At 42.0% G+C, this 72,089-nt stretch overlaps 1 protein-coding gene across 1 annotated transcript; it reads right to left on the bottom strand.

Annotated features, from left to right (window-relative positions):
• Window positions 1–12,394: 12,394 nt before the first annotated feature.
• Window positions 12,395–65,662, bottom strand: CLEC19A (C-type lectin domain containing 19A). Its single transcript, XM_040356900.1, has 5 exons — window positions 65,382–65,662; window positions 54,896–55,061; window positions 49,075–49,168; window positions 47,255–47,387; window positions 12,395–14,314 (listed from the first exon to the last, which is right to left on the bottom strand). The coding sequence occupies exons 1-5, from the start codon at window positions 65,473–65,475 to the stop codon at window positions 14,235–14,237; spliced, it is 567 nt and encodes a 188-aa protein (XP_040212834.1). The 5' UTR covers window positions 65,476–65,662; the 3' UTR covers window positions 12,395–14,234.
• Between the last annotated feature and the right edge of the window lie 6,427 nt (window positions 65,663–72,089).

The following is a 72,089-nucleotide window of genomic DNA, read 5'->3' as shown; positions in this document are numbered from 1 at the left end:
AGAGCGCACGCATCGCCGGCCGCCTGTCTCCACCGGAGACAGCCCGGTGAATGACAGCTCTTATATAGTTGAGGCGGGGCCACCCCTCACTAGACCCGTCCCCCTCTGACTACGTCACTGGGGAAGCCCAGGCTTTCCCTTGCGTCAGAGGGGGCGGGGTCATGTGACAGTTGGCCTCACCTATATAAGAGCTATCACTGGCTCAAGCCACATAATTTGCCAGGCTGTCTCCGGTGGAGACAGGCGGCCGACGATGCGTGCGCTCTGGATCCCAGACCTGGATGGATCTTCTCATCGCTGGACACCGGCGGAGGTCTATGCCTTATGCCAGGCCTGGTTGTTTTGATCTGGGACTGGGAGTGTCAGGCCGCGTACACACGATCAGTCCATCTGATGAGAATGGTCCGACGGACCGTTTTCATCGGTTCACTGCTGAAGCAGACTGATGGTCTGATGTGCCTACACACCAACATTTCCAAAACCGATCGGGTCAGAACGCGGTGACGTAAAACACACGACGTGCTGAAAAAAATTAAGTTCAATGCTTCCAAGCATGCGTCAAATTGATTCTGAGCATGCGCGGGTTCGGAACCGATGCTTTTGCGTACTAACCATCGGTTTTGACCTATCGGTCAGGCGTCCATCGGTTCGATTTTAAAGCAAGTTCTCTGTTTTGGGACCGAAGGACAACAGACCGATGGGGCGTACACACGGTCGGTTTGGACCGATGAAACTGAACTTCAGTCCATTTTCATCGGTTTGGACCGACCGTGTGTACGCGGCCTCAGAGTAGAAATAGGTGTGGCCACCTGTGCTCAGGCTCTGGAACTCCTCCCCTGCCTTCAGCAGAATCTTCTTGAAGGGGCGGAGCTGGAGGCTCTGAGCGACAGGCAGCTTGTGTGGCAGCTCTGCCAATCCCCAACTAGGGTTAGCAGGGGGCGGGCCTGCTATATAAGCTGAGGTAACATGCCACTGGGGGGAGTCGTGAGAGAGAAGAAGATGGGGCAGTAGTCTCTGTGTGAGGGGCCCCAGGCCTGCTGGGCCTACCAGGTGCTGAGGAGAAAGTCCTGATGGACACCACAAAGGAGGAATTCAATACTAAGAAAAATTAACCTGGAACTGTCACTGCTGGGCTGTGCTCTTGAACCATGTCTATTCCATGGACCGGGAACCACGAAACAGGTCAGTGGGTACATGACAGCAAGTGATGGGACCAGAGGAGTCTATTGAGGAGGCTTGGGAATATCTGCTGTTGCCCCTAGTAACTGAAAGCCATCAGAGGGGTGTTTTAGACGGGATGTTGCACGGTCAGTCCTACCTACACAGCAGGATATTACAAGGAGGGACTCTAACCTTATGTCATCTCAATATGGAAGGCTGTGGTCGGGGAAACTCAACCTTTCAATCACTGGACTATTTGGGCCTAGTAGAGTGACTTATACTAAACAGGGCAGCATGCAGGGAGCAATAGTCTGCAGTGACGCTGTTCACTAAAAATAAAATCTTTGCTGTGCCTTATGATCAGAATCTAATCTACTAAGTGCTAATCTCTATGGGCATCCCATGTCATCACACCCTTACCCAACTCTACCCAAGAAATCCCTTTTTTATAATAAAAATACCACACGTTAAAGCAAGTGACTCTTCATTGTGTCTAAAGAAATGGAAGTGTGACAGATGGATGAATGGAGGGTCAGACAACAAGGTGATGTGTGGATCATTTGAACTTGTGCCCAGAGTGCACCGCTACAATAGGATTTCAGTTACTGGCCAAAACACCAGGTGAAAACAAAAGGAAAGAAAGCCTAAAAGAGAAAACAAATGCAGCCACCTCATCTAATAATTAAGCTGCAATATATTACGTTTTTGTCTTGGGTTTATTACTGCTTTAAAAGAGTTTTTCACTTTCGGGATTAAACTTGTTGGGTTCCATTGCCTATTATTATGGCCATTAGAACCTGCTGGAAGCCATGAAGCTGGCCTGCAGCAATCTCTTTGACCTTGGATACTTTTGACCTTTTTTGATATTCCTCAATATAATATTTTTTTCTTTGCACAATTAAAGCTTCTCTATGGTATTTTAGTATTGTATAGCTTCCAATTTCTTTGACAGTTGTAGTTTTCAAGATGATCACATTAGACATGCTATATACAATTACTCAGTTGAAAACAGAAATTAGGAGCAGTGCTACAGTGGAGACATTTCCCAGGGTGCATAGTTCATATATCTGTATATATTTCCAGAGGCATTAATGCTCTATTCACTGAATCATAGCTCTCTAGAGAAGCTTGCTTTCCAGGAATTGTGCGGTGTACTCTTCTATATAAAGGAAAAAGAACACGCTGACTGGTAGAAATCAGCGGTATATCCTCATATTTATAGTTCAAGGAAAAGCTTATTGTGAGGAAGCCATCATCACAACACACTGTGACCATGCAAACCAAGTTCTATAAATTCATCAAGATTATTCACAAATATTGCCATGAATTATGTTTTAATCTTACAGTCCAAATTTTTTAAAATTTTTATATATTAAACCAACTAAAACAATTTGCAGTGCTCCTCTTTGTGTGCTGAAGACTATTAGGTAGATTCAGTAAGGCCTCATACACACGACCGAAACATGTGCGCTGAAACTGGTCCGCGGACCAGTTTCAGCGGACATGTTCGGTCGTGTGTATGGGCGAGCGGACCGGACTCCCGTCCGAGCGGACAGGTTTCAAGCGGACAAATGTTTCTTAGCATGCTAAGAAACATGTCCGCTGGAAAGCTGTCCGGCGGACATGTCCGCAGGTTAGTACACCTAACCAGCGGACAGGTATCTCCCGCATGCGTCAAATGGATTCGACGCATGCGTGGAAGTATTTTACTTCCTGGTTTGGTGACGTGGTGGCGTCAACGTCACCGCCACGTCACCGTGCTGTCTGTCCGCTGGGATTTCGGTTTGATGGTGTGTACAAGCCATCAGACCGAAATCTCCGAGCGGACATGTCCGATGAAAACGGTCCGGCGGACCGTTTTGATCGGACTGTCCGCTCGTCTGTACGGGGCCTAAGAGTTAGGCTGACTTATCAGTAGATATTATCAGCCGACTTATCAGTAGACCACCTCCCGTCACGGTGGTCAGTAAAATCAGACAAGCAGGAAGTGAACAGAACAGAGAAGAAATAGAGCAACTTCTGAGCAAAAACGAACAACGAGGAAGTGAAAAGAGGAATATCTGCAGGTAAAGGATGCTTATTATGGAAAAAAAATGTTTCCTTTACAACCCCTTTAAATCCCTTTTTGATCTATGCCATGTGGAGGCTTTTTTCTTCTCTTTTCTTCTTTTGATTCAACTCACAACACCCCTGACGTTGTTTATGTGAGGGGTTACCCACCCTGTCATCCTGTGCACCTCAGAGTTTTCTTTGACATCAATCATTGGCTGGAATTCGCAACCTCCCGTTTGGAGACACCTCTCATCTGTGGTTTGGAGGATCGCATGAGACAGTGTGAACCACCTCTAGGCTGTTTTGACTCACCACGGCTGTGGGAAAGTCCACGTCTTATGGTAAGAGTACCCATCTTCTTCCTTTCGGTGGTGGTCTCACAAGTTTGCAGTGGTGCCAGTATCTGCACAACGTCAGATGTACTACTAGTCACAGTTTATGTTGAAAAGAGTCTGTTGAAAAAGACTACTTCTTGCACATCGTGTCACATACATGAACTTTTTTTGATGCAGTTGTTGCACTCTTTTCGTTTGTTTTGCACATTTGGGACTTACTCATTTATTCATATCACATTTATGAATTTGATGTTTATTTTTAATTCTATGTATTGGTTCTCACTTATATGAAGATATGTATCAGTGCTTCCTAGCCTAGTTGCACGTAACTTTTGACGTTTACCTTATGAGCTGTACATACCTAGTCAGACACTGATGCCGCGTACACACGATCATTTTTCGGCATGAAAAAAACGTTGTTTTTAAAAAATGCCATTTAAAATGATCGTGTGTGGGCTTCACATAATCTTTCGGTTCTGAAAAACGACAAAAAAAATTCGAACATGCTGCATTTTTAACGACGTTTTAAACGATGTTGTTTTTCGGGTTGTCATGGTTCCCATCAGCCTTTTGTCAATGTGTGGAGACTAATGCCGTGTACAGACGATCGGACATTCCGACAACAAAACCGTGGATTTTTTTCCAACGGATGTTGGCTCAAACTTGTCTTGCATACACACGGTCGCACAAATGTTGTCGGAAATTCCGATCACCAAGAAGGCGGTCACATACAACACGTCCCACGACACTATTAAGGGTAAGTTCAATACCAGTCGTGTTAGTAGAAGTTTGATGAGAGACTTTTCAGCCTCGTGCTTTTCAGTCCGTTACAGCGTGACGAATGTGCTATCTCCATTACGAACGCTAGTTTTACCAGACCGAACGCTTCCGTCTTGTACTTGATTCAGAGGGGAGGCACGGGAGGAGCAAACAGGCGTCGGCTTGTGTTTACTATTGTAGGCGCGGTGCTGCCAGCGGCTGCCTGACGTGGGGGGCACAGGGAGGAGGAAACAGGCGGCAGCTTGTGTTTACTATTGCGGGCGCCGCACGGCCGGTTCAATCCATATAGCTGATGTATAGGGTGATGCTGCACTCGCTCTTCTTCCTCCACTGCTGAGGCGGAGCCTGCTGATGCTGCTGCTAGGTTACTAGTATGGTGAGTGATTGGGTGGGGCGGGACTCTGGGAGAGGGTGTGGTAACTCTTGTCAGTGGTGGGAATGGACCCAGCCCTCTTAGGTGCATGTATTGCAGATGGGAGACAGAGCAGCATGGAGGGTAAGTCACCCGTGTTTTGCTGTGCTGTAGATTGAAGTGGACATGTGGAAATGGATGAGGATTATTTTGGGTGGGGATAAGAGTTACATTGTGGAGAGCCTCTTCACAATGCAACTCTCATCCCCACCCAAAATCATCCTCATCCATTTCTCACAATGTAACTCTCTGTGGCGGCCCATCCATTATGGGCACCGCCCCCCCTATCCAATGCATCCGGCCCCAAATCGACATGCAGGGTGCCATACGCATGGATTACAATGGGGATTTTGAAGCACGTGATTGCCAGAGGCCCTAATTGGCTTCAAAATAGAGTGGGTTCAGGGCGCAGAGAACTGCGCTCGAAGCCCACCCAGTTGTGTGAGAATAGCAAATGATTATTCGCTATTGTAACACTGATTCTCCTCCCGGCCAATCAGGAAGTGGGTCGCTAAACCAAAATTTGCTGATTGGCTGAAAGGATAAGCGATCCCATTGGCTGAGGAGGAGGAGACGCATGGCCGAGGACCAAGAGACTGCTCCCAAGCCACCAAGTCCGATCCTCTGGCCCTTCCATGCAGTGTGCTGTCAGCTCCTCCTGTGGGTGCAGAAGAGAGTAGCACATGCTGATCGCCCCTGTGACACCTCGGACACCTCTTTGATCCATACCGACATCAATCCCCACCTGCCACCGACCTCATCTGGCATCCCTGGGCACAAAGCTTGCACAGAGCCCCTATTATCTCCAACACAGGGTAAGAGAGCCAGTGACCAGGTTGGGGGTGGTGACTGGCGGGTGGTGGCGTGCTGGAGCCACGGGGGGGGGGGCAGGTCTGTCTCCCACCACCACCCCTACCGATAGAGCACCACCTGCCACTGAACTCAATCATCCATCCCTCTCCTGAAGAGGGATGCAGATAATTCAGGGTGGGTATGGGGATACATTGGTAAAAGGGTATTCAAATAAAAGTGGGTGCACCGAAGGTCACGTTAGGATGGGCAGTGGGCAGATTCGGTGGGGACAGCCAGTGGACGGGCCCTGGAGAATGGTGGCTGTCAAGCCCCAGGGGGCCCAGGCCTAAAGCTGTGGAAGGGGCCCCAAATTTTCCGATGGCTGCCCTGGATCTGTGATTGGCTACAGCTAATCACATAGTACAGGTAGCCAGGTACCATGTGATTGCTGTGGGCCAATTACAGATCACAACTGTAACAAAGCTGTTCATGAATGAAATACTATTCATGGACGGCTTGTTTCATTGGTATCATGTGATAGCTATGACAAATCATAGCGTCCACATCATACCCGGTACCCGGTTACCTGTCTGTTGTCTCCTGGATTGGGCACCTCAAACGTGATCTAGCCTGCCCATACTGCCTGTCTACAATAAATGTACTGCAGGTGGTTGGCAAGTGGGTAAAAATATCCTCTCTCCACTGTATGCTATTTTTAAAAAAATGATTTGTTAAAGTCCCCATGACAGTGTCAATGACAGTGTCCATCTTGAAAATGGCCAGAATTTAGTATCAACATTTGCTCTCAATAGTCTTCAGTGGGATTTGCTCTTAACCGGATCATATTTGCTCATCCCTAGTAGAATCCAATAGACTACTGTGTATAATGTTACATTTGGGCTTATGATTTGAGAAGTTTGTCTAAAGCTACTGTATGTTACCGTACTTTTCTGTTACAAAGAATGCAGTTTTATTATATGAAGCATATATTTCCTTTGTCTCGATTCTCGATGTGAAGCACAAAAAATATACCACATGGTGCCAAAAACAGACTTTTGAAGCAAACTTCAGATGCAATTAACTAAAAATGAATGGCCCATTAGAATATGCAATAACAAAACCAGCTTTTGCTGCAATATTCCGCTTTAGTTCAGAGACTTCCCATGCATATTTTTTTTTTGCCACTAGGTGACCTCAGTTTGATTATCAGTATCATTTAACCCAGCTCTTTTAAGACCAACTCATCCCTCAACCCTCCTCAGCCTGTTACTGGACAGTGAAAAGAAAAGCAGCACAGTGAAGCCATAGTAAAGGGTTGTCATAATTCACATGTAATTAGATTAGCATTAGCTTTAAATATGAATAACCAACTATTTCCACCCAATATTATCGTTTTTCCAACTAAGCCCAGAAGACTGGATCACATACTAAAATGTCAGTACCTCTATTATTAATTGTGGGCTGGTGTCTTTGGGGACATCATTGCATTCAGGAACATTACGTTTATTGTTCTTACTTTTCAATCTTTCTTAAGTACACCCTGGACATACAGAAATTCATAAGGAGGATGCAGAAAGAGTATTGCAGTGCCTAAGATCGGTTATACGACAGCTGGTTGCTAAAGAACTTCCAGATGCTGACATTACTGATACAACAGTGGTGCTACCCGGCCCATGTGGCCATATTTAGGCAATGACATCACTTGGAAGACCTCTCCCCTTTGTTTACTTTTAGCAGGAGGACCCCGGAAGATGTCATTCAGCGTGAGTCAGTTGCAGATTGGACATATTGGTCTGTCAGACTTTTTTTTACCTTCCGCACAGTTCATCATAATTGGTGGGGATCTGTATCTGGACGACGTGACTGAAGATGGATCATGGAACATTTTTTTAAGGACGTGTAAAAAACTGTGTGTCTTTATTTAGTTTACTTTTTTTGTGTAAATTCATTCACATAGGAGAGATGTGATATCCGGGTGCCTCAATATTGTTATAGAGGGCTTTTATATTCAGATAAGCTCACTGCTTTTTGGGAATAGGCCCTTGTATTCATCAACATGGGGAAAGGGTGCTTTGCCAGGGGTGTCTTCCCTGGCAAGCTCCTCACCCGATATTGAGAGCATGTGGCCTGGTATGGTTTAGGAGGGGAAACACCAAAGGTAAGAGTCTGGTATGTATTCCTAGTGGGAACCCCATGCTGCTCTTTTTGTGTGTGTGGGGGTCCCTAATCAAGATCTATCACAGATGCTTATCTCGAATAAGAATATAACATAGAGGAAGGGAATCCCCTAGGGGTGCAACGGATCAAAAAACTCACGGTTCAGATCGTTCCTCGGATCAGAGTCACGGATCGGATCATTTTTCGGATCAGCAAAAAAAAAAATTGCAGCCTCACTGTGTCCCCAATTGCCACCTCACTTTGCCCCCAATTGCCGCCTCACTTTGCCCCCAATTGCCGCCTCACTTTGCCCCAAATTGCCGCCTCACTTTGCCCCAAATTGCCGCCTCACTTTGCCCCAAATTGCAGCCTCGCCAGGTGAGAGGGCAGCCAGCAGGGCTGGATTTCCTTTCCCTGCCACCCCAAGGCCAGGTTCTGCAATGCACCCCCTCCCCACCAATCGAACCCCCCCCCCCCCAGAGAATAGCAATTGGATGGCAGGGTTAGTTCAAATATTATTTGTATCTTTTTTTTTTATTACATTATCACTTTTTTTTGTAGCTTGTCGTTTTTACTTTTTTTTTTTTTGTATAATTTTCATATTTTTAATATTTTTCTTCTTTACCTTTTAATTACTTATTTTATTAATTGAATTATTATTTCTTATTTTTTTTACATTTAACTTTATTGCTATCACACAAGAGAAAACAATTCCCTGTGTCATAGCAATTGGAGGCAACAGGTTCTCTTTGTTGACCCTGTCACCTCCAAAAACAGTCCTCACAGTTGAGATGGGAAGAGCACAGCCGGGAGAGGTATGCGGGGTGGGGGGGGGGGGCGGACGGCAGCACATTCTCTGCTAGAAACCAACTCACCGCCGTATGTTAAAACGTCTTCACGCTGCTCGCACACAGCCCCACCTCCTCCTAACCCCACGCTGTGATAGACGGAACACATCAGCACATTCTACACGCATTCTGTCTATCACAGCGTGGTTAGGAGCAGGCAGGGCTGTGTGCGAACAGAGCGGAGACAATTTTTCAATGTATTTTTTACCGCTTTGCTCTGCTCTGCAGTCCCGCGGCACGCCACGGATAATGTGTGTGCCGATCCGAAGTCATTGATCCGTGCGGATCACGGATCAATGACGATCTGTTGCACCACTAGAATCCCCAGCTAAACAGACTTTTTTTCTTTGTAAATGTCACTTTTTACTGTAGTAGGTTTGTATATGTCACACAATTCCACCAATTCACAGAGGGGTTAAGGAAACTCCAGAGGAATGTAATCTAAATGGATTTTGCATTTTTAATGTTGACCTTAAATCATTTGTTAATGGGCTGCTCCCTACCAAACTGTTTTTTTTTATTTGGTTAGGTACATCTCCCCTAGGGCAATGCCCAGCTCCTCATGACATTTGTTTGACAATCCATTGCCTATTAACCTATGAGATGTTCTTCAATATGGTAGGAATTTACAAAGTTTCAGCTCTTTGTCTATTTTCTGTGTGCAGAAACCTTATGTAAAGGAGGCGTTTCATTTTTTTTAAATGATTGTGCTAAAGTTAGGTTTATGCCTGTGAAACTCTCACTTGTGGTACTGTAATTAAAGTATGTTTTGTGGGTACCGAAGGAACATGTGTATCATGACATGCACCATATCATTGGTTTCTTTCCTCAGCGTGGCTTTACAATCCTAGAAATGCCTCTGCATTGAACTATGGTGCTTTCTGGTGTGTGGCAATGTTGCCTTCAGTGGTGCATAGCAAGTTTGCAAGTTATAAATAATTAAAATTCAACATGGAATTGTTAAATGTCTCTACAGATGACACTGCCTCTATAACCTTGGAGCATAAGCGGAACAGTACAATATCTTACTATCTTATGCGCATGCTCTAAATCAATTCGACGCATGCTCAGAATCATTGAACTTCATTTTTCTTAGCTCGTCGTAGTGTTGTACGTCACTGCGTTCTTGACGTTCGGAATTTCGGACAACAATTGTGTGACCGTGTGAATGCAAGACAAGTTTGAGCCAACATTGGAAATGTATCCACGGATTTGTTGTTGGAATGTCTGTACATGGCATAAGTGTTCTCTTATTGTCTACAATACCTTATTATTATGACTTGCCGAAAACTCACAGAAAATTTACTGGATGTGAAATTTAATGTGAAAATGAGTATATGATTTAAAATTTTGACCACAAATACACTTTATGTAAAATAACAACACAGTAAAGTGGACCTTCCCCCAAGACTATCACAAACAGTAAAGCCATCTTACAAAAGGGTGTAAAAAGACAAAACAAACAATACATACTATTTACTCTTCCTTGTAAGCTTTTCTTTTTGAAAATTTCCTTTTTCCTGGAGTTAAAATTCATCTGTCATTTGACAATAGACATCATCTTTGGAATGTCACAGGATTTCCCAGGAAGGCACTCTGGGTGAAATATCCATCTGTAAGGCCCTGGCTACATCACCAGTCTCTCTAGAGACCAGGAGGTGCAATGTAGTTAAATGTAAGTGGCCAACGCGGTGACTTATTAAGTTCAATGCTTCCGAGCATGCGTCGACTTGATTCTGAGCATGCGTGGATTTTTGACCGATGGATTTCCCCACAGACGACTGTTTTTTTTATTGTTTTTTTAACCATAAAAATTTTTTAAAACAGGTTCTATTTTTTTTTCACCGATGGGAAAACAAACCGATGGGGCCCACACACGATCGGTTCGTCCGATGAAAACGCTCCGCTTTCATCAGACGAACCGATCGTGTGTACAGGACATAAAGATAGATGAGACTGGGACCATCTTGGTACAATTGTTTAATAATGATGATGAAAAAACATCTAACAGTGCACTCCTGAGTTGCTTCCAGGGAATCTTTGTGTATTAAGGTCACCTCAGAGGACTGTTAGACATGTCTAGGGTATCAGAGATGTCCAAGGCCTCTCCATGTATAATTTTAATGGACAGCATTTTTGCTATTGAACTCCAAGGTACTGATAACCAGCTTATAGTCAAATATGTGCACACGGCAGACAAAACTTTGCAAGATATTAGGACAGAGAAATTACGAGGAAATAGCAGAAATCTTACCAGTAGCCCAGGAAACTAATAAAGTTGCTACTGAAAAGCAAAATGTGATAGCGCCAGAGTGCATAGGTATGAGTGAACAGATTGGGGCCACCAACCCAAAAATTGGTTCCTTTTTAAACTTAAAGCACCTGATGGCAGGGAGACATTTTAAAAGTTTAATGTGGATATTGACAAATAGCGCCAGAAAGGTTCTCATCATATAAAGGGATTGGCAGAAATATGTTTTCCAATAATAAATGACAGATGAGTCAGTGTTTTGTGAGACTGCCATGGGAAGATAACCACTCATCTGTAGGTGTTCCCTCTACAAACACTACTCTCTTCAAACAGTGGTCTTGAAACAATTTTCTGATCTATGATAGTCTGGTTACTGTGGTAAACAACAAAGGTCTTTATAGTCCTGAACTCTAGGCTGGGATGACGGAGGGGGCTGACAGTTGTTGAGAGCTAAACCATTTCTTATTATTAGAGGCTGAGATGAGGACTCTGAATGGTAAAGTATCATGTATAGTGGGGGTAGACCCTGCACTAGTACAAGATGTGAGTTTGGGGAAGGATGCCCCACAAGTAAGACTGAGGCCCCATACACACCATAGAATCTATCCGCAGATAAATCCCATCAAATGGGTTTCTGCGGATAGATTCTATGGTGTGTACACTCCGTCGGATATTTTTCCGCGGATAAATCTCCCTTGGGATGGATTTCCAGCAGATGGATATTTGCTGACATGCTCAACAAATCCATCTGCTGGAATCCATTCCAACGGATGGATCCGCTCGTCTGTACAGACTTACCGGATCCATCCGTCCAAAGGGATTCCCCGCACGCGTCGTAATGATTTGACGCATGCGTGGAATTCCTTATATGACAGCGTCGCGCCCGTCGCCGCGTCATAATAGCGGCGACGGCGCGACACGTCATCGGCAGAGGATTTCAGCGCGGATTTCAATGCGATGGTGTGTACACGCCATCGCATAGAAATCTTCTGAAATCCTCGAGAGATAAATCCTCTCGTGTGTATGGGGCCTCAGTCTTCTAGTTCAAAAGATTGATAAGGTTAGCCTAGAGCTCAGGAAGATTTGACGAATTTCATTTTTTTATTGAATTGTTTGTTTTCATATGTATTATTTGAGTTATATGTATAATGGTGCAATGGCATCTCTTAATCATGTAGTATCTGATAATATTAATTTTGAAAATGAACCCATTACACCTTATTACTTACTATTTGATACTCCCTCATCTCTTCATTTCTTTGAATGTATGCAAATGTGTGTGTATACGGGAGTATTTTTGGATGCACGTATGTGTACACATAAGTATGTTATACATGATATTTTATGTTTGTTAGGCTCGTGATTTTTTTCGAGTCACAATAATATTTGCATTATATTATGTTTTGTTGTAGCCCTGATGAAGAGGGGGTTCTTTGACGGACAAAACACATTGGTTTTCTTTTAACACAATAAGCTCTTCTGAGCAGGGCCCTCTTAATCCTCTTGTATTTTATTGTATTGTAACTGTATTGTCTCCCTTTTATATTGTAAAGCGCTGCGTAAACTGTTGGCGCCATATAAATCCTGTATAATAATAATCAATAAATTAAGTTGGATTCTTTAACATTTTGGTCTGATGCTCCTTCCATATATGCACATCTTTTTCTAGTAATCTTGCTTAATAGTCCTATTATAAATTCTTCTAAACATACTTTGATTTTAAGTAGATATGTTAAAAAAAATGTGGGCAATTCAAACTTTGCATATAATATTAAAAAAGTAGAACTTGTGTTTAGCAAAGACCATAAAAGATCTGTAAGTCCAGATATTTAGGCACTATATGCTATAAATATGAACTTATACTGTGTTTGGTTAACTTTAATGTAGATCTGAAACACTATATATATCATAAAAGCATTATATATTAATGCAATTTCAATTGTTGTTTTTAATCTTTTAAACCTGCAGCTTTCATTACCAAAATGGCTGTTAATCCTACCATGAAGGTCCATCCATAGGCAGGAACTTTTTGTTATGGATTGATAACTGTCTCCCAACTGTGTTCCCATGTGGTAATGTCACTGTGTTGCATGCGCCCCTGGTGTACACTACAAGTTGCTGTGCTGACACACATTGGACAAGCATGGCCCAATTTTCGCCTTTTCAGTAATTGCATCCAGAGAAAAGATGTATAAGGATTAAGAACAGGTATATAGAAAGCTGTTTAAAGAGGTTAGAGGAGATCAGCAACACTGAACTAACACAGTATTTAAAAAAAAAATGGTAATTGTTTATCATACAAATTGCTTAAAGTGAACCAGTGCCCAGATCCTGCACATTAAATTATTTATATAATATGAATAGTCAGTAAAAACACTTTAAAACATGCCCTCATTCACCTTAGCATCTATTAGCATTGTAAAGAAATACATTTTCAAAGTTCACAAAGCAAGCATTGAAATGTTAGTTTTTTTTCTATAAGAAAGTATGTTGGCAGCCTGCCAGTACTCTAATGTAAACAACTAAAATGTGTTTCTAAGCTGCAAGAATCTGACTGAGACCGAAGTTTAGAACCCTTGTTATGACCTTTAAGGCTCAATTCCTTCATATAAAAAGCACCTAAAGAGGTCATGCACGGCTTGTTAATACAGCTATTTTACTGTTTGTTAAAACTATGTGAAACATTCAGGCCTCATGCCCACTGCACATTTTTACAGCCAGTAAACTCCCCAGCATGTTATCCTAGGCTGGAACCCCCTCCTAAAACTAGTGAGTTTGAAGAGGAGCTTTTCCAGCTGTAAACACGCACTAACTCTCATAAAAGCTTAAAAATGCCGAATACTCAGCTATTCTGCATTTTTGAGCCATAAGCTTTTGTGGGAGTATGGTTTTGCAAAAAAAACACGAAAAAATGCGGAAAGCGATACAGCCACAATGCTGCAAAACTCATTCTACAGCTAACGCTACTGGCTTTTTAATAATGTCCAGTGTGCATGAGGCCTTAATGCCCATAGTATGGGGACAGCTGTACTTCAAGTGAAATCCAGTTAGGGCTTAGATCCACTATAAAGACTTGTAAATCTGGACAAATGGCACCAAACTTACTTCCCATCATTTTACACCAAGATACAGAAATCCATGTGAAGTGCTTAACCATACCCATTTACATTCTGTCTTTAAGAAATACTACATTTTCCTAATTAAAACATTAGAACTTTCAGTGGGAATGACTTAATCACTGTTACATTAACATCAATGTTGACTATGGGCTTAATTCTTCTCCTATACCCTGGAAATTGCTTTCGGGAAAGTCCTTCCATAAAGTGACCAAGACAATACTAGGTAGCAACTTTTTCTTCAGTCAGAAAGGGAAGGTTATATCATGTACGATTTTGTGGAGTAAACATTTGCACAAAATTCTAAGGTTGAGGGTAGCAGCAGCGTGGTCACATGTGTGCCATAGATGGAATCTTGCAGACAAAGGGAAACTCACGACTGCAGCTGTTGTCATTCCAAGACCTCAGAGCTAGTAATAGAAAACAGATAATAGTAAAGTTAAAAAAACATTTAATATTAATTAATACAGCTAAAGCCTTGCAGTGTGTTATCAAAAGAAACATCAAATCTACCTAGACAACAACAGATAATTTAGGTAATATCTATATTTAACACATTGAAAAAGTTGTTTCCTAATTTAAAAAAAACAATATATAATCCCGGTGGACAACAATAAATATTATTTTAATAATTCTCAATGCCTGTTAAAGATTATTTACAATGTAGTTAATGTAAAACATGTTTGGCAACATTTATGCATACAATTTAAATGTTCTAGGTATGTACTAACATCGATCTTGTCTAAAATACTGTATATGATTGTATAGATGCATATCTCATATCGCTGTTTACTTTCTCGCTAGTTGTGATGATAATGTGCATGTACATTTCTATCGTTTATATAGTGAATTAAACTTAAAAACGATATGATAGGAACCATTCTTTTCAAAATACAAGGGATTTGCCGTTTAATATTTTTAGCAGAATATTAAAGTGTAGCATGTTTCATGAACTTCAGTACAGCCAGTGAAGTACATTTTAGGGCTTCTGGTCCACTTTTATTTAAAAGTAAAGTTTAAAAAAAAAATATTTGCCAGGGTTTTCAGCGTCAAAACGACAAATTGAAATTTGCGGTCTGTCTCTGCATAGCCACCACAATATCTCATTCAGCCTTGTGACAAACAAACTGCCCGAGTTGGACAGACTGCACAGACTCCTGCCTATTTACTCACTTATTACCTCTCTCAGATGACAGCCTGGTCAAATCACCTGTTCTTGAAGCCTGGACAGACACTTTCCCAACTGCTTGTGCAGCAGCTCACTAGCTCGGCACTGCCATCATTCAGAGAATGCCTTGTAATGTTTTTTTTTTTCAATAAATACAAGGTGCTTTCTGATTAGATCTGGGTAGATCATGATGTTATCCTCCACTCCGCCTTGACCAAAAAAAGAACTTCCCTCTATTTATTGGCCTCTAACTCCCCATGTAAGTTCTCTAACTAAAGCCTGAAACAAGTAAAACGCAATGTAGCCACTCTGCCATAAGCAGAGGTGATGAGTTAAATGTAGTTCTGCCAAGTAGTAATCTACACAGGCTAATCTGTAGCATCTTACCTGGCTTTCCCTTAATCTCAGTGTTGCTGCTGTTCCTGGCTGTTGCCTGTAGGTGTCCTTGGCACCTTTGGCAATAGATAGAGTAGCTGCAGCAATGCTTGGTTATGAGTAGTCTGGTGAGCTCCTTTTCTCCCTGAGCTGTGGCCTTGTGAGGTATGTGTAGTAGTATGTGCTGGTTAGGACAGATGTCTGTTTGGGCCTAGCAAAACTATTCTGAAGTTGTCCTGCCCGGGAAGAAGAATACAAAACCCAAGGTGGACAGCTAGGGGAAGAAGTCATGGGTCTGACCCTCCGAAGATCCCAGTACTTCCTTGGAGAGGATGCATGGAAGCACCAACTGCTTGGCTTAGCTGTGAAGCTCTGAAGTGCTGCCAGTGTTTGCCTGATGGTCCTCATTTTTTGCAATACACTGTGGTCCATTGTTTTGTTTATGCACTTTGACAACAGAAGTGTGGATGAAGACTGGGAAAACATGTTGCTTGCATTATCTTAAGCCCTAACCCAAGATCCCTGTGAGCCTGGAGCAAATAAACAGCTGGAAAAGACAAAAAGTGACTGGTGTTCAACTTATTTCAATCTGCCACAAAAGCCATGGCTCCACCCTTGGGTAATGTCTGCCCATCCTGGTGCTGGGGGTTTTCTTTTCTGCCAGGGGTTGCTTCATTAAAATATCTACTGTAGATCCTAGCTTTGTTTTTGCTTATGGAGGCACTGGTGATTTCAGTTAGGGGTTGATTTACTAAAACTGGACAGTGGAAAATCTGGTGCAGCTCTGCATAGAAACCAATCAACTTCCAGTTTATTTTAAAGTTTAATTAAACAAGCTGCAGTTAGAAGCTGATTGGCTACTATGCACTGTTGCACCAGATTTTTTTATTCTGCTGTTTTAGTAAATCAACCCCTTAGTCTTCCCATGGGAGCCTAGAAAACCTAATAACCCTGAATCAGAAGTGCATTCTATCCTATTCTCACGTATTGTTCTCCTCACAAGGATTTTCAGAGCTGGCAATTTACTGAATAGGCAAACTGTGACTTGGTACACATATACACAACATATCCTGCTGATTCATGTCTATTCATACCACTGGAAAATCAGGTTATTTACAATACCCCAGTAAATTTAGACATCAAAAGAAATATGATTTTGTTATTTTAGTCCTGAAGATGTGTTTTTATGCAGCTGCATTTCAAATTATATGTTGCCTGAATAACAGCTTAACAGAAAAGGAGCTGTGCAGGTACGGTAAGTAAAATAGGATCAGAGGTGTCTTTCCCAGAGACTGTCACCTTGCCCTACCATAGACTAGGTGACATTGGAGACAATTCATAAAGGATGTTGCTTGCACCCAGTTTATGTGCCGATCAGAAACAGGTACAGTGGGGATCGAAAGTTTGGGCACCCCAGATAAAAATTTGTATTAATGTGCATAACAAAGCCAAGGAAAGATGGAATAATCTCCAAAAGGCATCAAATTACAGATTAGACATTCTTATAATATGTCAAAAAAAGTCAGATTGTATTTCCATCATTTACACTTTAAAAATTACAGGAAGCAAAAAAATGGCGTCTGCAAAAGTTTGGGCACCCTGCAGAGTTAATATCTTGTACTGCCCCCTTTGGCAAGTATCACAGTTTGTAAATGCTTTTTGTAGCCAGCCAAGAGTCTTTCAATTCTTGTTTGAGGTATCTTTGCCCATTCTTCCTTACAAACGTCTTCCAGTTCTTTGAGATTTCTGGGCTGTCTGTCACGCACTGCTCTTTTAAGGTCTATCCATAGATTTTCAATTGTGTTGAGGTCAGGAGATTGTGAAGGCCATGGCAAAACCTTCAGTTTACGCCTCTTGATGTAATCCCTCGTGGATTTTGCGGTGTTTTTAGGATCATTATCCATTTGTAGAAGCCATCCTCTCTTTAACTTCAGCTTTTTCACAGATGGCATCAAGTTACCATCCAAAATTTGCTGAAATGTTATTGAATCCATTTTTCTTTCTACTCGTGAAATGTTCCCTGTGCCACTGGCTGCAATACAACCCCAAAGCATGATTGATCCACCCCCATGCTTAACAGTTGGACAGAGGTTCTTTTCATTAAATTCTGTGCCCTTTCTTCTCCAAACATATCTTTGCTCATTCCGGCCAAAAAGTTCTATTTTAACTTCATCGGTCCACAGAACTTGTTTCCAAAATGCATCAGGCTTGTCTATATGTTCATTTGCAAAGTTCAAACGCTGATTTTTGTGGTGAGGACGTAGAAGAGGTTTTCTTCTGATGACTCTTCCATGAAGACCATATTTGTACAAGTATCTCTTTATAGTGGAATAGTGTACCACAACTCCAGTGTCTGCCAGATCTTTCCGGAGGGATCGTGCAGTCAAACGTGGGTTTTGAATTGCTTTTCTCACAATCCTGCGAGCTGTTCTGTCTGATATTTTTCTTGGTCTTCCAGATTTTGCTTTAACTTCCACTGTTCCTGATGACTGCCATTTCTTAATTACATTGTGAACAGAGGATATTGACATCTGAAAATGCTTTGCTATCTTCTTATAGCCTTCTCCAGCTTTGTGAGCGTCAACTATTTTCAGTTTCAGTTTTCTAGACAACTGCTTAGAAGAACCCATGGTGCTGATTGTTGGGGCAAGGTCAGATGAGTCCGGATATTTAAAACCTTTGAGATTGACATCACCTGGTCTTCCCAGACAATGATTGAGAACAATCCATGACACTGGCAGGTCTCAGCTTTGCAAAGGGGGCAGTGCATGCTATAAATTCTGCAGGGTACCCAAACTTTTGGAGACACCATTTTTTTGTTTTCTGTAATTTTGAAAGTGTAAATGATGGAAATAAAATCTAACTTTTTTTGACATATTATAAGAATGTCTAATCTGTAATTTGATGCCTTTTGGAGATTCTTCCATCTTTCCTTGGCTTCGTTATGCACATAAATACATTTTTACCTAGGGTGCCCAAACTTTCGATCCCCACTGTATGTGAATCTGTCAGAGACCAACACTTAGGTCAGAGTGTCTATACTGACCATACTTGACACTGCTTCCTAAGCACACTCCATCCCTGGCCACTGACCCTAATAGAGAACTAGTCGCTTGAGTCACTGGGTGGGCAGAGCCTGATGAGAAACTGAGAGACTAGTTCTCCATCAGGTCCACCTTGCTGTTAATTGGCAGCGCATTGCAGTGGGCAAATCCATAGCCACAATTTGATCTAACAGTGGTCTTCGACTCTGCCCCCTGCCATCTTCTCTCACGCAAAAATAAGGCGGATCTGATGGAGAATCAATTTAAAGTTCTATACCAAGCTAAAGACAAAAAAGTGAAAAGAATAATGATAATGAATGACAGCAGCAACTAACCATGTGATATAAACATAGTAGGTATTTAGTGGACTAACAAAAGTCGTGCTAATCAAACGTGAGAAAAATAAGAAACCAAAACAAAATAACATAATTCAAAAACTTAGATATTATAGTATAAATCAATGTCCGTGAACTTACACACTAATTGCAATCGAATATATAATTGGGATTTATGTGAAAGAGAAAAACACACAGTTCTGGAAAACATATAGGAAGTTAGTCCACGTGACATGTATATAGAAGTCTCCAAGCAGGAAATTCCTTCAGGGGGGTTCCACCACCAAAAAACATGCAGATCTTCCCATTAATCGCCCTATTAATGGGGAAGCTTATCGGATGGCATGGATCATCTATTTTTAGAGTAGTTAGATAGGCATACAGATAAACCTCTATGGGGTAACATAAACAGTCAAGTTTCTAGATCCCGCTAATTATTGGGAAATTCCTCCAAAGGTGTCTAACTCACATCAAGATGTTCCAATCAGCCAAGACCAAGTGGCATGTATATACAGAAGAAAGCTCCAATACTATAATATTGTATGAACTAATTTATTAGTAAAGTCAAAAAACTACTTACAAATGTTAAACGAATCAAAAGTGTTGAAAATATAGGTTTGCCAGGAAATAAAAAACAGAATCAACCGCACTTCTGGGGTCACATGGGGCATGATGACAACAATGCATAGCTTCGCCCGACATGTTTCATCATATGTGACCTCTTCCTGGGGCACGGGCAACATGCTGAGCCATCGCTATATATAGAATTACAGAAAAGCCAAGCCTCATTTTCACATGGTGGCCATATTGGGAAAAGTCCAAGCCTCTCTTTCATTCACCCACCATATTGGAGGACCGACTTCAGGTGGAGGCTATGTTAGACAAGATCTGATGGAGAACTAATTTTTCAGTTCCCTATCAGTGACCCGAGTAATTTCCCAAATATGAGCATTGTCATATTTGGGTAATGACATCACGAGAATCCCCCTTAGTTAGCATTTAGCTTTAGGCCCAGGAATCTATGCATGGTGTTTGGAATAAAGTGAACGTAACCACGCTTTGCTAGAGCATTTTGAAAAAACGATGGTGTGTAGGCGACGTCGTTTTTTAAAATGAAGTTTAAAAAACGTTGTTTTGTTTCATGATAAAAAGCGTTGTTTTATTTCATCACAAAAAACAACCATGTGTACGCGGCATTAAAAAGCATAGTTGGAACTTTGTGGATTTCAGTGCACGTGTCGGTAATGTTACCAAAACAGCGTAAATCCTTGTCTGAATTAGGGGCAGATAGTTCTAAAAGAAACTACGGACAGAAAAGTGATATAAATGCTTTATTGAGTTTAGAAATGGTGAGGGAGGGGGCGCTAGGCCTAGTAAATAGTGAACATATATAATACAATATACAAAATGTTAACTTAGGTTGCTAAGTACATATATGAAGCAATATAAATAGTCCAATCATGTGCTAATTTCGGAATAGAAAAGTGATCAAAAAGTCCTTTTTTAAAATTAGTTCTTGTGAAGAAAGATCTGTATCTTGAGTAAGCAGTGAAGCCTCCACCAGATAAATGACATTCACCCGACGTGAGTAAATAAATGAGCTCCTTACCAACTTGAGTGGACCCTTTAGCTAAAAAGAGGTCAAATCAGCTTTGTTACACAAGGTAACCATGGTATGTGCAGATAAAGAGGTCCCAATCAGCGATCATAAGCCTGGTATCAGATGTCACATCCCATCGAAAATGGAAAAGAAAGGCCGCAATAGTATAATACTGTTTATTAAAAGCAATAAAATAACAGGACAGCCAAATGGCTCCTTACTTGATCAGGTGCCAAAGTCCCGGCACTGAGGCTGAATGTATGCAGCCACCACACTTGGGGGAATTTTAGGGTGCAAAATGTCATTGTATTGGTTTATAGGTTTAGATACTGTACTGTACATGTAGCATTACCCCCAGTGGAGCTGCTGGATTTTTGGGTGGCGTGTTACCTCATGGCTCCTCCGAATTTTCTAGGGGTGAGTGATGCGTATGTGCATAAACAGAACTAAAGGAATGTCAATGACAGGTGCTCTTTTGCTGTGCTCTTTATTACCCAGCCAGGTAAAAACAATAAAACTTGCGGTGAGGAAAGTAAAGTTGAAAGGAGGAAGATTAGCAGATTCAGGCGTAATGATAGGAAACAGTCCTGCTCCCAAACGTAACACTTCTCTTCACCACTCCCGCCGGAGTGGGTTTAGTGTACCCGGACAGGCCTCTCTCACTGACCTGGCAGCCGGAGTATCACACGGACAATTATAGGAATAAGTCTCTGCCACAGACCCTCCTTGGTGAACTTGAACTTGGGAGAAAGTCTCTGCCACAGACCCCTCTCAATGAGCCCCAGAAGATACCTCTGTCACAGGTCCCCTCTGGGTAGAATTCCTGGAGATATGCCTCCTTGATTGAGTTACGTCTGGATCGCCTTCAACTTGTCGCCCAGGTACCGACTGACAGGTGACCAGTCCTGCAGTGTCCGGCTACCTGTGATCCCCGGTGGTTTCGTCCAAGCTCTATTGGACCGCTAGCCTCTCAATGGCGCTCCTCAGACCGACTCCCCACCGAACAGCACCCAGCTTGGGATCTTCAAAGGGGGAACCCAGCTGCTCACTGTATCCCCATCGCTGGTTCAGATGCTCCGGGCCAACATGGTCCCGGAACCAGGAACACCGTGTGGCACGCACGCCCCGGCCAGGTAGGCCATAGCGCCGGGGTGTCGTGATGTGGCCACCCCAAAGGTGGGTGTCCAACTGGACGAAGAAGAACCCAGAACCAATGGCGTCTGTCCCATAAATACCCCTCCCCAGCATGCACAGCGAGTACAAACCCCCATGATTGGCTGCTGGGAAGAGCACCCAAACCTCGACTCCACTGCTGCCACCTGCAGTACTGGGGTTGGAAGAACACCCCAGCACAGCAGAATGGGCTCACAGAACAGCCAAGCTGAGACAGAGACCGCAATTTGCCACTAACAATCAGGATCAGAGTCTAACCATACTCTGATCTATACTTAAATTTAACTAGCGCCAGTACTATAAAGTACATGGGCGCTACATACACTTCAAATGGAACTAAACCCATTGGTTTAACTATTTCCTAAAACTATTATATTCAAGGCATTCCATAAATTATAACTATCATAGCAGCGTGTACTTTAACTTGAACTGCTAAGTCACCATATCGCAACTGCAGATTAGAGGGTAAGGTGGCAGCTTCATTGGCTGTAAAGGATAAGAAGGCTAGGTTCCACTTTAAAGGATAAGTTCATCTTTAAAAAACAAAAACAAAAAATTTACTTTTTTGCGGGTATTATTTTTCTTTTTTTACTTACGCCGATACACGCTTACGCCGATACACGTTGGCAGAATGGCACAGCTGCGCAAACCAACATACCTGTATGTTGCTTTGAATTTGCAGCTGTGTGTGCCCGCTGCGAGCTACGTGATCGTGCCCGCGATCGTGTCACAGAGCTGCAGAACGGAGTTATGCCAAGTAAACAAGGCATTTCATTGTTCTGCCTAGTGACAGAAAAGTGATCTACTGCTCCCTGTCATCTCTTCTCCCAGCTGGAAAGCATGAGATCGGGAAAAAAAAATCATGATCTCATGCTTTCCAGCGATTTGGCTTTGTTTACTGGTCATCTCTATGGTCCTCAAACCGGCCGATTTGTTCTCTGGGCCCCCGATGGCATGGGAGAGCCCGGAGAAGCACCGGATGGTGGCGGGAGGGGGGTGGACGTCCCCTCCCGCCGCCTATAAGAACGATCAAGTGGTGGAACTGCCCCTTTGATCATTCTTATGGTGCGCAGTATCTCAGGCAGAAGAGAAGGATATGTGAATGATGCCAGTAGCTGCAAGCATCATTCAGATATCCCCCCCCCCTAAATTCCAGGACGTCATATGACATCCTACGATAGGGAAGTGGTTAAAAATAGTCATCTATATATATAAAACTCAACGTGTGTGTGTGTGTGTATGTATGTATGTTCCAGCATCACGTCCAAACGGCTAAAGATATTAACATGAAACTTGGCACACATGTTACTTATATGTCAGCAACAAACATAGGATAGGTGGTTTAACCCTTACCCACCCCCATTTGCCATGGTCGGGGTTTTTCTTTAAAGTCCCATTCAACTCTATGGGAAATACATGTTACTTCATGTTCCAGCATCACATCCAAACGGCTAAAGATATTAACATGAAACTTGGCACACAGGTTACTTATATGTCAGCAACAAACATAGGATAGGTGGTTTAACCCTTACCCACCCCCATTTGCCATGGTCGGGGTTTTCCTTTAAAGTCCCATTCAACTCTATGGGAAATACATGTTACTTCATAACATCCAAACGGCTGTAGATATTTCGATAACACTTGGTCACATGTTACTTATATGTCCACTTAAACTATAGGATAGTTAATTTATCCCTTAACTACCCCCATTTGTGAGGGTCGGGGTTTTTGTTTAAAGTCCCATGCAAATCAATGGGAAATGTATGTTCCCACATAACTTCTGTACGCCTGGAGATATTTCAATAATACCTGGTACACATATTACTTATATGCCAAATAAAAATATATGACAGTTAAATTAACCCTTACCTACACCCTTATATAAAAGATGGGTATATTTATATTACTATGATTTTCCTCCCCAAAAGGTTAAGATAGGAAGACCGGGCAACGCCAGGTATTCAGCTAGTAGAACATATTTGCTGACTGAATGACTGGAAATATACACCCTCAGTTTCTCTTTTTCCAGCTGCATCCCCATACTAAATATATATCTTGTTCCCTTCCATATGTATAATGAACATATAAGAGAACATATAGATCTTAAAATGCTTTGACAACATTTTGACAATCTATAAACATTTGCTGTATAATTGATACAGAAACACCATATTTTTTGCTGTAACAAATTAATGTTACTGGCTGAATTGCTTTAGAGACACATAGGGGAATGAGTGAAATGCTTAAAAAATGAGAGATGACAGTGAATTCTTTTGGCCTGGTTATAGGTATGCAAATGAATAACCTTTAGAAAGAATATGCTAATAGAGATCTGTGTCAAGCATCCGGCCTCAGCTGCAGATTGTATTGGCACAGAGGCATAATGTCACCTTCTACAGTAACAAGCTTACAAATCTGAAGGTTGGAATGTGATGGAATAATACAACCCTATGACATACAAAGCAGGAGGATCTGACAGCAGTGAAAAAAATACGCAGAAGATTAGCATGCATTTCTGTCTGCTTTTATTTAAATGAGTGTGGCCTTGTCTGTCCCTGGCACTGAATGAGTTACTAAATTGCTTATCGGACTCGCTAAGGGGGATTTCTAGGAGCTGTGCAGACAGCCAGGCCTGGTATGAGTTTGATAAGAGACATTTACTACATTAGGTTCTGGTAACAGTAAACTGATGCAGATGTTGTTTCTCCTGGGGGAAGAGATGCAATTGTATAAAGGTACATACTCAGTTTCTTCTAAGTAAAAACTGTATTTGTGTGAATACGATGAGCTTAAAGAAACCTTATCACCTTGCCAATTCATGGAAAAGTGAGGTATCTCCTTAAAGTCCACCCCTTGACCCAGTTATTCCAACCAGAACAGAGCACCCCAACTGCTCCTACTTCAGATACTGCAAAAAACCTGGTGCTTCCAGGTAGGGATAAGCTGGGTTTTGTCTGAACCCAGTTTGGCAGAACATATGGGAACCTGTCACATGATCACATCCCTGCCTGCCCCACAATTACAGTGCCTTGAAAAAGTATTCGTACCCCTTTAAATTTTCCAAATTTTGCCATGTTACGACCAAAAACGTGTATGTATTTTATTGAGATTTTATGTGATCGTAGACCAACACAAAGTGGCACATAATTGTGTAGTGGAAGGAAAATAATAAATGTTTTTTCAAATGTTTTACAAATAAATATCTGAAAAGGGTGGCGTGCATTTGTATTCAGCCCCCTTTACTCTGATACCCCTAAATAAAATCTAGTAGAATCAATTGCCTTCAGAAGTCACCTAATTAGTAAATAGAGTCCACTTGTGTGTAATTTAAAGAGGTTGTAAGGGCCCTTTCACACGGGCAGATCAGTAATGATCCGCTCCGTGTGTCCGCAAAAGCTCAGTGGGGATCCTCCAGAAAATCCCCGCTGAGCTGGCAGCTGACAGGGCGGTCCCCGCACACTGTGCAGGGACCGCCTTGTCTTTCCTCTGCTCTCCCCTATGGGGGAGCGGATGAACACGGACCGTGTGTCCGTGTTCATCCGATCCGCTCAGCAGACGGAAGAAAAAATAGGATTTTCTTCCGTCCGCAAATGCGGATCTTTGCGGAGGCAGACAATTACGGGTGTCAGCGAATAGTCATCCGCTGACACCCGCAATCACATAGCGACCAATGTATGTCCCGTTTTAATCCGCAACGGATGGATGAAAATGCGGACATACGGTCCGTACGTGTGAAAGGGGCCTTGAGGTTTGTTTTTTATTTTATAAATAGGTTCCTATAAGCTAGTGCATCGTTGGTTCAATTACCTTTTCCTTCGATTTCCCTTCTAAATGTTTTTTTTCTATGTCTGAATTTCTCACTTCCTGTTCCTCCTCAGTAAGCTGTTCTGGCTGACTAACCCCCAGCCAGAACAGCTCGGATGATGGGGGCAAGCTAACTGAGGAGAAACAGGAAGTGAGAAATTCAGACAAAGAAAAAAAAAACATTTAGAAGGGAAATGGAAGGAAAAGGTTAGTGAACCAACAATGCACTAGCTTAAAGCGGAGGTTCACCCTAAAACAATTATGTACCATTCCAACCAGCATACTGCCAAAATGTACAGTATGCTGTTTTTTTTTTTTCCGCTGTACATACCGTTTTATCGTTCTTTTTCTTTTCGGACTCCGGTGGGGAATAGGCGTTCCTATGAAGAGGCGTAGATGATTGACGTGCGGCTAAGGCGCGTCATGCGTTCCAAAAATAGCCGGACTGGGACTCGGCTATATACGGCGCCTGCGCAGTCAGCTCCTAGTCTGTGCGCAGGCGCCGTATAGAGCCGAGTCCCAGACCGGCTATTTTCGGAACGCGTGACGCGCCTTAGCCGCACGTCAATCATCTACGCCTCTTTTGAATTTTGGAGGAGCCACGAGGTAACACGCCACCCAAAAATCCAGCAGCTCCACTGGGGGTAATGCTAAATATTTTTTTCTAACACCCTAGGGAATAAAATGGCGGTCGTTGCAATACTTTCTCTCGCACCGTATTTGCACAGCGGTCAGCACACTTTTTGAAAAAATACACTTTTTTAATTAAAAAATATGACAACAGTAAAGTTAGCCCAATTTTTTTTTAAATTGTAAAAGATACTGTTACGCAAAAAGTAAATTGATACCCAACATGTCACGCTTCAAAATTGCGCCCACTCCATGTTTAAAAATTCTACAGGTTGCATGTTTTGAGTTACAGAGGAGGCTGTTGCCCTATGGTTTTATGTCCATTAACAGCTGTATATAAAATTGCAATTTGATATAAATATTTCAGGTAGAAAAAAATTTATAGTATTGCGTGCTGTGTATTTCTTACAGTAATTAGCTACAACTTCAAAAGGGTGGCCTTTTGTTTTCCTGTTTACATCGCACATGGCAGGGCTCAAGTCCTACGTGAACGCGTGGGAACGGAGTTCCTGCACTTTTTTCACAGCAGGAACTCAGTTCCCTTTGCAGGACTAGAGCAGCCGAGCCGCCCGAGCCAATCCTTCACTATGCGGCGTTGCCCAGCTCGAGTCACTGTCAGGGGCAGGCGAACCTTAGTAATCCTTTATGGTACTGGCCACTTCCTGTATATGGATTCATCGGGTAGTGTGCGGGTATTCCGTCACTTCCTCGATGCCGCAATGTCTCCTGGGAGCTTTTGTCATTGTTCCCAGGAGACATTGCGGAGGTCTGCCGCAAGTTATCGCGGGATTTAGAAAGAACTTGCTTCTTTCTAAATCCCACGATAACTCGCGGCAGACCTCCGCAATGTCTCCTGGGAACAATGACAAAAGCTCCTAGGAGACATTGCGGCATCGAGGAAGTGAGCGAATATGCGCACACTACCCTATGAATCCATATACAGGAAGTGGCCAGTAACATAAAGGATTACTAAGGTACAGTGGATCGAAAAAAAAAAAAAAACATGCGGTTTAGTAATTATGCAAATGAGCGTATAATTTTTTTTTTTTTTGGTGGGGTAGTGGACCTTGGGTGGGAGTTCCCACACTTTTTTCCCCAGGACTTGACCCCTGGCACATGGGCTGTAAACAAAAGCCTGCTGTGCCTCATCCAATCAGGCTGTGTCCAATATACATTTACTAGGTACAGTGACCAATTAGGGAGAATTATATTAGCCACCTTACAGAAAGGAGGGGGGGTATATAATGCTTTGTAGGCAAGCGCTCTTCAGAATTGGGAACAAAAAGCAGCCACCATGGGCTGACCTGATGTTACCAGGTAATCTAACTCTGTACTTGTATCTTATATTGTATTGTAAATATGGGCGTTGTGGGTAATTTGTAAATTTGTAAATACCATGTAAGCCAGGGGACCTACACTGTACATTGTGTTGTAAATAATGTCTGGTGTGTAATTTGGATATATTATGTAACCCTATCAATAAATGTCTATTGCTGATTGAACTACCTCTTTTGTACAAGATCTCTCAGAGCTAGATATGTGTATGTCCATATGACTACAATGATTTAGGTGTATGCACATAATCACATGACTAGTCAACAAAGCCTAGGGCTAGAATTATTGTTCTCACTCTAACGATCGTGGTAATACCTCACATGTGTGGGTTGAACACCGTTTTCCTACGTATGCATATGCTCACGTATGCGTTCGCTTCTGCACGCAAGTTTAAAATTCTATTTTATTTTTCTTATTTATTTTACCTTTTATTTTTACACGGTTCTTTAAAAAAAAAATTTGAATTGTAATAGAAAAAAAAAAAACATGACAGGACCTCTTGAATATGAGATCTGGGGTCAAAAGACCTCAGATCTCATATCTACACTAAAATGCAATAAAAATAAAAATAAAATGTTGTTTGAAAATAAAACACGTCTCTTTAAGATCAATGCACTGGTATGGAGATGGGTGGGGCCATCTTCCCCTCACTCATTTCAACACCTAACAGGAGACAGGACACGATTGAGAGCAGCGGGAGGGGGGCCCCTCTCCCACCGCTGATAAAAGTGATCTTGCGGCGAATCTGGTGCAGAGACCACTTTTACCTGAAAGCCGACTGCCCGCTGAAGAAGAGGATACTGGGGTTTAGGTAGCTAACTGCTGTCATAAACGATATCTCTCCTCAAAATACCTACGTATAACGACGGCGGGCGGGCGGTCTGTAAGTGGTTAATGGGAAGATGGATGGAGTCAAATACAGGGCAATCTTAGACCGCGTACACACGATCAGTCCATCCGATGAAGCGGACTGATGGTCTGATGCGCCTACACACCATCAGTTAAAAAAACTATCGAGTCCAACGCGGTGACGTAAAACACGACGTGCTGAGAAAAATGAAGTTCAATGCTTCCAAGCATGCGTCGACTTGATTCTGAGCATGCGCGGGTTTTTAACCGATGCTTTTGCATACTAACCGTCGGTTTTGACCTATCGGTTAGGCGTCCATCGGTTCAATTTTAAAGCAAGTTCTAACATTTTTGACCGAAGGATAACTGACCGATGGGGCCCACACACCATCGGTTTGGACCGATGAAACGGTCCTTCAGTCCGTTTCCATCGGTTTTGACTGACCGTGTGTACGCGGCCTTAGAGTCTGCAAAAGACTTAAAACTGTGGCGGAGGTTCACTTTCCAGCAGAACAACAACCATAAACATACAATGGTTTAGATCAAAGCATACTCGTGTTAGAATGGCCCAGTCAAATTACAGACATTAATCCAATTGAGAATCTGTGGCAAGACTTGAAAATTGCTATTCACAGATGCTCTTCATCCAATCTGACAGAGCTTGAACTATTTTGCAAAGAAGATTGGGCAAAAAAATCACTCTTTAGATGTGCAAAGATGGTAGAGACATTCTCAAAATGACTTGCAGCTGTAATTGCAGCGAAAGGTGGTTCTACAAAGTACTGATTTAGGGGGGGGGGGGGCTGAATAGAAATGCACACCACACTTTTCATATATTTATTTGCAGAAAAAATTAAAACCATTTATTATTTTCCTTCCACTTCACAATTATGTGCCACTTTGTGTTGGTCTATCTTAAAATCCCAATAAAATACATTTACGTTTTTGATTGTAACCTGACAAAATGTGGAAAATTTCAAGGGGTATGAATACTTTTTCAAGGCAGTGTACATGTACACAAAGGGGTGAGGATAGTTATGACATATTTGACCTAATATTTGACCATATTAGGTCAATGCATGTGCACAAAAGGGAAGAAGTGCTTATGACTTCATTGACCTAACGTGACCACAGGCCATATTTGGTCAGTGTCATTGACCTAACATAGCCAATATAGCCAGCAGCAGAACTGGGAGGTGCCTATGTAAACAAGGCATTTCCCTGTTCTGCCTAGTGACAGGACAGATATCTACTGCTCCCTGTCATCGGGAGCAGTGATCAATGTCGTGTCACTTGTAACCCAGCCACCTTACAGTTAAACTCACTCCCTAGGACAAACTTAACCCCTTCCTCGTCCCCTAGTGGTTAACCCCTTTCCTGTCAGTGTCATTTACACAGTAAACAGTGCATTTTTATAGCACTGATCGCTGTATAAATGACAATGGTCCCAAAATAGTGTCAAAAGTGTCCGGGTGTGTCTGCCGCTGAATCGTATTCATGATAAAAATCACAGATCACTGCCATTACTAGTAAAAAAAATTATAATAAAAATGCCATAAAACTAACCCCTATTTTGTAGATGCTATAACTTTTGCGCAAACCAATCAATATACGCTTATTGCTATTTTTTTACCAAAAATATGTAGAAGAATACATATCGGCCTAAACTGAGAAAAAAATATGTTTTTATATATTTTTTGGGGGATATTTATTATACCACCAAAAGAAAGCTCTATTTGTGGGGAAAAAAGGACGTCAATTTTGTTTGGGTGCAACGTCGCACGACTGCGCAATTGTCAGTTAACACGATGCAGTGCCAAATCGCAAAAAATGGCCCAGTCATTGGGCAGCCAATTCTTCCTGGGCTGAATTGGTTAAAAGTTAGCAGCCACAGTATTTGTATACTGTAATTGCTGACTTTAAATATTTTTATTTTTTACAGGCTGGAACTCCGCTTTAACATACGTTTTAAGAAAATTCATATATAACATTAAAACAAACAACATTGATCAATAAATTAATTGCACATAACCACCGTACAAGGACAGATAAAAGCTGTGAAATTTGTAACTTTAGTAACTTTAAAAGGGATCATTGTATGCAGCATGAATACATAAATGTATTTTATCCAATGGCAGAAGATTAAAATGACAACATTACGTTGACTGCCAAAAAGTGGGAGTAGTTTATATGGTCATACGAAAGTGTGGGTCATTTTATGCACGCCAAGCCAAATGAATGTTCTGAAACAGAATTTATGATCGTATAAAAAGACACATTACATGGAAATCTGCAAACACCAATTGGCGAATATTTTGCAAATAACCGCTGTGTTCCAAAATGTACTTCTTTTGTAGTTTGGATAGAATTCAGAAAAACCCAAGAAGTGGGCAATTTGATAAAGAGTGAACGCAGAAACAGTAACACTTTTTAAGCATAGCTTTACTTTTTGTATGTATTGTACTGCAGTGCCTTTTGTTACTGCACTTTGGATTTAGTTTAGCAATACACATCCAGTCAATGCTAAGGGTGGAGAGAAAGAGTTAAACATGTGTATCAGTGTCACTGAGATTAGGTGACATGTTGCTGGGCTGCTGGTGTCCAGTGCACACTATACAACATAATTTTACATAGCTCCCAACAGTCCCTGATTTAAAGGGACTGTCCCTGATTTGGAGCAATGTCCCTCTGTCCCTCATTCTCCTCATTGTCCCTCATTTTAGTCTGATCCATATAGATGTGTATAAAATGCACTTTTTATCTATCAAAAAGTGTTTTCCAGTCCTAAACCTTTCATTCATTTTCTAAATTGCATTTTTGAAATTCCAAAAGCCAATATTAATGATTAGTAGCGGTAAGTAAAGCACTTGTGGGTTCAACCAATCTTGTTTTTTTTTGTTCAATTCTCCTTTAGGGGGTGTAGTAATGGGTGTGTCCTATGCCTGCATACTTTTGCTGATAGGTGTCCCTCATTCCCATCTCAAAAAGTTGGGATATTTGCCATTTTAGAAGACCTGCACTAAGTGTGAAGTGTATGAACTGGTATGGGATGTATCCAGTGAAAGGTGTGAGCTACATGACAGTATTCAAGAGTTAATGAAAGGTCTGCTCGGGGGAAGTTTCACCACGTAGAATCCCACCTTAAAGCCATACCCTGTACTTAGGCATATACTGTATCTCCAGCAACCTGCAAGTGCCCCTCTTCTCCAGGTCCCCAGTAAATCCAAGCTCTGTTGCATTTTTTTACTTTTTCCAAGATGTCTATGTGTGTGTGTGTGTGTGTGTGTATATATATATATATATATATATATATATATATATATATATATATATATATATATATATATATATATAGATAGATAGATAGATCAAATGTACAAAAGGCAAAAAGTAGAACATTAAATATTAATCAGTACATTTTGACTATTTTTGTTCAATTGAATGGTATTGGCTAGCATTTATAGCACAGCTTAAGTTTTAATAGAACAAGGTAAATTACACAATTTGTATACAGCTGATTTATAAAACCATCTACTCAGTAGTATGGGGGCCAAGGCTATTGCTGCTGGCATCAATAAAAGAATATAAAAGCTAAAGATCAACACCCTGACAATGACCTAGGGAGGTAAGCACCATATCCGCCATATTTTTTTTCCAATGGATGTCTGGGGTGTTCAATTTAAAAAATGTTATCAGGTTGTGTTGCAGGTGCTGTATATATGAGATCTACCTAAAGCAGATTTGCATTTATGTTCAAGGCAGGACTGTAAAAGCCAGTCCAAACCAAAACCGTATAAAGAACATTTACACTTTTGTGTTTTCTTTATATTACTTTTATAAAGGCGCATTGTTGTGTGAGTTCTATGCGTCAGTGTCTGGTGCACATTTAGTCCACTAAGAAAGCATAGCACTAGCTCTGAACTTGCTGACTGCTTCTACGAATCTACACAGATCTTCCTCAGTGGCATTAGCACTGTTGGAATGTCTTTGGGGGGGTTTCAGGTAAGAGGCAGTTCACAATGCCCAGGATCTCCCCTCTGCAGCCTACACCTTTATTCTTGGTGATTTGTTAATCCTTGTCTGGGCTGCAGATGGCTTAATCTCAGGCCTTGCTGCACCTGTTGTTCTGGTCACCTATCACTGGTGCCTTGTGGGTTCAGGCTGGCCCCCTACTTGACTCATTGTTCCAGGGGCATTACACTCTGCCCCCACACACACGCACCTGTTAGGACCTGGGCTTGAACCAGGGGCCTCTGGTGTGTTTGGCGGTGACTAATTTCTGAACCACCTGCAATGACGGACTGCTCCTTGGACAGTTCCTTGGATAGTTCCTCAGACAATTCCTTGAATGATCTTGCCTTGAACCTTGAACCCTTTTCTCCTCCCATGAACTTCCTGATTTAAGCCATATCTCTGCACTTCCTGGTTGCCAGAATATTGTGCCTTCACCAGCCAATATCTTGCTCCTGTCTCTCCTGCTGCCGACCGTATCTTCGCTATCAATTGTTACCAACATTTGGCTCGTTCGTTGACTACTGCAACTATTTTTTACCGACTTTTGGCTTGTTTTTCGACACACTTCTGCTTGTTCCCTACCTGCTATATCTGCTAATAGGCTCCGGCTTGCTCACCTCCTGGTGGGGCTATCCTGAGGACCGTGACCTGGCACTAAGAGCCCTTTCACATTGTGCCACTCATTGCGCCGGCGGTAAAACGCTGCTATTTTTAACGCTGATGCTTTGGGCTGATTTGCGGCACATTTGGGCCGCAAGCGGGGCATATTTACTCCCCCCTCTATCGGCCGAGAAAGGGTTAAAACCGCCCGCAATGCATTGCTGAAGCAGTGCATTGGGGCGGTATAGCCGCACTGTCCCATTGATTTCAATGGGCAGCAGCGGAGGAGGAGCGGTAAACACACCGCTCCTTCTCCACTCGAAAGATGCGGCTTTCACACTGGAGTGAAGGGGGCAGATTTTTAAGGGCGTATTGCAGGCGCTATTTTTAACGCTATATCGCCTGAAATACGCTTCAGGATGAAAGGGGTCTAACAAGCAGCAAAGCCCATCTCCACCATCAGGAGCTCTGGTGAATACCAGTTAGTGCTTAGACCCCGCACCTCAGGTAAACACGTGTCATCAGCCAGGGTGACCTGTGTGAATTCCTGCTCTGTTGCTATAGCTACTGGCCTCCAGACCATGACAGCTCCTCTTGGTTCCAGATGAATCACTTCCCCCGAATTCACGAATGTTGCTAAAAACTCTTACCCTGCATCTCTTTAGCTGGTCCTTCTCTCCCCCAGGCTCTGTACTCAGGGCCAGGGCTACCTTTCAGTTGTATAAGTGGCCAAAAACTGAGTCTCCTCCTCTCTCTCTGTTGCCTGTCTATCACTAGCAACAAGAATGATAGCTTCTCAGTCCCAGAATACAATAAGGATAATCATGGGAAAAAATTAGGAGAAGAATGTCTGTAAGAGCAACCATATTACTGTTTCTGACCATTCCTACAAATGAGATGAAACCATATCCCTTTTTTTTTCATTGTGCATCTATTGGCTAGTAAAGCTGCCAATAACAATAATGGGCCAGTACTAAGGTAGTAGGCAAGAAGGGGTGAGCCACAAACCACAGATCTGAGATCATCATTTAAATCTAGCAGCATTGAGGGTACAATATAGGGGGTCAAAGGCACTGTGCTAGCACCTCTCGATGCCTGCTATCCAGCATGAGCAGGGGATTCAAACATATTTCCCACACAGGCTTGCTTTAAGAATTCTATGCAGCATATCAGATGCCTGTAGCATCCAATTACTGATGACATTAGATGATTGTGAGATATACTGCATGGGCTGAAAGTTCACATGTGTACAGATATGCAGGTATAATTTAAAATGTCTGTAGAAAAGATAGTAAGACATCTGGAGCACAGCTGTTTAGAGAAAGGTATGGGTGCACTGATTTTTTTTTCAGAACAGACATTGGGTAATCATTTAAAAATGTTTTGTCTGCATATAATTGATGCCTTGATATGTACCGACTACTACTAAATTATACAAAATTGGTGTGACCAGTAGAAAGTGGAATCAGACTACACCAAAGGCATGTACACACGATCGGATATTCCGACAATAATTGTCCGACGGACGTGTTTTGACGGATAATCTGACCGCCTGTATGCTCCATCAGAAAATTGTTGTCGGAATTTGCCTTTTTAAGACTGGTGTACAATAGAGGTGTCTGTACACCCATGCCACATACAGCCATACCCATACATCTCTGCCTGTTTCAGGCACATTCCCTAACCCATAAACTCCCTTTTGATTTGACACAGCTAGAATCTGTCAGCAAATCCCAGCCAATGATTCACAGCTGGGACCTGCTAAATGGCTGTGTCCAATCACAGCCCAGAGGGCTCTGCATAGAGGGAATGATTGTTTTGTTTCTTCTTCCTATAAAGCAGGGAAAATAAAAAAATCAATCTGTGTTCCAAATCAGCACACTGTATACACATTGGACATGTTAGGCACACAATGAACCCCTTTGATTGCCCCTAAATGTTAACCCCTTCCCAGCCAGTGTCATTAGTACAGTTACAGTGTATAGTATTAGCACTGAATGCACATGTAGGCTACTGGGCAAAGTTTCCCCTGCGGCTCCTGGTACAATACTCCCCCAATACCATCTCTACTGGCATCCACATGTAATTCGTAAGGCTTTGAGGGGTCAGCATAGGTCAATACTGGAGCCTTGATCAGGCTCTCTTTCAACCGTTGAAAGGACCTCTCACGCTTCACTGTCCAATGGTCCTTGATAGATTCCCTAGGCTTCCTAATTCTCCCTTTCTGGGTTTTCTGCTGTTCTTAGTCCTTTTGCTTCTGTAGCATCTTGTTCAAAGGCCGAGCAATTTGGGAGAAGATCTTCACAAATCATCTGTAGTAGGAGCAGAAACCCAAGAACAACCTCAATTTGGTAACCGTAGTTGGGCGGGGCCAAGAAGTGACCACCTACAGTTTCTGGAGGTCAGTGGCTATCGCTTCTGCGGATACCACATGTCCTAAGTAGGTGATAGAGCTCTGATAGAATTGGCACTTCTCCAAGGACAGCTTCAACCCCTCTTCATGTAATCACTGGAAAACCAATACAATCGAGCCTCATGTTCTTCCAATGTTCGGCCAGACACAATGATGCCATCTAGGTAGACTAATACTTCTACCAAGTTCATATCACCCACGGTATTCTCCATCAGTCTCTGCAAAATGGCAGTAGCTCCAGTCAATCCCTGGGGCATCCGATCAAACTCAAAAAATCCCAGTGGGCTGATAAAAAGGCCACCTTCTCCCATTCTTCTGGGTGCATAAGGATTGGGTAGTCTCCACTTTCAAGTCCGACACACTGAAACATTTGTCCCCCATTAACCACTTAAGCCCCGGACCATTTTGCTGGTCAAAGACCAGAGCACTTTTTGCGATTCGGCACTGCGTCGCTTTAACTGACAATTGCACGGTCGTGCGACCTGGCTCCCAAACAAAATTGGCATCCTTTTTTTTCCACAAATAGAGCTTTCTTTTGGTGGTATTTTATTACCTCTGCGGTTTTTAGTTTTTGTGCTATAAACAAAAATAGAGCGACAATTTTGAAAAAAATTCTATTTTTTACTTTTTATCATAATAAATATCCCCCAAAAATATATAAAAAAACATTTTTTTTCTTAGTTTAGGCCGATACGTATTCTTCTATATATTTTTCTTAAAAAAAAAATCACAATAAGCGTTTATTGATTGGTTTGCGCAAAAGTTTACAAAGTAGGGGGTAGTTTTATGCCATTTTTATTAATATTGTTTTTTTTACTAGTAATGGCGCGATCAGCGATTTTTTTTTCTCGGTACTGCGACATTATGGCAGACACTTCGGACACTTTTGACACATTTTTGGGATCATTGGCATTTTTATAGCGATCAGTGCTATAAAAATGCATTGATTACTAAAAACATGCCACTGGCAGGGAAGGGGTTAACACTAGGGGGCGGTTAAGGGGTTAAGTATGTTCCCTGGGTGTGTTCTAACTGTAGGGGGGGGTGGACTTACTAGGGGAAATGACTGATCGCTCTTCATACAGTTCTCCCCTGACAGTAAACACACAGCTCCCGGTTCTCGCTCTGTAACGAGACGGCCGGGCATGCGCGGGAGTCATGAGCGAGCGACCTCCGGCTGCGCGCGCCTCCCTATTGGCTGCTGGGAGAGATGACGTAGATCTACGTGATCTCACCCAGCAGAGCCGACCTGCCGCCGTAAAACTGTGGTGACCCCACCCCATGCCTATATAAATCGTTGCGCACCCGGAATTAAAGCGGGAGGAAGCGTAGTGTCAACATCGAAGAAGAGTAGAGGGAAGAAGATTATAAAGAAGACTGGGCCGCCGCTAGTAAAAGAGCTGGAAGAAGATAGCGGAGGTGCCCGGCAGAAGACAGAAAGAACCAGAGAAGTCAGAAGAAGACCCCCGAAGTCAGAAGAAGGGAGAAGACCGGGCCACCGCTAGTAAAAGAGCTGGAAGAAGATAGCGGAGGAGCCCTGCAAAAGGCAGAAAGAACTAGAGAGCGGAGAAGTCGGAAAAAGACCCCCGAAGTTGCTTTTTTGTGATCGTTTCTATGCATTAAAAATCTTTTGGACGTTTTTCTAAATGAACCTCGGTGTGCTGGCGAATATATCTACAGTACTCCATACTCATTCACATAGGGAGGGGGATGGGATCTGTGGGCCCCCTTATTAAAGGGGGCTTCTGGATTCCGCCCACAGACCCCAACAACCAACGGCCAGGGTTGTCGGGAAGAGGCCCTTGTCCTCATCAGCATAGGGGCAAGGTGTTTTGGGGTGAGGGCATGCGTCCTGGTATGGTTCAGGAGGGGGGGGGCGCTCGCTCGTCCCCACCACCCTTCCTGACCGGCCAGGCTGCGTGCTCGGATAAGGGTCTGGTATGGATTTTGGGGGGACCCCACGCCGTTTTTTTCAGCGTAGGGGGTTCCCCCTTGAAATCCCTACCAGACCTAAGGGCCTGGTATGCTCTTGGAGGGGAACCCATGCCGTTTTTTATTTAAAAATTGGCGTGGAGTTCCCCCTCATGATTCATACCAAATACCAGCTCTGTGAGAGGGAGGAGTTTGCCTTAGAGCTGGTTCACACATGGGCGACTTCCTGTAAAGTTGCCTCACTATGACTTTGAAGCGACTTCCATTGAAATCAATGGGTGCAAGTTGCCTATAAGTCGGATTGAAGTAGTACAGGAACCTGTACAGTGCTACACAGTGGCATACACTGTGAAGGCTTCATACCCCAAGAGGGGGTGGAAAATCAGATGAGTGCGGGCTTTGCAGGGACACGAATTGCAGTGATCACCTACTGAAAGACGAGTGTTACCTTCACTGGGCACTAAGCACACATTATATCATACAGCACGAGTGGGAATATTCAGGATATGTGATTAGGTGCCAACATGGACTTTTATGTGATCACACAAGTTGTTTAAAATTGATTGCACTTCATGCACTTTTTTTTGATTTGCACAAATTGATTATTTATTGTGATATTAGGCACATTGCACCATTGCGCGTATGTACTTTAAAATTATTTACATTTTTATATTTTATCTATAAAGGGGCATTTTAGTTTGAATGGGAATCAATAGAACAGCGCCATATCTACTATTATTTTTTCCCTACACTTTTACTTCACCTAGGTGGCAGTAACACGTAGAGGCTGCAGTTCTTTTTCATTTCCCTTGGAACGACACACATATATATATAGCTCCTGCTAGTAAAAATAATCTATAGCGCGGAATCATACATATCAACTCATTGCAATGCTCTCTGAGTCTTCATTTTGGAAATTCACTCATCTCTGTCCTGGAGACCATTGTCATCGAGACAGAAAGTGAAGGGAAATTCTAAATTTTAGAGATGTCTCCAATAAGGACAAATTGGGACAAACGTTCTGGTGGCAAATGGCTAAGATGAAAATTTGCTTTATTTCAGTAGATTTCCTCTCGTTTCCTATTGCTTCTAAGGGGCAGGAAATTATTGGAGATCTCTCCAGTAGTAAACAGCAAGAAAATAACACAATGCTTGCACATGATTGGGTGGTAAATTCAGCAGAGCTTCCCCTCATTTCAGATCTACCTCTCAGATTTACAGCGACTGAACTACCAAGTGCACTTCCACTGCAATTTCTAGTGCACTTTGCACTTGTAGTTTGCACTTGTACTGCAAAGTGGATTTGGATTCGTAAACAACCCCCTATGTCTTAAAGAGATATTAAATCCCAAAACAAAAAAATATTTATTGATATTTGCTCATTTGTTTCTAGAAATCTTTTTCCAAAGCAAGATTGTACCAAAACTAAATGCCACTTTTGCTGAACAGCTTGATCTGTTAAATTAAGTTGGAAAATAACAGAATTACTGACTGTATCACCAGGTGAAAAAAATAAAATAAAAATAAGCAGCCTTATGTAATTTGCAATGTTTTCCATTTTAGTTTTTTTGTTTTAATACCACTTTAACTGACAAGTACACAAATTTCAATTGTACTTGCATGTTAACATAACTATGAACATTAGATGCAATACTTATTATGTACTACTACAAATCTTTTTATTTATGCTACAAGTCAATTAAATTAAAAACACATGTGGTGTGGATGCTATTCAATGCAGAAATCAAAGAGGTCAAACTTAGAGGTTAGCAGATGTTTATTTCTATAGTGTGCTAAGCAAATGAAAAATAATTAAAGGGTCAAAAGTGTATTCATACCACACTTACCCTTAAAGGGTCCCCTTCCCTCCCCTCCACCTGCATTTTGTATGAGCACCTCATATCTGTGATCCCACTCCTCTGAGATCTTTACTGAGAAGAAGCCACGGTAGCCGGCAAAGAAGATATTGCAGGCTACACAGCAAAAATTTCAGAAGAGCATGGCTACACATAAATAATGCTATTACTAAGAGAACATCCTCTAATGGTACATACTCTCAGTGAATTTACTATTTGGGCTTAGCACATAAAATGCTGTGAAAAAGTAATTGCCCCTAAACCTAATAACTGATTGTGCCACCCTTGACGGCAACAACTGCAATCAAGCATTTACGATAACTGACAATGAGTCTTTCACATTGCTGTGGAGCAATTTTGCCCCACTCTTCTTTGCGGAATTGTTTTAATTCAGCCACATTGGAGGGTTTTCCAGCATGAACGGCCTGTTTAAGGTCATAAAACAGCATCTCAATTGGATTTAATTTTTTTGCTGAAATGACTGTATACAGGGTATAGAGACATAATAGTTAACTGATTCCTTTTAAAAATGATTAAAAATAGATACAAATCAATCATATAATGTACCTTCAGTTTTGTTTTTGCATGTTGTTTGATGTACAGAGCACAGAGCCAATACAGGGTAGTGATGGTTTTGAAAACGAAACTGATTGGTGCTGAGGGGTTTTAGACACACACCTCCTTGATTAGTGACCACAGAGAGAAAGCTCCCAGTACTGTGGTTATCAGGAAACAGACAACCAGGAAGTGTGGAGTCAGAGAAGAATTACAGCAACTTGAGAGCAAAAACTAACAATGAGGACATGAAAACAGCACTGCATTAAGGTAAAGGAAGCTATTAAGATAAAAAAATAATTCCTTTACAAACCCCTTTAGTCCGGGCTTTGACTAGGCCACTCCAAAACCTAAATTTTGCTTTGTTTGAACCATTTGAAGGTGGACTTGCTGTTGTGTTTCGGATCATTGTCCTGCTGCATAACCCAAGTGCACTTGAGCTTGAGGTCACAAACTGATGGCCAGACATACTCCTTTAGGATTTTCTGGTAGAGCTCAGAATTCATGGTTCCATCAATTATGGTAAGTCGTCCTGGTCCTGAAGCTGCAAAGCAGCCCCAGACCATCACGCTACAACCATGTCTGACTGTTAGTATGATGTTCTTGTTATGAAATGCTGTATTAGTTTTATGCTAAATGTAACGGGACGCACACCTTCCAAAAACTTAAATTATTGTCTCATCAGTCCACATAATATTTGCCTAAAGGTCTTGGGGATAATCAAGATGTTTTTTGGTAAATGTGAGATGAGCCTTTGTGTTCTTTTCACTCAGCAGTGGCCTTTTCCTTAAAACTCTCCCATGGATGCCATTTTTGCCCAGTGTCTTTCTTATTGTTGAATCATGAACACTGATCTTACCTGAGGCCTGTAGTGACCTCCTGGATGAGTCGTTGTCATGCTCTTGGAGTCATTTTTCTCCTGGGAAGGTTCACCACTGTTCCAAGTTATCTTCATTTGTGGATGATGGCTCTCCCGTGGTTCACTGGAGTTTCAAAGCCTTAGAAATGGCTTTGAAACCCCTCCTAGACCGATGCATGTTTGCTAATCTGTTCTTGAATTTTTTTACACTGTGGCATGATGTGTGTTTTTTTGTGATCTGTTAGTGTGCTTCACTTTGTCAGACAGCTTTCTTGATTCAACAGTTCTGGCAGTAATCAGACCTTGGTGTGGCAAGTTAAATTTTACTCAGCTTTTCAAAAAATGTTGGTTATTTACAGTTCATTCATGATTCAGCATGGGAGGGGGTAATTACTTTTTCACATAGGGCCAGGCAGGTTTGAACAGCTTTTTTTCCCTTAATAAATGAAATAATAATTTAAAAACTGCATCTTGGATTTACTTGGGTTATCTTTGTGTAATATAAAAATTAGTTTGATGATCTGAATCATTCAAGTGTGAGAAATATGCAAAAAAAATAAAAAATCAGGTAGGGGGGGGAAATACTTTTCACAGCACTAAATTTTACACCAGCAAAAAATGATCTATACATTAGATGACTATTGTAACAATAACAGATTATATTTTATTTAAGATCCCTTATAGCAATCTCCAAACGGTGGCCCGGGGGCCAAATGTGTGCTTTTATCTGACCTTATTTCATCCACTACTAACAACAATGGGGCATAATTTCCCCCACTAAGACCAGTGAAGGGGCACAACTCCTCCCACTGAAACCAACAAGTTGGCACAACTCCTCCTACTGACACAAATGATGGAGCACTATTCCTCCCAATGACACCAACGATGGGGCACAATAACGCCAATGATTGTGCACAATTCCTCCTAATGACACCAACGATGGGACACAATTCCATCTGCTGACACCAACGATGGGCCACTGTCAGGACCTTTTCTATTCCCAATGGCAACAGTCTGGTACCCCTAAAGTCTGAAGGACAGTAAACTTGTCCCCGGTTGAAAAAATTTGAGACTCCTGTGTTATAGTAAAACCATCACTGAGACATTTCATACTGATCTCAATTATGGCAAAATCGGAAACCATTGTGTTGTAAATTGGCAGCTCACCCTCATTCTTTTTATTTCACCGTCAATAAAATTAAGAAAATCACCATAAAAATACATACAGTATAATGAATTATGTGGAAAGTACAGACATTGATAATTGCCTTCTCTTGCCTGACCAACAATATTCTGAAATGTGATTGGTTGCTATTACCGTGCTTTACCCTTTATGCTTTTCTGTTTTACTCAATACACCAAAAAAAATGTGTTCTAAAATTGCAATAAAGCTGTATTCCAGGCAGTTATAAAATGGCAATAATAAACCATGAATTTGCTAAAAATCATGAAATATACTTTTACAGCTGACAAACATATCTGAATCTTACTTTATGGTAACCCCCTATAATCTCTTACAGAGTAACACTTAGGCCCTATTCTAGGCATGTGCATTTTGTTTCGTTCCGAATCGAAATTCGGACATTCGTATGCATACGAATTCTCGAATTGTAATATTAACGAATTAACCGAATCCGAACGAACGTTTTCAAATCAAAAACCCGTGGACGAAATTCGATCGAATTCGAAAACAAATTCTATTCGACTCGAATTTGAAAACAAATTCTATTCAAATCGAATTAGAAAACAATTCGATTCGAAAACAAATTTGAATGAAAATTTAAAGCAAATTTGAATAAAAATCTAAAAAATATAAATCGATTTCTAAAAAAGAATACAATAAAATAGAATATAAAATAATAAAACAATAGAATGAAAATCAAAGAATAGTAAAGAACTGAATGGAATTTAATAGAATGTAATCAAATACAATAGAATATGACCTGGCTTCTTCTATCTATCTATCTATCTATCTATCTATCTATCTATCTATCTATCTATCTATCTATCTTCCATTTTCGGAAATTCGAAATTCATATAGAATGAACTCAAATTCGAATAGAAAAATATTAGAAGAGTAGAAAAAAAAATAAAGAAAAATATATATACATTTTTTTTCTGCTCTATTCTAATATTTTTCTATTCGAATTTGAGTTCATTCTATATGAATTTCGAATTTCAGAAAATGGAAGATAGATAGAAGATAGATAGAAGAAGCCAGGTCATATTCTATTGTATTTGATTACATTCTATTAAATTCCATTCTGTTCTTTACTATTCTTTGATCTTCATTCTATTGTTTTATTATTTTATATTCTATTTGATTGCATTCTTTTTTAGAAATCGATTTATATTTTTTAGATTTTGATTTAAATTTGCTTTCAATTTTCATTCGAATTTGTTTTCAAATCGAATTGTTTTTGAATTCGATTCAAATAGAATTTGTTTTTGAATCCGATTGAAATATTATCGAATCCGGTCGAAATATTTCCGAATGGATTTTTCGAAAATTCCGTCAAAAACGAACGAATTCCGAAAACGAATTTAACACATGTAACGAATCTAACTTAACGAAATTAATTAAATAACGAATTAAACAAAACTAAACAAATTTTTCCCTTTTGCACATGCCTACCCTATTCACACTAATGTAGCCTGACATCGGGCATTGGGAAGATGCATATTGCTTCATGAATAGGATATTGCATTTATTTCAAGTACAGCAAAAAATAATTTTTGAGCTTCGCTTGTTCCATGCTTTTAGTACCATACATGAGCATGATTCTTTCTTGGTACATTTAGGGGGTCATTGACAATTTGGTAAGACTTGTCATGCTACATTAGTGTGAATAAGGCATTGTACTTGAAAAGGGAAGGGCAGCATCATAAGCCAATCAGGCTCTACGGCACTGCATAGTGCTATTCTTCTAACTCTGGGATTTGGGAGAGCAAAGATGACCTCGCTGGTGTACTTCTGTTCCTTCACTGTCCAATAATCTTTAAATGTGGATGCTAGGCCATGCAGTACTCTAAAGAAGCAAAGGAAAGGTCAAGGGGAGAACCAACTTTACACATGACTGGAAGGTCAAAGAGAGAACCAACATGACACATCACAGGAAGAACCCTCATGGCTAACAAAGGACAGAGTTAGAGATAGACTTGGAAAACGTAACATTAATAAGTCACCGGGACCATATGGATTGCAACCGAGGGTCCTTAGATTTTAGTAAAGAAAACGGTATCATTAGCAGTAATCAGCATGGAGTCATGGAGTCATGAAGAATCGTTCTTGCCAAACCAATCTATTAACCTTCTATAAAGAGGTGAGCTGCCATCTAGATAAAGGAAGGCCTGTAGACGTGGTGTATCTGGATTTTGCAAAAGCATTTGACATAGATCCCATAAACGTGGCATGGACCATAGGGTGAGTACATGGATTGAAAACTGGCGAGTTCCGAGGGTAGTGATAAATGGGGAGTACTCGGAATGGTCAGGGGTGGAAAGTGGGATCCCACAGAGTTCTGTGCTGGGACCAATAATATTTAATTTGTTCCTAAACGACCTAGAGGAAGGGGTAAACAGTTCAAGCTCAGTATTTGAGGACAATACTAAGCTAGGCAGGGCAATAACTGCATTAAAAACTTGACTTAAGAGGTAAAGCGATAATTCTCCCACTCTACAAGACTCTGGTCCGGCCTCACCTGGAGTATGCTGTCAGTTCTGGGCACCAGTCCTCAAGAAGGATGTACTGTTAATGGAGCGAGTACAGAGAAATAAACAAAGCTAATAAAGGGACTGAAGGATATAAGTTATGAAGAAAGGTTGCGAGCACTGAACTTATTCTCTCTGGAGAAGAGATGCTTGAGAGAGGATATGATTTCAATTTACAAATACCACACTGTTGACGCCACAATAGGGATAAAACTTTTCCGCAGAAGGGAGTTTATTAAGACACGTGGCCACTTGAAGAAAATAGGTTTAACCTTAAACTGCATAGAGGGTTCTTTACTGCAAGAGCGGCAAGCATGTGGAATTCCCTTCCACAGGTGGTGGTTTCAGCAGGGAGCATCAATAGCTTCAAAAAACTATTAGATAAGCACCTGAACGACCACAACATACAGGGATATACAATGTAATACTGACATATAACCACACACATAGGTTGGACTTGATGGACTTGTGTAAGCTCTGGTTTTGGTTAGGAACGCCTGGATGCAGCACAGCCTGTGGCTGTCAGTTTTTTAAAGTGGAGTTCTGGCCAAAATTACACTTTTTTAATAAAAGTACCCCTATAATACACAAGCTTAATGTATTTTAGTAAAGTTAGTCTGCAAACTAAGGTCCGTTTTGTTAGGTTATTACAGCATTTTCAAAGTTTATAAACTAGCATTAGACCATGGCCATCTTAAAGTGGTTGTAAACCCTTATTTGTCACTTTTACCTACAGGTGAGCCTATAATACGGTTCACCTGTAGGTATCAAGAATATCTCCTAAACCTGTATGGTTTAGGAGATATTCCCCCCGTAATGCGCCGCTGATTGCAGCGGCGCATGTGCAGGGGGGATCCTCGGCTAAAGGACCGGCATCCGCTGGACCTTGCCAAATTTAAATCTCCCGCGCGCACGTGCGGGAGTGACGTCATCGCCGCTCCAGCCAATCACAGATACCCGGAAGACACGCCGGAGCAAGATGACATTGCCCCCCGGCAAATCGCATCTCTATCGCAGCGCCCCCTGCCAAATTGCATCGCACCCCCACCAAATCGCATCTCCCCAGCAAATCGCATTGCCCCCCGCCAAATTGCATTGCATCGCCCCACCACCAAATCGCATCGCCACAGCACATTGCATTGCCCCCATCGCATTGCCCGCCAAATTGCATTGCATTGCCCCAGCACATCGCATCTTCTCCATCGCAGTGCTCCCCGCAAAATTGCATTGCATTTCCCCAGCACATCACATCACCCCGCCACCAAATAGTATCGCCCCCCCCCGCCAAATTGCATCGCCCCAGCATATTGCATTGCCCCCCCCCACCAAATCGCATCGCCCCAGCAAAACGCATTGCCCCCCGCCAAATTGCATCTCATCACCTCGCCCCAGCACATCACATTGCCCCCTACCAAATTTTAATTATATTGCCCCAGCACATTGCATTATCCCCAGCACATTGCTTCATCCCCTGCCAAATCGCATCAACCCCAGCACATGGATGCGTTTGACGGGCACATTGTTTGCGTTTGACAGGCACATTGTTTGCGTTTGACGGGCACATTGTTTGCGTTTCACGGGCACTGTGACTGCATTTCACGGGCACTGTGGCTGCGTTTCACGGGCACTGTGGCTGCGTTTGGGCACAGTGAAGCAGCGTTTGACGGGCACAGTGTTTGCGTTTGACGGGCACAGTGTTTGCGTTTGACGGGCACAGTGACTGCGTTTGACGGGCACAGTGACTGCGTTTGACGGGCACAGTGACTGCGTTTAATAGCAGAACAATTTGTAATAGGACTGATGTCGGAATAGCTATAGCACGGGGCCCGTCCCCTTCACAGGGGGGCGTTTGACGGGCACAGTGACTGCGTTTGATGGCATAGTGGCTGTATGTGACAGGCACAGTGGATGTGTTGGATGGCACAGTGGCTGCATGTGACAGGCACAGTGGATGTGTTGGATGGCACAGTGGCTGCATGTGACAGGCACAGTGTATGCGTTTAATAGCAGAACAATTTGTAATAGGACTGATGTCGAAATAGCTATAGCACAGGGCCCGCCCCCCTCGTCATGCTCCGCTCTATCTCCACCTCTGCCCGCCCCCTTGAGTTCCATAGATAGAATGCACACATTCGAGGTGTGCTAGTGGGGTGGGCGGGGCTGTTAAGACGTTTACCATCTCTCAGCCCCCGCCTGCTCAAGATAATAATGTTTTTATATTGCGGCCAGCTACCGCGCGTGCATGATAAAACATCATGATCCTGCGGTACAACAGCCTGTACTGAATCCTGGGATTGATCTCCCAGGAGACATAGCGGAGGGTGGGGGCAGGGATGACACGCTTAGCCTCGAGCCCCGGCTGGAAACATTAAAAAGAAACTATAACTCAGTGAGTTTTCCACAAAAAATAAAAAAAAACATGCCAAACCTGTTTAAGGGGACACAGAAGCAGGGGATGCAGAGGACATGAAAAAGAGAGTGGAGCTCCACTTTAAGGCAGGTTAGGGCCCCAAAAAACAAGAATTTTTTTCTGTAAAAGAGGCAATACTAGGTTGTGTGCATACAGGCCTTTGGGGTTGACACCTTTTTTTGGAAAAATTTACAGACTTTATGGTTACCAACCTAGATCTCATTTCTGGCTTGATAAAAAAAGGAAAGAAGGTTTCATGTGTTATATACTGTATTTCAATGGCATATTTGACTGTTTGTCTGAAGTAAACCTCAAAAAATCTGCAATAAATACTAAACTGTAATCTTGAAATTGATGTTCCTATAAGGAATATATCATTTGAATAAGCCGTGTGCACCTTGAAATGTGGTGGTGTTCATAATTTTCTGCCGGATGTTTGTAAAGCAGAAAACAGAAGAATATTTGCCTATGTGGTATATTAATCTGCCTCTTTAGCTATAATATAGAATCAATATTTGTCCTTCAAAATGATTATAAACATACAAGATTAGAAAATGATGTCTTGTAAATTCTGCAATCACTTGGTATGCAGAGCTGTTATCTTATTTAGTATGCTATTAGATGGCATGATTAGTTCTAGCTCCGTCCTAGTAGAATACTCTTTTACTATGTACTGTAAAAACTTACCGCTGTAGTATCTATACCAAATCTGTATACAGTCCTCATCTTCTGGACTACTGTTTGTGGCATCATCTGGTTGATTTCCATCCCAGTAATTATAGTCATATGTTGTTCCATCTGTCCACTCAAACTCTCCTTCCTGTCAGCAAGAAAAGGTGTCAGGCTACAGCATTTAAATGGAATATATAGTGTTTTATATATAAAACACAAATAGTAAACATGTATAAACAATTTTTCATAGTTAGGCCCCTTTCACACCTGCGGACCGTATGTCCGCTTTTTCATCCATCCGTTTGCGGATGAAAAAGGGACATACATTTGTCCCTATGAGATTGCAGGTGTCAGCGGATGAACATCCGCTGACACCCGATCTCGTTCGCCTCTGCAATGATCTGATTCTTCAGATGGAAGAAAACCCTATTTTTCCTTCCGTCTGCGGATCGGATGAACACGGACATACGGTCCATGTTTATCCGATCCCCCCATAGGGGAGAGGGGAGAAAAGACAGGGTGGTCCCTGCACAGTGTGCGGGGACCGCCCTGTCATCCGCCGGCTCAGCGGGGATCAACGGAGTGATCCCCGCTGAGCATACAGAGCATACGGAAGGGGCCTTAGTAGGCAATATGAAATAGTGCAGATGGATATTTCATATTTACTATTTTCAGCCTGGAGGTGGGGATATGGGCTGCTTTTAACATGTTTACCAGGCCAACCTCAACTACTTTGCTAAAAAAAAAAAGTTAACAGAGCTGAATAGCTAAAGCCCAGATTACACAATCAGCTGAATGAGCCAGAGGAGTGACCCATTCCCCCTCTTTTCCACCTCTCACACGGTTTTGTTCAGCTCTCTAAAAAGTTTACACTTCAAAGAGGAACTATAAGGGCTAATGCTCACGGGGCTTAAAAAATGATGGTTATACATTTTTTTACACCTGTAAATGCACTTCTATGTTAGCCTATGTGGCCATATGTACATAGGTACTCACAGGCATATTTGATAAGATAGGCAGAAAACAATTGCACCAAAGGTGCATTCTGAGAGGAGCTTTTGAGCATAATTTACGCACATAGATGTATTCCGATGGCCAGTATAACATAATATTTTGGCCAGTAGAATGCATTTATGCTTAATGCCACCCACGCATAAATGTGCATACATACATGCATACATAGGCTGCATTAGAGGATTTTTTTTCCAAGTTCTGGCAGAAAAAATGCACCATATTTTGAGCATAAATTCATAGATCCATGTGCATGAGGCCTTACTCTAGGTTCACAGTTCTGCGTTACATTTGGGCCGCATTTGTGCGGGCACAGCAGCCCATTCAAATAAATAGGCTCCTATCCGTGCGTTTCCGGCAAAAAAAAAGGTGCATGCGGCCGCAGGGAAATCATATAGTCATTTTGACCATGTGATTTCCCTGTGGTTCCTATACACACACTGTGATTTTACATGCGTGGTGGCACCATTCAGAATGTATGGCAGCCCTGTTTGTTTTCACTGTGGGTGGTTGCGAGTGCGGCAATTGCAAAGCCTTAAACTAAGAGAGTGAATAAAAAGCTACTGATGTGCTTTCACTTTAAAAAAGGCCATAATGCTGTGCAAAATATTTAGAAATGTAATAAAAATGACTTGTAAATTAAAAAAAGGTGCACAATATTGCAATGCACAGCAACACACATCCATGTTAGAGTAATGTGAAACAGGTAATTTCAATGGTAACAAAATGAACTAAGAAAGCAGGCCTATATTGCTGTGCACAGTAACACACTCTACCATGCCTTGTGTCTACCATTTTTTGTCTGCATGGGATCCAGTTCTCACCTGTCTTCTGTCACTTAATCCTATCCATATATCTGTAGGTATTCCAGGGACTTGGCTGTTCACAAGATCAAACACAAAAATATTTTCATCCCAGCTGAGAAAAAAAAGAAGAAAGTACATTAGGCTGCATACCACGCATGAGGCTACCTAGTTCCCATATAGATCTTTACCCTAACTGGGAATAAACCAAAAAAGCTTATTCAACACTATTTTTAGAACTATAATGTTATGCTTAGTATATTTTATATATATACCCACACACACGCACAGTATCTTACAAAAGTGAGTAGTAGTGAATGTACAGCTTGTATAACAGTGTAAATTTGCTGTCCCGTCAAAATAACTCAACGCACATTAATTAATGTCTAAACTGCTGGAGTAGAAAGGGAGTAGCCGCTCCAGGTGGGAACCCAAATGAAGATCCACCGCAGATAACTCAGGTGCAGGCAATGCACTCGGCAAGGCAGGAACAAAAATTGTCTCTGGACAGCCGCACTCTGAACAAATTGTAACCTTTATTAAAAGAAGGACAGCACTACAAGTCACAGCAAAAATGAAAATAAAACCTGGCTGCTGACGCTTTTTGCACTAAAACTAGTGCTTATTCATAGCGATGACTAAGCACTAGTTCTAGTGCGAAACGCGTCAGAAGCCAGGTTTTATTTTAATTTTTGCTGTGACTTGTAGTGCTGTCCTTCTTTTAATAAAGGTTACAATTTGTTCAGAGTGCGGCTGTCCAGAGACATTTTTTGTTCCTGCCTAAACTGCTGGAGTCCTCTTCCACGCCTCCATGACGACATCACAGAGAGGGTATCCTCAAACACCCATTAACTATTTTCTTTTATATTTTTGGTTACATTTCACTGGGTTGATGGTCTCTGAGTATTAGCTGGAGTATAGCTGATTATTAACTCTGTGCGGTGCCTCTCCCACATATCGCTATATTTAGATATACACATTATATATATATATATATATATATATATATATATATATATATATATATATATATATATATATATATATATATATATAAAAAAAATATACAGTCATGCTCGAAATTGTTGGCACCCCAGGAATTTTTCCAGAAAATCAAGTATTTCTCACAGAAAGGTATTGTGGCAACACATTTTGCTATACACATGTTTATTCCCTTAGTGTGTATTGGAACAAAACAAAAAAAGGAAGGAAAAAAAGCAAATTGGACATAATGTCACGCAAAACTCCAAAAATGGTCTGGTCAAAATTCTTGGCACCCTTAACTTAATATTTGGTTGCACACCCTTTGGAAAAAATAACTGAAATCAGTTGCTTCCTATAACCATCAATAAGCTTCTTACACCTTTCACCCGGAATTTTGAACCACTCTTCCTTTGTAAACTGCTCCAGGTCTCTCTTATTGGAATTCCCAACAGCAATTTTGGAATTTAGATCTGGACTCATTGCTGGCCACTTTAGAACTCTCCAGCCCTATGTTTGGGGTCATTGTCCTGCTGGAAGTCCCAAGATCTCAGATGCAAACCCAGCTTTCTGACACTGGGCTCTACAGTGCGACCCAAAATCCTTTGGTAATCCTCATATTTCATGATGCCTTGCACACATTCAAGGCACCCAGTGCCAGAGGCAGCAAAACAACCCCAAAACATCATTTCGCCCTGGTTCACACTGGGTACGATTTGGAACGATTTCAGATGCAATTTGACATGTCAAATCGCATCTCAAATCGGCGGCAATTGTCGGCAATGGCACTGTCCTAATCAGTGCGACGCCGCATCTGCGATTTCAAAAAGTAGTTCCTGTACTACTTTTTGCGATTTCGGGCCGCGATTTACATTAAATTGCGGCCGAAATCGCGGCAAATTGCGGCAAAATCGCGGCCGCGAAATCGCGGTAAAATCGTGCATTTTACCGCGATTTTGAATTCGCAGCAGTGTGAACCTAGGCTGAACCATATTTCACTGTAGGTACTGTGTTATTTTCTTTGTAGGCCTCATTCTGTTTTCGGTAAACAGTAGAATGTGCTTTACCAAAAAGCTCTATTTTGGTCTTATCTGTCCACAAGACATTTTCCCAGAAGGATTTTGGCTTACTCAAGTACATTTTGGCAAACTGTAGTCTTGCTTTTTTATGTCCGCGTCAGCAGTGGGGTCCTCCTGGGTCTCCTGCCATAGCGTTTCATTTCATTTAAATGTTGACGGCTAGTTCGCGCTGACACTGATGCTCCCTGAGCCTGCAGGACAGCCTGAATTTCTTTGGAACTTGTGTGGGGCTGCTTATCCACCATCCGGACTATCCTGCGTTGCAACCTTTCATCAAATTTTCTCTTCCGTCCACGCCCAGAGAGATTAGTTACAGTGCCATGAGTTGCAAACTTCTTGATAATGTTGCGCACTGTGGACAAAGGCAAATCTAGATATCTGGAGATGGACTTGTAACCTTGAGATTGTTGATATTTTTCCATTCATTTTGGTTCTCAAGTCCTCAGACAGTTCTCTTCTCCTCTTTCTGTTGTCCATGCTTAGTGTGGCACACACAGACTATGCAAAGACTAAGTGAACTGCTCTCCTTTCTCATATATATATATATATATATATATATATATACACACAGATACATCTTTCTATCTATACACACACACACTTATTAATAAATGTAAACAGTAATGGATGGTGGATGGTGTCAGTCAGTAGGGTAGTGAACTTTGCCAGAAGGGCAGAGGACGGTGTCAGAATGGGCAGATATTGGTGTCAGTATGGCAGTGGGTGTGTCAGTAGTTTTTTATTTTATTTTTTATTATTTTTTGCAATCTTATCTTTTTTAAACTTTTTTTTACAAAAAGCCCCATTGTTGAAGCATCGGGGGTCTAAATAGACCTCTGATGTCTAATTTTTGAGACAGAGAAAAGGCCCGAGGAGATTCCGCAGTCTATATCATATGACGTCCTCCTGTGTCACGCCCCAATCGGTCACTGGCTGCGTCCACCAGACGCTTGCTGCCTGTACCATGTGACCGCTGTGACCAATCATTGACAGTTGTACACAATGGATGGCTTCCTTTTTATGCCATCTATTGTGTACAATTGTGTTGCTAGCTGTGATTGGTCAGTGTGATGACATGGTACAGACAGGGCCAATTACAGCCCATCTGTATCATGTAATTAGCTCTGAGAAGTCACAGCTAGTCAATACAAAACAGACTGAATTAATCAGTTTTATTCAGTAAAATGATTGCTGATAGCAATGTAATGCACTGCTATAAGCAATCATAATGTGTAAAAAATAAATACAAATTCTGATTACTTCCCCAGAGTAGTACAATCTTACTATGGTAACATTATATTGCTCTGATCACAGTGTTTTAAAGAAAGAACAAAAAATGTAATACAAATAATAAAATTAAACAGAAATTGAAAACCAATTATTAAAATGTGTTTTTTTTTTTTTGTTTGTTTTTTTGTATTGTCACCAGTCAGTGTCCCTGATCACCACCACAGCAGTTATATGATAATGCTATACTGTACTGGTGACAATATGTAAAGAAAACATTTTTATTTATTTTTTTTAATTATGAAAAAAAAAATGACAACTTCAAAAAACTTGCCATACCTCTTACTAAATACAGTGGATTGACTATTTTCCAAAAGGGGGGTCATTCGGGGGGTATTTGTGCTGTCCTGGCATTTTTGGGCCTTAAGAAATGAGATGGGCCATCAGTACATCAGGATTGATCAACTTTCAGATATATAACATAGTTTGTGGACTCTATAACTTTCACACAGAATAAATAGTTTTTTTAAATGCGTTTTTGTTTCAAACTTTTTAGTCTTTTTTCATTTATTTATTATAGCAACAAGTAAAAACTCAGTGCTGATTAAATACCAATAAAAGAAAGCTCTAGTTGTGTGAACAAAATGATACACATTTAGTTCAGGTATAGTGTTGCATGACTGCACAATTGTCATTCAAAGGGTGACAGCGCTGAAAATTGGCCTGGGCAGGGATAGGGTAAAAGTGCCCAGCATTGAAGTAGTTCACCTCCTGAGTGGTATTCCCGAGTCAGGCTCGGGTTGAAATTTCAGTACTATTAGCGGTAACCCCGAGCCAGACTCGGATCGCATCGCAATATCCAGGTATAGATACTTACCTTGTCCACTGGATCCTGTCTCCCTGCTGTGTGAGCCGAGCTCCGTTCCCTGCAACGTTACGACACACGGGGGCAGAGATCAGCGCCAAATTCAAAAAAGTAAAAACACAGTATAGATATAGTACACTGTAATCTTACAGATTACAGTACTGTATAAAATAATTACACATCCCCTTTGTCCCTCATGGTCTGCCCAGTGTCCTGCATGTACTTTTATATTATAAATACAGTTTTTTCTGCCTGGAAACTGGAGATTGTCCATAGCAACCAAAAAGTGTCCCTTTATGTCAAAAGTGGTTTTAGACCAGCTAGAAAACAGCGATAATAAATTAGAATCACTTGTAGAATTGAGCGATAGCGATTTGTGGGGAAATTCGCCATCAAACACTAATGCCCCGTACACACGATTACTTTTTGTGATGAAAAAAATGTAAATTTTTTATTATGAAAAAAATGACATTTTTCCAACTTCATCATTAAAATTTATGTTGCCCACACACCATCATTTTTGAAAAATGATGAACAAAGTGACGGCACTCTAAAGGGGAAGTTCTATTCGCCTTGAGGCTGCTTTTAGCTGGTTACTTGTTAGTAAAAGACGATTCGTGCTTTTTTGTCTGTTTACAGCGTGATGAATGTGCTTACTCATTTTTGCCCACACACGATAATTTTTTATGACACAAAAAATTACATTTTAAAAAATGACATAAAAAATTGAAGCATGTTCTAATTTTTTTTTTGGTCATTTTTCAGAAGACAAAAAATGATGTTTTTCCCACACACGATCATTTTAAATGACATTTTTAAAAATGTCATTTTATTTCATCACAAAAAAGTGATCGTGTGTACAGGACATAAAAGTAATGACAGCGACAATTCTGCAACTGAGCAAATTTCAGTGTTTTTGATTTGATTACATTATTGAATATATGTTATTATTATTATTTGTTATAATTATTTATAGTTATTTATTATATTATAACTTATGATTTCATGTTTCAAACTTTATCATACCCGGGATTTCTACTAGACTCTTGTTTGGACAGATTTAAGTGAGTTATTTCTAAGAATTGCAGGCCTACAATATAAAACGCCAAATTTCCATGCAAAATAATTGTACCGCTTTCAGCACCTAAAATCTGAAATAATCATACCGCCAGGGAGGTGAAGCCTCCTGAGGATAATACAAATTCTATTTTTTATTTATTTTTTCCTGGCTTCTCAGGCTTCTCCTGGCTTCTTAGTTGCCAAGCTGAGGATTCCAGTACTACCCCCAAAAAAGGGAAATTCTTCCCCAACATTCTAAAATAATGAGTTTTGTTGTCTAGGTACCTTAATAGGACGCAGTTTTTCTGTTCTGTGGTCACCTGTCATTTAAATAACAATTAATTCCAGATTGAGAAAATGTACAAAAATATCCACACCAAGAACCACACTGTGGGTATCAAATCAGATGGATTACTAATAGAGTAGATTTTTTTTTAAAGGCAGCTCATCTCTATATAGCATAAGCAATGTTAATAGAAGTATGTGGGATATATGCAAATAAAATGGCAAAAATAGGGCTGTGTCTCACATACTTGATCGTAGGAAAGCAGGCATGAACAGTATTAGTTATGAGAAGGCAATAAAAACAGGCTTATGTTTTGGCTCCTGTGAAGAAGTCACCATACCATACCTGTGGATAGAAACTAATTTGGCAGTTGTCCTGCCGAGCGAAAACTCTGCACAGTAAAAGTCTGCTTCTGCCCATGTTTTATTCATTGGGAAAAACCTGTAGCAGTTCCCATTGTATTCGGTCCAAAACAGAGGGCAGGCGAATGGCTGGCTCACATCAGTAAACGCTGAAAGGGAAAAGAATGGCACAGTGTTGATTTTCCTGGACACAGACATTTATATAGTAAAATCTTATTTTATTACGGAGTACATGTACAGTGCCTTGCATAAGTATTCACCCCCCTTGGCATTTTTCGTGTTTTGTTCACAACCTGATTGTTTGAGGATTTGCATCATTTAATTTACAGAACATGCCCACAACTTTGAAGATGTTTTTTTTTTTTTTTTGTGAAGCAAACAACAAATAGGACAAAATAACAGAAAAAGTCAATGTACATAACTATTCACCCCTCCTTAAGTCAATACTTTGTAGAGCCACCTTTTGCAGCTATCACAGATCCAAGTTGCTTTAGATAAGTCTCTATGAGCTTGCCACATCTATCCACTGCTTTTTTTGCCCATTCCTCCTTGCAAAAATGCTCCAGCTTCTTCAACTTGGGTGGTTTGCGCTTGTGAACAGCAATCTTTAACCACTTAAGGACTGCCTCCTGCATATGTACATCAGCAGAATGGCACGGCTGGGCAGATGTACGTACAGGTACGTCCTGTACATGTACCCAGCCGTGGGTCGCGGGCGCGCTCCCGCGACCCGGTCCGAAGCTCCGGGACCCGTGGACCCGATTGCTGAGGGGGTCCCGCGATCGGTCCCCGGAGCTGAAGAACGGGGAAAGCCGTATGTAAACACGGCTTCCCCTTTCTTCACTGTGGCGGTGTCATCGATTGTGTCCTCCCTTTTTATAGGGAGACACAATCGATGACGTCAATCCTACAGCCACACCCCCCTACTGTTGTAAACACACTTCAGGGAACACATAACCCCAACAGCGCCCCCCTAGTGGTTAACTCCCAAACTGCAACTGTCATTTTCACAATAAAGAATGCATTTTAAATGCATTTTTTGCTGTGAAAATGACAGTGGTCCAAAAAATGTGTCAAAATTGTCATTAGTAGTAAAAAATGTTTTTTTTTATAAAAATGCAAACTATCCCCTATTTTGTAAACGCTATAAGTTTTGCGCAAACCAATCGATAAACGCTTATTGTGATTTTTTTTTTTACCAAAAATAGGTAGAAGAATACGTATTGGCCTAAACTGAGGAAAAACGTTTTTTTATATATGTTTTTGGGGGATATTTATTATAGCAAAAAGTAAAAAATAAAAAAGTAAAAAATATTGCATTTTTTTCAAAATTGACGCTCTATTTTTGTTTATAGCGCAAAAAATAAAAACCGCACAGAGGTGATCAAATACCACCAAAAGAAAGCTCTATTTGTGGGGAAAAAAGGACACCAATTTTGTTTGGGAGCTACGTCGCACGACCGAGCAATTGTCAGTTGCATTTTGGTCCGGGGCTTAAGTGGTTAAGTCTGACCACAGATTTTCTATTGGATTGAGGTCTAGGCTTTAACTAGGCCATTCCAACACATTTATATGTTTCCCCTTAAACCACTCAAGTGTTGCTTTAGCATTGTGTTTGGTCATTGTCCTGCTGGAAGGTAAACCTCCTTCCTAGCCTCAAATCACACACAGAATGGTACAGGTTTTATTCAAGAATATCCCTGTATTTAGTACCATCCATCTTTCCCTCAACTCTGACCAGTTTCCCAGTCCCGACTGCTGAAAAACATCCCCACCATGTTTCACTGTAGGGATGGTGTTCTTTGGGTGATGTGATATGTTGGGTTTGCGCCAGACATAGCATTTTCTTTGACAGACAAAAAGTTCAATTTTAGTCTCATCAGACCAGAGCCCCTTACTCCATACATTTTTAGAATCTCCCACGTGCCTTTTCGCAAACTCAAAATGTGCCATTTTGTTTTTTGCGAAAAGTAATTCTTCCGGCCACTCTGCCATAAAGCCCAACTCTATGGAGCGTACGGCTTATTGTCATCCTATGTACAGATACTCCAGTCTCTGCTGTGGAACTCTGCAGCTCCTCCAGGGTTACTATTAGGGTTGTCCCGATACCACTTTTTTGACACCGAGTACAAGTACCGATACTTTTTTTCAAGTACTCGCCGATACCGATTACCGATACTTTTTTAAAATGTCATGTGACAGTGGCAGTATTTTTTTTTTTTTCACTATTTTTTTTTTTTTTTTTTTACAGTGATTTATTTATTTATTTATTTTTTAGGGGGGGGGGGTGAATTGTCAGTGTGTTTTTTTTTATTTATTTTTTTACATTTTATTTTTATTTTTTTATATTTATTGCAATTTATTATTTTTTTTTTAATCAGCCCTGTTGGGGGGCTTTGGTGAGATTTCAGGGGTCTTAACAGACCTCTGACATCTCCCCTTTAAGACAGAGAAAGGGACTAGGGACACAGATTCCCCAGTCCCTTTCTCAGCAGCTTCAGCTGAAATGAATGGAGGGAAGCTCCTCCATTCATAAACTGAAGCATCGTAAACACAGGAGGTTACGATGCTCAGTTATATGAATGGACAGAGTCGGTGACCACCGACTCTGTTCATTCAGAAATGGTAGGAGCCGGGCTTAGCGGCTCCTACCTCCGCTCTCCCCCCTGACAGATTGAGGGGGGAGAGCGGCACTGCAAAAAAAACTGCACGGACTGACGGAGAGATGCACGGACGGACGGACGGACGGACGGGGGGGGAGGAGGAGGAAAGAACTGCACGGACCGACGGGGGGGGGGAAAGGAGGAAAGAACTGCACGGACGGACGGGGGGGGGGGAGGAAAGAACTGCACGGACGGATGGACGGGGGGGGAAGGAGGAAATGACTGCACGGACGGGGGGGGGGAGGAGGAAAGAACTGCAAGGACAGACCGGGGGGTGGAAGGATGAAAGAACTGCACGGACGGACCGGGGGGGGGGAGGAGGAAAGAACTGCACGGACAGACGGGGGGGGAAAGGAGGAAAGAACTGCACGGACGGACCCGGGGGGGGGGGGGGGGGAGGAAAGAACTGCACGGACGGACGGACGGGGGGGAAGGAGGAAAGAACTGCACGGACGGACGGGGGGGGGGGCGGGGAGAGAACGACACGGACGGGGGAAGGGAAGGAGAGAGAGCGGCACGGACGGGGGGGGAGGAGAGAGAACGGCACTAACGGACAGGGGGAGGTGAGTTTTGGTGTGCGGCCTTCTCTTGGCAGGTTTGCTGTTGTGCCATGTTCTTTCCATTTGGTTATAAGAGATTTAATGGTGCTCCTATGGATCATCAAAGATTTGGATATTTTTTTATAACCTAACCCTTTTCAACAACATTGTCCCTTACTTGTTTGGAGAGTTCCTTGGTCTTCATGGCAGTGGTTGCTCTTGCTTAGGTGTTGCAACCTCTGGGGCCTAACAAAAAGGTGTGTATTTGTAATGACAGATCATGTGACACTTAGATTGCACACATGTGGACATCATTTCACTAATTATGTGACTTCTGAAGGTAATTAGTTGTACCGGAGCTTTTTATGGGCTTCATAACAAAGGGGGTGAATACATACGCACATGCCAATTATCATTTTCTTATTTCTGAAAAATAGTTTTATCTATCTTTCTAATTTTAATTCACCAACTTAGACTATTGTGTTCTGATCCATCACATATAATTCAGATTAAAAAAAACATTGAACTAATGGCTGTAATGTAACAAAATAGGTAAAAAGCCAAGGGGGTGAATACTTTTGCAAGGCACTGTATATATGAGTGCATACACCTTGTACACTACTTGGCTTATTCAATAGGGGAGCAAAGATAGAAGTTTATTTAAATTTGAATGCATTCTATGCATTAGGATAAAAAACTTCTGTGTGTATCAGCCTCCCCAGCACCCCCCTAATTATTTACCCAACCCTCTCTAGTAAAGTCCATGAATGTCTAAGCTGTCCGGGACACTCCTCCTGATTGGATGAGAGACAGCAGCGGCACCATTGGCTCCCATGGCAGTCAGTCAGCCAATAAGGGGAGAGAGGGGAAGGGTCAGGGTCGGGGCTCCGTGTCTGAATGGACACAGGGAGCTGTGACTCGGCTAGGGTGCCCCCATAGAAAGCTGCTGACTGTGAGGGCACTCGATAGGAGGGAAGGACCAGGAGCAGGAAAGAGGGACCCAAGAAGAGAAGGATCTGTGCTGCTCTGTGCAAAACCAACTGCACAGAGGAGGTGAGTATAGCATGTTTGTTATTATAAAAAAAAACAAGCCTTTACAATCACTTTAATGATTCTGTAATCTATTTTGTATTAAAGAAGAACTATAGGCAAACGTTTTTTTTTTTTATTTTGGACAGAGCAAGGGCACTCCATTGTGGAGATTTAATTTCCCAACCCATATACAAACAGGAAGATAGAGGAAATCTCTGCAAATAAAGGGAATCCCATGGAAAAATTTCCCCTCAATTACTCCATTACTTTTCTAGGGACAACCCAAAATCTGGGATTTTCTTTTACTTTCACTTTCATTGTTAATGGTAAACACAACAAATATAGAGGGTGACTCCCCTTAACAGGGGGCACAGACAGCAATAAAAACTGACAAGCATGCTAATAAATCTGCATTCTATCCAAAACTAAAAAAACAAAAGGTTTTGCCTTCAGTTATGTTTTAATTGTTTCATACTGTTGTAGTGCCCTGCTCCAGAAGAACGGGCGCTGTTTTAAATTTATTGGGGGTCTGAACTGTTATTTGGCTCAGACCAGAATGATTAAGGCCAATTTAGCCTCTGTTCTAGCCATGACTGAGCTGGAAGTATCCACCATTGATCGCCTGGGGGTGTTATTACCACCCCAGGCCAAGGGTGGCAGCAGCCAGGTGATGATGTATTGAGTGTCCCCCTTGGCAACAAACTAGTGGAAGTGGTTGCCCCGCTGTGCATGCTGAGGAGGGGTATTTAAGGGGCAGACGCCATCAGTGCGGGGTCCGTCCATCCATGCCTCGTGGCCCGTCTGTGAATCCTGGCTCTGGGACCACGTTGGCCTGGGGTTGCGCTTCGTTTGCTGGGCCCAGTTGTCTGGCTGGGGCCAGTACCGCAAAGGTGATCCTGTGCTGTCCGTCCTGATGGGGGAAGCCACTTGATTAGGGAGACCAGGGGAGGACCTATCCTGGAGAGGACCATGCAAGAGGCTAGTACCTTGGGAGAAGGCCTGGAAACTTCATCTAAGGATGCACCGTGCACCGAGAGGCCTGACAGTGTCGCCTGTCGGATCTAAGAGTTCTATTGAAGCAAAGTTAAAGAGATCCGGGTGCTGAATCCTGTGGCAGACGATTCCGGGCCAAAGTGTCTCATCAAGAAAGGAAGGTCTGTGGCAGAGACTGTACTTTATTCCGTGCGCCATCCTGGCTGCTAGAACAGTGAGAGGGACCCACTCTGGCTAGAGTGGCGACGAGAACCGTTTGCTGGAAACAGGACTGTTCACTACTTGTGACTGCGCTCCTGAACCTACCTACCCTTCCGCCCCTCATCCTTCTTTTCTACTAAAGTTCTCCCAAATAAACCCAAAGAGAAAAGAGGTACATTGCGTGTGGACATTGAAATTCTTTGGACTCTCCTTTCACCCTGGACAGCGAGGATATAGAGGTAACATGCCACCCAAAACATAACCAGCAGCTCCTGCGGGGGTAGTGCTACACTGTGTTTTTCTGCCAACTTCTGGACCTCTCCCTTTTCCCCTCACTTCTGTTTGTTTGGAACAAGCATTACACGCTAGTTGCGGTCATGTGCACTGCTCTATGGACACTACAAATTTAATAGTCCATAGTTACTAATCCATCTTCAGGAGTGAGCAAAAGAGGGTGGCTGCAACTTTGTGGGAACAGCTTGGGGATGGCCCCTTCTCGTTTCAACATGATTGTGCACCAGTACAGAAACAAGGTCCATAAAGACATGGGTGAGTGAGGTTGGGGTGGAGGAACATGACTGGCCTGCACAGAGTCCTGACCTCAACCCGATAGAACACCTTTGGGATGAATTAGAACTGAGACTGCGAGCCAGACCTTTAGACACACTCCTAAACCTTGTGGACAGCCTTCCCAGAAGAGTTGAAGCTTTCATAGCTGAAAAGGGTGGGTCAATTCAATATTGAACCTACAGACTGGGATGCCATTAAAGTTCACGTGTGTGTAAAGGCAGGTGTCCCAATATAGAGTATATAGAGTGTGTATATATTATGTTATTATTTATTATTCAAAGGGCATGTTAAAATAGTGAATGCCATAATTCCTACCTAAATGAAAAACTGAAGTCCTGAACAGGTAGGCTTTGTTACTTGCATGCCATTGTTGAGTTTTTAGTTTTGATGGGAATGTAACTCAAATAGATCTGCTATATTACCAGCATTTCAATGGAGGCAGACAGTATTTAGTACATTTCTGTAATCCTATGTGCAGTCAATATTTACAAAAAAATCATCTGAGCTTCTAAAAAAAGATTTCAGTAGTAAATAAAATGTTCCCTAATTATGAGATGACAATGCAACTTTTCAGCTCCAAAATGCTTTTTAACATTGAAGTCCAAATATAACTCAGTAAAGACAATGTAAAAAAATAAAAATAAAAAAAAAGTAGGAAAACAACAGTCTGGCTTGTAGATTCCAGTTTTCATATATTATTAATGCAGGTCAAATAAAAATAAAAAATCGTCTGAATGATTGACATGGACAGTACAGATACTTTCCATTCCTTCCATTTTTAAAGTCCACCCCTCCCCCTGTGTGTCAGACCAGTGATAAAGTATATGTCACAATGGGGTTGATTAGATAAAACTGGAGAGTGCAAAATCTGGTGCAGCTCTGCATGGAAACTAATCAGCTTCCAGGCTTTGTTGTCAAATCTTAATTGAACAAGTTGAAGTTAAAAGCAGATTGGCTACCATATACAGCTGCACCAGGTTTTGCATGCTCCAGTTTTTGTAAATCAACCCCATTCTATTAGTTAAAAACCCAATTCTATGCTTCAAACTATAGATGTAATTAATGAAGATCACAAGTTGCAGGTAACTTCTTCAAAGATTTATCTGAGCTCTACCCATCCCACATTAACCACTTGCTTACTGGGCACATAAACCCCCTTCGTTCCCAGGCGAAATTTCAGCTTCTGGCACTGCGTCCCTTTAGGCTGCATTCACACCTCCGCGACAAGATACGCCGCGCACGCGGCGTATTTTGCCGCGAGTGTGCAACTTTTTTTTTTTTTTAACAAAGCCTTCCCATTGCTTTGTATGGCCAAACGCCAATGCCGCCTGAAAAAAAGGGTCCGGGACTTTTCTTCAGGCGACAGGCGTACGGCGTCTATGAGATGTGAACCATCTCCATAGACAGCAATGGGAATTCTCCCCTCCAGCGGCATGAGCGTCCGGCGTCGGGCGTTTTGTCGCGGAGGTGTGAATGGGCTCTAAACTGACATTTGCGCGGTCGTGCGACGTGGCTCCCAAACAAAATTGACGTCCTTTTTTCCCCATCAATTGAGCTTTATTTTGGTGGTATTTGATCACCTCTGCGGTTTTTATTTTTTGCGCTATAAACAAAAAAAGAGCGACAATTTAAAAAATATATATATATTTTTTTCTTGTTGCTATAATAAATATCCCAATTTTTTTCAAAAAAAAATAAAAAAATTTTCTCAGTTAAGGCCGATACGTATTTTGCGACGTATTTTTGTAAAAAAAAAACGCAATAAGCGACTGGTTTGCGCAAAAGTTATAGCACCTACAAAATGGGGAACAGAATTATGAATTTTTTTTATTATTTTTTTTTTACTAGTAATGGCGGCGATCTGCGATTTTTATTGGGACTGCGATATTGCGGCGGACGTATTGGACACTTTCGACACAAATTTGGGACCATTCACATTTATACAGTGATCAGTGCTATAAAAATGCACTAATTACTGTATAAATGTGACTGGCAGGGAAGGGGTTAACACTAGGGGGTGAGGAAGGGGTTAAATGTGTAGCCTGGGTGTGTTCTAACTGTGTGGGGGAGGGGGGTGACTGGGGGAGGTGACCGATGCTGTGTCTCTATGTACAAGAGACACAGATCGGTCTCCTCTCCTCTAACAGCACGTGGAGCTCTGTGTTTACACACAGAGCTCCACGTCCCTGCTGTTACCGGCTGTGTCACCGACGATCGCGGCTCCCCAGCGATGCGGCGGCACAGTGTTTACCCGCTGCGCGCCCCCCAGAGGCGCGCGCGGGTAATGCTTTTAAAAAGACGTCCAAAGACGTTCAGTTGGCACCTGAGAGCCGCGCTGTTGACGTCTTTTGTCAATAGCACGGGTCTCAAGTGGTTAAATACAATTTCAGACATACAATTTTCCAAAGCCTCCTTGTCTGCAGTCACAGTGCAGATTTCAGACCAGTTGCATTTAAATTCCAACTCTTTGGAACATATTAAATGTTACACTCATAGTTAAGGCGTAACATACTCCAGGTCTGCCCCGCCTCCCTGACTTTCCCTGATTCCCCCCATCCCCCCCACCTGTGACAACTATGAAGGAATTGCTTAAAGCCCAACTCCGGAAACTGAAAATTGCTTCCTTCCTTGCATTGGGGCTGTGCCTAGGGTTGCCACCTCATCCCTTTAAAACCGAACACATATTAATTACACAGGTTCTGTGGCTAATTAAGGTGGTAATTAGACTCATTTGGTGCCCTACCTGCATTAAATTAGCCTCAGAACCTGTGTAATTCATATGTGTTCGGTTTTAAAGGCATGAGGTGGCAACCCTAGCTGTGCCCACGCAGCAAGGTTCAACTGTTCGTTTAGCGCTAAGGAACACGAAAAGGATTTACTTCCCCGATCCTCTGTTCCTCTATGCTGTTAGACTGGTTGCCACAGGCACCTTCTCCTCCATGCTCCAGCAATCTAAGATCCTAACGTCATGCAGGGACCATAGCCCTGCATTGGCTATGACGATGTGTGGGACATTCCACTGCCGGGGGATGGGAGAGCACTGTCTGCTGGGGATCTGCTGGGGAAGCGGAGGATCGTGTAAGTAAAAGTGCCTTTATTCTTCCCCAGAATAAAGGAGCAGTGTGCCCCTGCAGTGTGGGTGCTTCCCTGCTGCAAGGAAGAATTTTCAAGCTTCCCAGACTTAGGCTTTAAAGGGGTTGTAAAGGTTAGTTTTTTAGCGAATGCATACGTAGGTCCTGCCCACATATGAAAACGGTGTTCAAACCAGGTATCGCCGCAAATGTTAGAGCGAGAGCAATAATTTTTACTCTAGACCTCCTAGCGTCGCCTATGGAGATTTTTAAGTAGCGAAGTTTTGCGCCATTCCACAATCGTGTGCAATTTTGAAGCGTGACATGTTGGGTATCTATTTACTCTGCGTAACTTCATCATTCACAATATTATTGATTTCCCTTCTAAATGTGTTCTGACTAACCCCCAGCCAGAACAGCTCGGATGATGGGGACAAGCTTACTGAGAAGAAACAGGAAGTGAGAAATTCAGACACCAACAATGCGCTACCTAAAGGAACCTATTTAGAAAATAAAAAACAAACCTTTACAACCCCTTTAGGATAAAAAAAAAACCTTCTGCATTTACAACCACTTTAAGCCTATAGACCACAGTTCACTTCCACAATATGTAAATCTATCACAGCTATATGTGTCAACACTGTGTAAATTAATATTACAAATTGTGTCAACAATGTGTAAATTAAAACAAATTGTGTTTCTAAATTTCATGATGCTAATTTACTAAGCTATAACACATGATTTGCCACAATTTATTCTATTTCTTGCCATGTGATCTTTGTTTCAGTTCCTATTCGCTGTCATTGCTGACAACTAATGCTTGCTGATGCAAATAATGGACATTAGTGGATATGCAGATAGTCTTCTGTGTTTTTTAAATTTCTTTTAAGCCTAGGTTCACACTGCTGCGAATTCAAAATCGCGGAAAAATGCGCGATTTTACCGCGATTTCGGCCGCAATTTAATGTAAATCGCGGCCCGAAATCGCAAAAAGTAGTACAGGAACTACTTTTTGAAATCGCAGATGCGGCGTCGCACTGATTAGGACAGTGCCATTGCAGACAATTGCCGCCGATTTGAGATGCGATTTGACATGTCAAATTGCATCTCAAATCGTTCCAAATCGTACCCAGTGTGAACCAGGGCTTATACATATTTAAAGATAAATATATTTGCAAGGCAAGAAAACGATTGCCTGCATAGACCCTTTTAAATGCAGTTCATTTAGCCTCCAGGTTGGCAAATATGAGCAAAATGCAATTAGTAATCTAAACCACAAAGTAACCTATTTAATCCTAACAGGGAAGGGACCTTTAAGCATCTGGTCATTAAATGTTATTACAACACATGGCTATATGAAATAGTGTATGTATAATAAAATGACAACTATGTGCACTCACCTTGACTGAGTTTAATCTCTGTCTGGGGAAAAGCCTGAGCTGTGAGCGCCGGTAATGCAAAAAAGATGAAGACGTCCCATGGAAGCGCAGCCATCACACAGTGTCTACTTTTCAAGGGTTTAAGACTGCTTCAGTGAGATGTCAAATCCTCTTGGAGTCAGACTTGGAAGCCTTTGCTGAGCATAAGTTTCCTAAAGCAGATGTATTCCTTGTCCAGAACACACCCCTCTCCAGTTGAGAACTGTCACCCACTTGTGGGATAGGCTTCACTAAATTCTCCAAGTGTTTCCGTAACTCCTGTCCTGAACAGTAAAATATCACATCTCTGCTAGATCCCTGGTTTAGTTTAAAAGAAGTGACCCCTTGACCCAAACCATTAGTGAGAAGGAATTTGAACGTAACACAATCACTTTGGCTGGAAACGTGGATCAGGTCCCATAGTAATTTGCATGAAAAATCCACTAGCTGTAGGGTACAATTTAGAAGATATTTGGCTTTTTATTTTTACATCAAAGTGTAATCTTCAGGTGAAAAGGATGCTCAGGATTAGGTATCTATGCTGATCCATATTTCCTGTGATGCAATGCTTCAACACCTTTGCCCATCTATATCTGTCCATTTAATCTGAAAATGCAGCACACAGTGCAAACTGGACATTATAAAAAAAGTCAGTAACATTTACTGTAGCTGTAGAGTTTTTCAGCATTTTTGCAGTAGCATTTTTTTGTGTTTTGTGGTGTTGTTTAGCTGTAGCTTTTTAACCACTTGCCTACTGTGCACATACACCCCCTTCCTGCCCAGACGAGATTTTAGCTTCCGCCAGTGGCCACTGCGTCGCTTTAACTGACAATTGCGCGGTCGTGCGACGTGGCTCCCAAACAAAATCGACGTCCTTTTTTCCCCCACAAATAGAGCTTTTTTTTGGTGGTATATGATCGCCTGTGTGGTGTTTATTTTTTGGGCTATAAACAAAAAAAAACGTAAATTTTGAAAAAAAACACAATATGTTTTACTTTTTGCTATAATAAATATCTAATTTTTTTTAAAAATATATATATTTTTTTCTCAGTTTAGGCCGATACGTATTATTCTACATATTTTTGGTAAAAAAAAAAAAAAAAATTTGCAATAACCTGGTTTGCGCAAAAGTTATATTGCCTACAAAATAGGGGACATAATGATTTTTTTTTATTTATTTTTTTACTAGGAATGGCGGCGATCTGCGTTTTTTTTTTCGGGACTGCGACATTATAGCGGACACATCGGACACTTTTGACACATTTTTGGGACCATTCACATTTATACAGTGAACAGTGCTATAAATATGCATTGATTACTGTATAAATGTGACTGGCAGGGTGTGTTCTAACTGTGTGTGGAGGGGGGTGACTGGGGGAGGTGACCGATCTGTGTCCCTATGTACAAGGGACACAGATCGGTCTCCTCTCTCCCTGACAGGACGTGGAGCTCTGTGTTTACACACAGAGCTCCACGTCCCTGCTCAGTTACTGGGCAATCGCGGGTGCCCGGCGGCCATCGCGGCCGCCGGGCACGCGCACTGTGTTCCCAGTAACGCGAGGCTTTAAATGACAGGACGTCATGTGACGTCCTGTCAGAACAATAGAGCATTCCGCCCGCCGTCATTTGACAGCGGGCAGGTGTCAAGTGGTTCAGCAAATCTGAACTCTCATTAAAGCTTAATGCTCAAAAAGGCTGACAAATGCAGAATAGCTGCGTTTTAGCATTTTGGGCATTTTTAAGTTGTTTTCAGTTAGGCCCTATACACACACGACTGGTTTTCCTGACATGCCAAAACCGGACGTTTTTCCAGACGTGATTTCTCTCAAGCCTGCCTTGCATACACACGTTCAATCAAAAAACGATTGACCAAAGCGCGGTGGCGTCCAACACGTAGGACGGCACTATAAAGGGGACGTTCCATTCAAATGGTGTCACCCTTTGGGCTGCTTTTACTGATCCTCGTGTTAGTAAAAGTTTGGTGAGAGACGATTCGAGCTCTTCAGCCTTGTGCTTTTCAGTCCGTTACAGCGTGAAGATTGTGATATCTCCATTACAAACTTTTTTATTCCCCTCCGAAAAGCATACACGCGACCAGCTTTCGCGACGAGAAATAGACTGATGGAAAACACAACGGGAAAAAATAGAGCAGGTTCTAATATTTTTGCGGGCAGTTTTCTCATCGGGAAAACTGCTATGGAGCATACACAAGAACGGTTTTCCCAAACAATCTAAAAAATTGCAGTTTTCTCGTCGGCAAAACCGGTCGTGTGTACGAGGCATTAGTGCATTTTTACAGCTGAAAAACTCCTCTCAAAACCCACTAGTTCTGGGGGTTTTTTTCCCAGCTAGAAAACGCACGCACTGACGCCACCGCATTAACGTGACCCCGGAAGCACGGGCGTACGTTTTGTTTGATTTCTGCCGGCAATTTTTAAATAGCGTTTTTTCTATATACCGTATGTAACACGTTTTTATACAATAAACTACTAGTACGGTATTTTACTATTGTGAGCCTCCCATTTTTTCAGCGATCCATTTGTGGTCCCTTTGTCGTCTAACAGGTGGTCCAACACTTATGGTAAGGGTGTTTACTTACCACTTCTGGTGCGATCGTGAGGAACAGTTCGTCCATTCAACTTACAATTGAATCGGTGGTGGACTTTTCTCTTCACTTAATTATATATTTTCTGTTGTTACCATATGAATTGGACATTTCAACAGCATCACATTTGGACATTAATTTAATTAATTTTTTTTGCACAGAGCAGCCCAGATCCTTCTCTTCTCGGGTCCCTCTTTGCTGCCCCTAGCCCCTCCCTCCTTTGAGTGCCCCTCAGCCAACAGCTTGCTACATGGGCCACCCAAGCTGAGTCAGAGCTTTGTGCATCCATTCAGACACGGAGCCCCGTCCTTGCCCCGCCACCTCTCTCCCCTGATCGGCTGACTGACTTTGACAGCCGTGGGAGCCAAAGTCGCCACTGCTCTGTCTCAGCGAATCAGGAGGAGTGTCCTGGATGGCTGAGGGAATCGTGGACATCGCTGAAGAGAGAAGGGGCTCAGGTAGGTAATTAGGGGGTTCTGGGGGGGCTGCTACACACAGAAGGTTTTTTATCTTAATGCACTAAGATAAAAAAACCTTCTGCCTTTACAACTCCTTTAAGGGTATAGATTTTTAGCAAATGCACACCTTAAAGCAACAATGCTCTACTGGTATAGAACACAGTTATATCCATTAGTCATCACAGATAAACTAACCATAAAGTTACAATGTGATGCCAGAATATTGTTATTTTTCAGAATATCTGCAATTATTAGGCAGCAGTGCTCATCCCATTGTCGCTCTATTTTTGTTTATAGCGCAAAAAATAAAAACCGCAGAGGTGATCAAATACCACCAAAAGAAAGCTCCATTTGTGGGAAAAAAAGCACGCCAATTTTGTTTGGGAGCCACATCGCACGACCGCGCAATTGTCAGTTAAAGCGACGCAGTGCCGAATCGCAAAAACTGGGCAGGTCCTTTACCTGCATAAAGGTCCGGATCTTAAGTGGTTAACTGACAATTGCGTGGTCGTGCGACGTTGCATCCAAACAAAATTTACGTCCTTTTTTCCCACAAATAGAGCTTTCTTTTGGTGGCATTTGATCACCTCTGCAGTTTTCTTTTTTTTTGCCCTATAAACAAAGACCAACAATTTAGAAAAAAAAAAAAAAAAAATTGTAACTTTTTTCTATAATAAATATCCCCCAAAAAATATATAAAAAATTATAATTTCTTCCTCTGTTTGGGCTGGTATGTATTCTTCTACATATTTTTGGTAAAAAAATTGCAATAAGCGATATTGGTTTGCACAAAGGTTAAAGTGTCTATGGCGGCGAACAGATCGGACAGGGCTGGGGTATGAAGTGACAGGGAGCTCATGTGGGGAGCACTGACCAATCCCCAATTGGCATTGGCAGGGGGCAGGCTTCCCTTATAAGTGCAGGCCCAGCCCACTGGAGGGGAGTTGTCAGTTGGGAGACATGGAGAATCCAGTGCTAGATCACAGCAGGAGGACCATTTCCATCTAATAGGGGGTAGGGGGGTGCGTGCCTCGGCGGAGGAGCCTGGAGAGTTGGGAGGAGAGTTGGGAGCGAGCCTTCTGCTACACAACTCGATTTATTTTATAAATCATCACAAAGAGCAATAATGATTTGCGAATGCTGCACTTAATAATAATGACATGAGCTGGAGGGATATTTGTTGGCAGAAAATTCTATAAACAATCCTATATACATGAACCAAGATACAAAGCATAAGCCTTAATGCTTTAAAGTTTTAGTGATAAAGGGAACTGGAATGGAACTGATAACTGATTAAGGTTGTGCACTAGTGGAGCAAAGTGGGTGCTGAGGATGCCTGTTGAATGAAAGAAAGATTACCAATCATCAAGTTAAGGCACACACTGATAAGATGTGCCATATTATGTGTTTTTGGAAATAAAGAGTCATTTAAAGTGGTATTAATCCCAAAAGCAAACACTTATATTGCAGCTTACCATTTTTTTGATGTGGTGGCTGCATTTGTTTTCTTTTTCAAACTTTTTTTGGTGATGCAGCCAATAATAGACTTCCTGTATAAGGCCTCATGTACACTGTACACTTAAATATGTTTTTTCTCCTACAGGAGTTTAGCAGCATTTTTAGGGACAGTTAAGCTGGCCATAGACGGTTATATATTTTTTTGTCTTTTCTTCATTTTCATCTGGTGATTTTGGCCAATAAGTCTGTTGTTTTTCAAAAGAACAAGCTGTCCTGCAGATGTAGCAGTTAGAAGGTTGAGACAAACCATTTACTACTGACAGGGGTGCTTTCAATGATCAACTTTTATTTATGTAAAACCTTTATCCAAAAAGTAACAACTTGTTGCTGTAACTGTCTGAGGTGTGGTGGGGAGCAGAGAGATGACATCATCTCTAACTGCCCACCCCGCATCACCGCTCCCATGCCCTCACACAGAACCAACCACTGCACCTGCCTCTGTGCTAAATGGACCAGGGCTGCCACCAATTCAGCGACTATGCACATTTGGTAGCACTGGCTGGCATGGCTAGTGACAATCCGCAAATAGTGGCAGGCGACGTGACAAGCGATCATCCGCATCAGGTGGTGGGTGATGTGGCAAGTGACAATCGACATCTGGTGGCAGACGACATGGCAAGTGACAATCCGAAAATGGTGGCAGGCGACAGGGCAAGTGACAATCCGCATCTGGTGGCAGGCGATGTGGCATGTGACAATCTGCATCTGGCGGCATTCAACGTGGCAAGTGACAATCTGCATCTGGTGGCAGACAACGTGGCAAGTGACAATCTGCAGATGGTGGCAGGTGACGTGGCAAGTGACAATCCATATCTGGTGGCAGGCAACATGGCAAGTGACAATCCAGATTTGGTGGCAGGCGATCTGGCAAGTGACAATCCGTATCTGGTGGCAAGCAACATGGCAAGTGACAATACAGATCTGGTGGCAGAAGATGTGGTAAGTGACAATCCGTATCTGGTGGCAAGTGACAGGCTGCATCTGGTGCCAGATGACATGGCAAGTGACAATCCACATCTAGTGGCAAGTGACAATCCACATCTGGTGGCAGGTGACGGTAGCAAGTGACAATACACATCTGGTGTCAGGAGACGGTGGCAAGTGACAATTTACATCTGGTGCCAGGCGACAGTGGTAAGTGGCAATTCGTATCTGGTGGCAGGTGACAGTGGCAAGTGACAAGTTGCATCTGGTGGCAGGCGATGTGGCAAGTGACAAGCTGCATCTGGTGGCAGGCGACGTGGCAAGTGACACGCCCAGGGCTCCCACTGATTCTGCATTATGGTGAGTTGAACCACTTCATTATATATTACAATGTAATAAAATAAATAATGTGCTTCAATAACCCTGACACCATATCAACCATTAGGGATGAGCCGAACACCCCCTCATAGATACTCTTGTTGGGCGCAGGATCGGGCCCTGCTGTGAAATATTATATCAAACATTTTAATTACATTCCCCTGTTAAACAGGGGCAGAAAAATTGGGCCTTGGGTGTTGGTGGTGGTGCCCTAAACCAAAAATTAGAGATGAGCCGAACACCCCCCTGTTCGGTTCGCACCAGAACTTGCGAACACACCAAACGTTCGTGTGAACTTTAGAACCCTGTTAAAGTCTATGGGACTCAAATGTTTGAAATATAAAGTGCTAATTTTAAAGGCTAATATGCAAGTTATTGTTCTAAAAAGTTTTTGGGGACCTGGGTCCTGCCCCAGGGGAGATGTATCAATGCAAAAAAAAGTTATAAAAACTGACGTTTTTTCGGGAGCAGTGAATTTACTAATGCTAAAAGTGAAACAATAAAAGTGAAATATTCCTTTAAATTTCGTACCTAGGGGGGGTGTAAAGTTAGCATGTGAAATAGCGCATGTTTCCTGTACTTAGAACTGTCCCTGCACAAAGTGTCATTTCTGAAAGAAAAAAAGTCATTTAAAAACGGACTTGCGGCTATAATGAATTGTCGGCTCCCGGCAATTCAGAGAGGATTCATTCATAAAAAAAATAAAGCGTGGGGGTCCCCCCAAATTCAATTACCAGGCCCTTCAGGTCTGGTATGGATATTAAGGGGAACCCCGTGGTCAATTTAAAAAAAATGACGTGGGGTTCC

This window comes from Rana temporaria, chromosome 6 (genome assembly GCF_905171775.1).
Source record: "Rana temporaria chromosome 6, aRanTem1.1, whole genome shotgun sequence".
In the NCBI taxonomy this organism is placed as follows: Eukaryota; Metazoa; Chordata; class Amphibia; order Anura; family Ranidae; genus Rana; species Rana temporaria.
The sequence above is the reverse complement of the archived record's forward strand: the minus strand, read 5'-3'. Positions and strand labels throughout refer to the sequence as shown.

Excerpts from the sequence above, each read along its gene's own strand:
- CLEC19A (XM_040356900.1), bottom strand. The coding sequence starts at position 65,475 with ATGGCTGCGCTTCCATGGGACGTCTTCATCTTTTTTGCATTACCGGCG. Across the intron at positions 49,169-54,895 it reads AAATTAGTTTCTATCCACAG|CTGGGATGAAAATATTTTTG; the intron begins GTATGGTATGGT and ends TTTTTTTCTCAG. Across the intron at positions 47,388-49,074 it reads GATTAAGTGACAGAAGACAG|GAAGGAGAGTTTGAGTGGAC; the intron begins GTGAGAACTGGA and ends TCTTGCTGACAG.